This window comes from Armigeres subalbatus, chromosome 3, assembly GCF_024139115.2.
Source record: "Armigeres subalbatus isolate Guangzhou_Male chromosome 3, GZ_Asu_2, whole genome shotgun sequence".
Taxonomy (NCBI): domain Eukaryota; kingdom Metazoa; phylum Arthropoda; class Insecta; order Diptera; family Culicidae; genus Armigeres; species Armigeres subalbatus.
Window position 1 is genome coordinate 337,385,169 of NC_085141.1, and position 72,089 is coordinate 337,457,257.

The following is a 72,089-nucleotide window of genomic DNA, read 5'->3' on the forward strand; positions in this document are numbered from 1 at the left end:
GCAGAAGACCATATGAGCATTATAATCGCAAGCAAGTCTTCCCGTTACTTGATTATCTAGTCACATAAACCTGACGTGCGACTTACGATTAACGAACAAATGATTTATGTATTTCAAAACCACGTAAAATCACCTTTGTGTTGAGCGGAAATAGCTCATGAATATATTTATCGGTAATAAACTACTGGAGTGCAATGCATGCGAAATATTTCTTTGCAAAAATTTTATCTTCTGTAGATGGGAAACAGAGGGTTCTAAAGCCACAGAAAAATCCATTTCGTATCTAGTGTATATCACTAAGATTGGGTCATCAAATAGTTTTCAAAACGAAAAAAATGGTAGCGTTATGGAATTCATACGTGACGTAATTTTAAGCCACAAGGCAAGGCCATGCTGATGGTGGCTGGATTTGACTTCCGGTCCGTTCCCAGAAAACGTTCGTGTTAGAAATTATTTCGATTCAAGAATTATTTATTTAAGAAATTTTTTATTTTTTAACCAAAAAAGATGTTAAGAAAATTATTTTGAGCTTTTTAGTGGAATGTCTTCACTTGTCATAAGACGAGTTTGTACAATCCCATTGAATTTCACCACTTAATTGTATTTTGACAGACACGCATTTCGACCTCAACAGTAAGGCCGTCTTCAGTGTCTCGTACTTGACAAGTCGAGTCAAGTACGAGACACTGAAGACGGCCTTACTGTTGAGGTCGAAATACGTATCTGTCAAGATACAACTAAGTGGTGAAATTCAATGGGATTGTACAAACTCGTCTTATGACAAGCAAAAAAGATGGTTAGCAAAATCAAGGACTTCATTAATGTTAAGTATTTAGCTGGCTATGAAAACGTAAAAATAAATATTAATTGTCAATCATCCAAACGGACTAGTAGCTAATATTACTCGTTCCATCTATGTCTATCAGGATGCCTAAAGTCTATTATGCCTAACGTACTTATGCCTAACAGGGTATGCCCGTCCGTGAATACCTAAATCGTTTTTGTATGTTTTCCCGTCATTGTTCGAAATCGAATATGTCGATGGAAAAATTGGGTGTAGTACCCCGATTAAACGTATGCAACTACACTAGCAGGTAATTCAAGGTTTAATTATTGTTGGTTCGAGAAAAACTCTGGTAGTTTGTAACTGACACTTTCCCAGCAAAAGATCAGGGGAATGCAATAGCAGTAGCGGTGTGAAGAAAGGTGATCAGAAAGCCAGAGTTACAATTGGCACTCTGGTCTACGAAAGCCAGCGGAAACTAATTCAGGACACAGTCACTTCAAAGGAAGCATGGGCACGGTGTGCCTGCGACCGTGACCGCCTTTCGAAAGATATAATAAACCATCTGCTCTGAAAATTTCAAAATATTTCATCTAGGGAATCAAAAGTTTTGCCAATTTCAAAATTTGTAGTTCCGGGAACTGGTATTGAAATAGAAAAAAACTCGAGAACTTATCAAAGAATAAATCAATTTTAGGCGAAACGAAGTTCGTCGGGTCTGCTAGTTTGAAATAAAAATAAGAATGAATGGCACTAACCAACAATTGTGCGTTTTATTGTTTAAATATGTACTTGTAGTTGAACTAATTCTAAATTATATTTATTATTATCGGCTATTCTATTATTCCGTACAAAAACAGCAATCTCCAAAACAAAAATTGAAAGCCTCTAAACCAAAGGTCCACTATTGTAATCTACAACTACAACAAAGGTTGGGATTCAATCTCAAAACTACAAAGCGCTTTCAGGGGCACATAACTCCAAAAGCAAATAAATAATTATATTTGCCAATTATCTAATACTTGCATTCATCATTAGACTAGGTGTTCCGTGTTTTCTTAACACTATCATACTTTGCTATGATACATTTTTGATTATTATTAATACATTTCAATTGCCTCTGGGTTAGGATTTTTCTCTGATCGAATTGAACCATGTAGAAATTACAATGTTTTAAACTTAACCTAATTTATACTAAGGGTACAAGGAGCTAATGGTTGCAATAGAAGATTGCAACGATTTTTTATCTAAAATTGGAAATTATTTTATTGGTCAAATTTTATTTTGAATCCTCTGAAATGCCTTCTTTCTGGTATTGCAGCAACTAGTCAACTATATTGGCACAACATACAACATGGCTGGTCTCAAAGTTTGTTTGTAAATCAAAAATTTGTTCTTAAGACAAAGTTCAGATTTTCTGTTTATAAGTGGATATATCATTATTTTATGTATTCAGACTAAGCCTGAAGTGGGATGTGTGGTATATAAGAATCTTCTCCATTCGGCTCGGTCCATGGATAGGGGAAACTGGACACACGTGATCCCCGGGGACACATGATCCCCCCTGTTTTCTCGAAATCTAATAAAATTTTTATACCACTGATTTGTGTAAAAAGATCCGTTAGACAAATAATTGAATCTGAGTTACATTTGATGTTAGTTCCTTTATGTATATGGGTTTTAGAAAGGTTTTAATATTTTAGCGTTCCCAATTCTTTTTTTCTGCAAAGGTAGAAAGTTTAATAACTTTGAATATAACCAACCAAAACGTGTCAAATTTTTACTGGACGTAGTTTTATTATTGCAGAATTTAATAAGCTCATTAAATTGATTATTGCTCATTTCAAATTGAGTGGATAAATAAACCAAGATAAATACTCAACATGGACACACTTGATCCCCCACAGTTTGGACACACTTGATCCCGATATTGCATACATTAAGGCGTTTGTTGTATTCCATTGCATTTGCATATTATTGTATTACATGCAACTTATTGATCTGTTATGATTCGTTTCCGTTATTAAAAGTTAATATAGATTTATTTACTTCCTACAATTTTATTATTCAAGCACACGCGTATTTTGAATTTGCCAATAGCCTTATCTCATTACCTAGAACAAAGTTTAGTTAAACATGCTTAACTTTGATTAGTTTTTTTTTACCTAATTTTACCAATTTTACCTAATTGAATTAGGGTGCACCTCAAAAAAACAGTATTTTTTATCTAATTTTTTTGTTTCAGATTTCTCGAAAAAGTAGTCTTTAGGTAACTTTTAGAGCTAAAAAAAAGCAACTTTTGATGGGTAAATATGCTCAATATCTTATTCCGATCAAAAGTTATAATCGTTTTTCTGTCAAAATTACATTTTTTTTCATAAGTTGATATCTCCGGTTCGGGCAGACCAAAAAAATATATTCACACGGCATTTGGAAGAAACATTAATATTCTTTATTATATCAAAAAATTGGAGATATGTTATTTTTTTATCTCAAATTTTATCAATTTTACTAAAATCATGTTTTTTTCAAATAAATTGATATAACTCGACAACGGAAGAAGATACAGACGATATTCTTATAGCAAAACACGCGTTTTGAAAAGCCCCAAAAGTCTTCAGAAGGTGACATCCGTGAAAAATGAAAAATGAAATGAGCAGATCATAAATATTGTTTTTTGAGGGACACCCTAATCTTGGTAAGTAAAATTACTATAAACAAGTGAGCTTAAGAGCTACATAAAAAGTTTATATAGCAAAATTGATTGGAAAAAGCTGCGCTACAACTTTGTAAACCTTTTTATGTCAATATTCCGCAAAATAAAAAAAATAAATATTTCACATTTTTATAAAATGGCTCACCCTATTTTTAGGTAACTCTATAATGAAGGCCCAAGTATCCAGAACAACTTTGTAGAACGAATTTTGTTTCTTAAAAGTATGCTTCAGACCGAAAATGCATCTTTTCTCGTAAATCTTGCAATACGATGATAATGATAAAACTTATAAAAAGTGTTAAAGCTGTGGATTTTTTATTTTTCATTTCTCACGAATGTCTTCTTCTGGGCTGGGGCTTTTCAAAACGCGTGTTTTGCTATAAGAATATCATCTGTATCTTCTTCCGTTGTCGAGTTATATTAATTTATTTGAAAAAAACATGATTTTACTAAAATTGATAAAACTTGAGATATAAAAAAAACGTATCTCCAATTTTTTGACATAATAAAGAATAAAAATTGCTCTTTCAAATGCCATGTAAACATATTTTTTTGGTCTGCCCTAACCGGAGATATTAACTTATGAAAAAATGTAATTTTGACAGAAAAACGACTATAACTTTTGATCGGAAAAAGATATTGAGCATATTTACCCATCAAAAGTTGCATTTTTTTGAGATCTAAAAGTCACCTGTAGACGACTTTTTCGAGAAATCTGAAACAAAAGAATTAGATAAAAAATACTGTTTTTTTTTGAGGTACACCCTAATCCAATTAGGTAAAATTGCTCTAAATCAGCCAACTTAAGAGCTACAGAAAAAGTTTTTTAAGTTAAATTGATTGGAATAAGCTACGCTACAACTTTGTAGAACATAACATGTCAATATTCCGAGAAATGAAAAAAATATTTTCTAATTTTTTTTATATGATGGGCCACCCTATTTTTTGGTAGAACCATAATGATGGCCTTACTATTTTGAACAATTTTGTAGAACAACAGTTTTTTCTGAAAAATATAGTTTTGGCGTAAAATGCATCTTTCCGCGTAAATCTGTATCCTGGACCATAGTGCACTGGGATATGTTTTTAAGTGCGGGATGGGTTTTTGAGCGCGGCTAATTTTTAAAATGAGAAACAGTAGATTTAACATTAGATTTAAAAACAAAAAAGATATATTTAATATTTATGTATCGATCAACCAGTTTTGGTATCATAACTGTATCAGCCACACAGAGAGATCCTCTTGGAAACATTATTGTTGTCGTAATACGACCCCTGCCTTTCAGTGGCGTGGATTGATTGCATAAATAATCATCAGCATGTCAACTATGTTGGAAATTGTCACTGTTACTCTTTTAAGAGAACCAAAATACTTGCCTTACTTACACCCAACCGGCGATTGTTAGATTTTCCAACAATTCTGTATAAGAATCTACCAAAACCTGTATAAGAACTGGGCATATGCGAAATTGCTAGATTCTTATACAAATATTGTATAAAAATCTAACAATTTTGTAAGCTTTTCTTACATTTTTTGTATAAGAATCTAACAATTTCGCATATGCCCAATTCTTATACAGGTTTTGGTAGATTCTTATACAGAATTGTTGGAAAATCTAGCAATCGCTGGTTGGGTGTAATACCAACAATATTTTTAATTTTTGCGTAGGACTTACGTCTCTCTTCACTATACCGGGTGTCATTCCAAAATATTCAAATCGATTGCGTTACGCTGTGTTGAAAGATTCTGAACGTTAATAGCGTTCGTCTCAATGGACGAATTTCTGCGGTAAACCCCTCAATCGACAGATTTCAAGTATGCCTTTCATGTCCATGCTTGATAAGACCCGAAAAACTTGTTTCAATAGGCATGAAACTGTTTTCAATGAAAAACATTGAGATCAAGGGAACCTATAAATATGGGTACCGCATAATTCTTGCATCATTCCATTACCACGTTCTCATTGGTGCAGACACCAGCGAATGAGCAGCCGCTGGGTCTGCCGAGAAGCCATAAAATAGCGCAACGCGATTTTTTCCTTTCATTCTGACCGGGACAAGCGAAGCAACCGCATCATCGATTGAACAGCACTCACACCTTTTAGCAGGGAATGAAGTCATCGAAGCCACCATCATCAGCCGAAACCTAGCCAGTACAGCAGCAGTCCACCCTACAGACCCGACAAAGCAGCAATGCTGAGCAGATACCGGCAGCAGCAGCAGAGTCGAGCCGAGACCGGCCGGCATCGGTGATGAACCGAGACAGGCTGAAGAAAAGCCACATGATGCAGCATGTATGTCCAAAAAACAAACGGTTCTTCAGAGAGCCAATAATAGAGATCAATATCAAAGCTTTCAATACCCTTCGGGATAGAAATTGTACTTGGATGCCAAATCCAATATTCTAGTGATAACATTTTATGCGTAATTTTCATAAATAGCGTCAAAACTAACAGTGGATATTTTTTTCTGATTTAACCGCGAAGTGGACAAAGGACTTTGCTTGACCATGCCTAAAAAAAAATAAGATGTTCAAATTTCTCACATAATATTTGGATATTTGGATTTATAAAAACACCGATAACAGCTCAAACATTAATAAACTATCAATCGATTTTTCATCAACACGTACTTCTCACCTGAACTGCAATTCTAAGCTCGCTTGCCCGGCTTATTGGCCTGTATCAAGCGAAAAGTCCCGTTAGGAAATAGACGCCAGCAGCGAGCAACAAGCGTAAAAAAGAAGAAGCCCTTCTCGAACGCGTTGATGATGATGACGCTTTTACTGACAAAGAAGCGGGATACAAGACGCTGGCTGATTGGCCCACCAATTGGGAAGCAGAGAAGATTCAAAATAAGGTATAAAAGAAAAGTGCATTCGCTCGCAGAGCATTCAGTCTTTTTTATACCACCACTAGAAATTCGCGGTTATTTGAAAAGATCGTTTTCTTACTTTTTGGACTTAGCCGAAGCAAACAGCCTTTTTCAGGGCTCTAAGAGTTAAAAATAATGTTCTCCTTCAGTCGCTATATCGCAGAGAAGTTTCCCCTACACGTCGCCAACCACGCAGTCGACGGAGGGTCCGCAAGTCATCTTTCACCTGATCGATCCACCTTGCACGCCTCGCCTTCTTGTGCCCGTCGGTTCGTTGTCAAGACCATTTTCACCGGGTTACTGTCCGACATTCTGGCTACGTGCCCAGCCCACCGCAATCGTCCGATTTTCGCGGTGTGAACGATGGATGGTTCTCCCAGCAGCTCCTGCAACTCGTGGTTTATTCGCCTCCTCCACATACCGTCCGCCATCTGCAGCCCACCACAGATTGTACGCAGCACTTTCCTTTCGAAGTGCGCGTTGGTCCTCCACGAACATGGTCCAGGTCTAATGAGCGTTTTGTAGATTGTCAGTTTGGCGTCATTCGGCGTCATACCAGTCGTTTCTCTGATCCGTGCCAAGTGCAGCGGTTGCGGTGCTACCAATTGCGGATCGAATATCTCTCCAGCCATCTTCAAGAGACGCTGCGCCTAGCTGCTCTTCCGTTGGGAGTGCCACTTCCAGCTGCTGCGCGTATCCTTGGGCTAGTCTACCGTCTTGTAGCCGCCCAATGTTAAGCCTCGGCGTTCGACTTCGACACCGTCGAGAGTTTTGAGCAAAGGCATACTGCAACGAGGTAGTGGTCGGATTCAATATTCGCACTGCGGTAAGTGCGGACGTTCGTGATGTCGGAGAAGAATTTATCGTCGATTAGAACGATTAGGTCAATTTGGTTTTCCGTTTCTTGGTTAGGTGATCTCCATGTGGCCTTGTGGATATTTTTGCGGGGAAAGAAGGTGCTTCGGACTACCATTCCGTGGGAGACTGCGAAGTTTATGCATCGTTGGCCGTTGTCATTCGATACGGTGTGCAGACTATCCGGTCCGATGACCGGTCTATGCATTTCCTCCCTTCCTACCTGTGCGTTCATGTCGCCGATGACGATTTTGACGTTCCGCAGTGGGCATCCATCGTATGTCTGCTCCAGCTGTGCGTAGAACGTGTCTTTCTCGACGTCGGGTCTCCCTTCGTGTGGGCAGTGCACGTTGATGATGCTATAGTTGAAGAAACGGCCTTTCATCCTCAGTTTGCACATCCTTGCGTTGATTGGCTGCCACCTAATCACACGTTGACGCATCTTACCCAGCACTATGAAGCCGGTTCCCAGCTCGTTGGTGGTGCCACAGCTTTGGTAGAAGGTAGCCGCTCGATGCCCGCTTTTCCACACTTGCTGTCCTGTCCAGCACATCTCCTGCAGCTCCACGACGTCGAAGTTGCGGGGATGTAATTCATCATAGATCATCCTATCGCAACCTGCGAAACCTAGCGACTTGCAGTTCCATGTTCCAAGCTTCCAATCGTGTTCCTTTATTCGTCGCCTAGGTCTTTGCCGATTATATCGAGTCACATTATCTCTTATATTGTTCATAATTATTAGTTTTCCAGGCGGCTTATTGGGCCTGCGCAAACCTCCTGTCTCGTCGGAGGGCCGTCGTGTCAGGGCTGTTTAGCGTCCCACCTAACACCAGGACTTAGGCTTGTGCACTTTGAGCGGCACACGGTCGCTTTGGTGGGGCCTACTTGCGGATACATGCAGCTTTTTATAGGAATTTAACAGGGCCTACTGTCAAACCCCACCACATCCTAGGCAGGCGCCACAACTCGCAGATGGCCTGGGGAGGGATCTTTATGCCCTTGGACATAGTAAACATGGCACTTGTATACAAGTTTGATAAATTTGTTATCATGGTTTGTTATGATACGGAACAGTTTTCATCTCTCTTTTATCGTTGTTCGTTATCTATTGAGAGCCATTTCTGCAAACCCTGCCGCTAACGTAATTTCAACGATTAACGATGTTTACGTTAATTTCATTAAAATGGTAATCAACGGAAACGTTAACGCTTCCCGTTAATTTAACGTTAACGGCTGCGTTATTTTTTACGTTAATGAGTAACTATATGTACTGTCACAACCCAGTTTTCAAACTACCACTTTGGCCAATTTTATTATTTTAGAGTCAATGTCGAATGTTGCATCCCAAGATGCACCTCACTAGGCAATCAGATAGGCAGCAGCAAGACAGACAATACGAGTGTGTTTCATCGTCGTATGTTTCTTCTCACACCATATCTATTGCGCATGTAAATGCTTACCATCGAGATAGGTCAAAGTATAGGTAGCTCTTCAGCAGCTAACTGCCGTCGCGTCGATCGCAGTGGTCGCAGCACTTAATAGAATTTTTAGTTCGCTTTTGGATATCACCTGTGCCGGTCGTAAAAATATACAGTCCACCTAATTATCGAACGTTATGTGTTGTTCTGATTAGAATAAATTGTCCGTCGTGTCGCGGTTAAGTTTAAAACAGTGTTTTAAAGCAAAGTTCCGAAACACGCTATTCCGCGAGTGACCCGTAGTTTGAATCTGGCCAGTGAACAGTTTTATAAATAACAAAGAGTTTTTGTTGATCAATATAAGTGAGATTTAGTCGTGAATTTGATATAAAGGTAATTGTAGAAACAAATGTGAGATGAAACAGCTTTTATTTGATTTAAATAAACGAGGTGCATCACTCATTCCAGTTAAAGCGATTGCATTTCCGGCATACTTTAAACTAGTTCCCGGTCCAAGCAAAATTTCACTCAATCTGTCAGCACGGTGCAACTAGAAGTTCTTAGGTCGAGGTGAATTTTTGTTCGGTTTAAGGATATATTTCTAAATGTATTCTAATATGTTTATATAAGTTCTGGCATTGGCAAAACTACAGGGGGGCTAGGGGGGCCTATAGCCCCACCTAGGATCTGGCTAGTCCCCCCTAGAAAATTTGTTACTTTGTTTAAGTATTACGCATATCTAGTCCACTGATTATATACGGGGGTAAATGCAGAGAAAGGATTGTCTTCACTATCCAATTACTCTCTTCGAAACACTACAGCAATCTATTCGCTCAAGTTTTTGAACTTCGAACAATTGTTATAAGGCTTGCTCGCGACAAAATTTGGACCCCTCAAAACACGTTATAACTTATGAAATACCAAAGGAAATACCTCATCAACAAGTAAATTAAAAAATATATTATTTATTAGTATTACAAGTACTTAATGGATAATAGACAATTCCTTGAGATTTTCAAGTTTTTCAAGGGTTTTGTGAGTAATTGTTATCTAAATCGAGCGTATGATCTTAACCTTCCTAACTAAAACCAATCCTAAAAGCTGCAGCGCATTTTATTTATCACTGTAGGCTTCTTGAGAAAGGTTCGGTAAAACTCTTAGATTTCAAGTAGAGGTAACTAAAGGTTGAATAAGAAAGAACTTTGTATTCTTTCTGATGGATTTTAGAAACTCCGCATAGGGTAAAAGACCCAATAGTGGAGGAACTAAGCACGATCTATCACTATGTGTTCGCCTACACCACGTCTATACTTCACGGACAGAAAATCAATTACATTGAACTAAAAATATTGATTGTTGTTTTTAAATCGTTCAATTTTATAGAACATATGACAACATTTATTATTTCAACAAGATTTGTTAAGATAACATCAATCACAAAATATTTTTGAATCTACAATACTCATTGGGAATGAGCTTTTTGAAAAGCTCAAATGATCTCATCTTATACAGTCGAAAATAACCTAAGTAGATTTTTATTGGTATTTTCATTCATTGAATATTTATTATAGTTCCGTTTCCGTTCCGTCGGGTCCATTGATATTAAATAATACTATAATCGTTTAATAAAAGTAACACAATTGAATGGATTTGACGTCAACCAAAAATCATTCCACGTCTAAAATGCATTACATCCAGTGGCATTCGCAAAGTCAAATGTAAACAATATTTGACTTTGCGAATGCCACTGGATGTAATGCATTTTAGACGTGGAATGATTTTTGGTTGACGTCAAATCCATTCAATTGTACTTGACTTTTTGAGACACTAATATTATTTATCCAACGTCTACTATAATACCATTTTCTAACTTCCTTAAAGGTAGTCTTACACTCACTTAGGAAGTCTTTCCACCGGACTTTAGTCAGAATGTATTTTGTATGGAGTCGTATTTTTTTTTATTTTCGTGTTGAAATTCCATTACTCCTGTGATTTTAAAATCCGTTGACAAGATTCCTGAGGTGTGATGCTAGCTTAACACAACCGCCATGAAGTATTTCCTTTCATTAGCAACGACCAAAATACTCTATTCAAATTTAGGTTTCATATTCGTGCAGGATTTACGGGATCGAAACGAGATTCCGAATCATTCACCTTTAACATGGTCTCGCTTTGTATAGCCTTAATAACCTTTAATACGAATCAGGATTTTTAGGAGCCACTTTTAAATGTTCGGCTTGAGTCTAATGTAAACATTCTTATTCGTTCGACTTTGAAATTCCGTATCACTAGATTTTCCGAATATTTGAAAAGTATACCGGTGATTCTAACAAGATGACAGTTTTTAAAAAGGATCATTAATAAAGGTACATTCAGTATATTTAAAAATATCATTGTTAGAAATGCTGATTGCATCTGTTTTGATTATTTCAGCGACTAGATGGAAATCTCCCGAACACTCTGAGGAGCAGAATTGTATCATTATTTCGGCGGCTTAAAGCAACTCCATGATACTCGGAGAAGCGAGAGAAGCAAGGTTGATACTAGCTACAAGTCATATTCCAAATGTGGTAAGGGAATTATTTTGTATTTATTCGGAATTTTCAATATAAAATGTTTGTTTTAGACCCGCTGTTGTTATTTAACCGGCCACCGTGGAAATCAGACTCAACAAGAAAAAATGAATTATGTGTAATATAAACTTGAAATTCCGTGAAATATAAATATGTTTTTTGTCAGAATTATTAAATCAAACTAAATATTTCAAAAAGAAAGGTCATTTAATTTCAAAATAATGATTATTGAATTCAACATAATTTTTCTTATTGAAACAACAATATTCTTGTTGAAACAACAATATTTTTTCATAAATCAAAGCTTTAAGAAAAGCTTCACAAAGCTCGGGCTTTCCTAGGTCCAATAAAAACAAAAATATTGGATTGTTGAAATAACAATCATTCTTATTACCGCCAAAACAATGCGAAATTCTTTTTGAATTTATGTTAGAAATTATTGTTTTCATAATAGTTTTTTCTGCGTGTTCATTTTGCTTTCTTAGATACGCATTCGAAAGCTCATCCAATATATTTTAAACGAAAAGTGATCTACCTAATTGCTGTAGAACCCATCATTGTTACCTAAAATAATACCTCCAATTATTGGCGCAGTGTTCCAATAGTTGCGGTATTTTTTAAATCTTGTTCCTATAGTTGCGAATCGCATTGTTTTGATATGGGACTCGCAACTATTGGAACACTACCGCAACTATTGGCGCAAAGCCGATAGAAGGATAAGGTAATATAGTGATACTTTATTTTCACTCCTGTTTTCTTTTATTTCACGTAATGACAAGTCAACAAATGTATAGACTTAATGGGTTGCTGCGTTTAATTAGTAAATTTCGTGAAAATAACACTACCGCAACTATAGGAACACCTACGACTATCGGAACTTTTGCCCTACTATTTAATTCTCTAAACTCCTATTGTCGCTGCAGCAATGAAACCAGTGAAAATGTCTCAGTAGGCGTGAAACAGACCTACTGAGAGAAAAGATGTGTTAAATGTTCCTAGGGCAAAAGTTCCGATAGTCGTGGGTGTTCCTATAGTTGCGATAGTGTTATTTTTACGAAATCTACTAATTAAACGCAGCAACTCATTAGATCTATCAATTTGTTGACCTGTTATTACGCGAAATAAAAGAAAACAGGAGAGAAAATACCTCAAAACTGGTAAAGTATCATTATATTACCTTATCCTTTTTCGAGCTTTGCACCAATAGTTGTGGTAGTGTTAATAGTTGCGAGTCCCATATCAAAACAATGGGATTCGCAACTATAGGAACAAGAATTAAAAAATACCGCAACTATTGGAGCACTGCACCAAAAATTGGAAGTATCATTTTAGGTAACAATGATGGGTTCTGCAGCAGTTAGATCACTTTTCGTTTAAAATATATTTGATTAGCTATCGAATGCGTATCTAAGGTAAGCAAAATGAAGTATAGACGTGGTGTAGACGAACAAATAGTGATGGATCGTGCTTAGTTCCTCCACTATTGGGTCTTTTACCCTATGTGTTAACTTGTTAATTTGTTTTTTTTTTAACTAAATTGAAAATTAACGACCAATAAGTTGTATTGGGATGTAAAACTGGGGTGGCATTGTGCACCTCAACTCGAAACGAGCAAACCATGCAAACTGACATACGAAAGACCTGTCGAAAAGAGATGCGCAGTGAGGCCCCTGATTTTTTAAAATCTTCCTAGAAGTTATCCTAACAGAAAAGAAACGTTAGTTTGTTTAAGTCAGATCGCCGTTTGAAAGCTCGTAGGAATTGTCAGGCCACTGAATTGAAAGCTGGCGAAAAGAGTTTAACTAACTAATGTATTCAATATTTAATTTATAATGTATTCCAGGTTCGAAGCAAATCAAAAAATCCTTTAAAAATCAGGATCGTGCTTCACATTCTATTTACGGTGAGCACAACACCTATGGTTTTCTGAACTTATCAACTTATCAATTTTGGGAATCCTACGAGATTTCTAGATTTTTGTGACAGGGCTGAGCGTCAATGAACATCATTTGAAATATTTATGTCGTCCAATACATTGATATCTGGTAGACCAACAATATACATCAGTTGAATCGAGCGAAAATGGTAAACTTTCTGTGTTATGAGTGTTAAAATAGAAAAAAAAGTTAGCCCCCCCCTAGAATTTTTCATTAGTTACGCCAATGAGTTCTGGTAAAAGGAACAAATAGGGAGGATTGAAGTGCGTTAGTCAGTAGTCGTATAAGGATGTAAGATTGAAATTATGTAAATATCCAGATGAAGTGAGAATCATATAGAATACAATATGAAATTGATAAAAATTGTATAAGATACCAAGTTGGGATATTCTACGATTGATGTGTTTTCCGTGAAAAGAAACTATCTTGTAGGTATATGAAAGACTTATGCAAAGCACAATAAAAAGCGCAGAGTTGTTCCACTCTAAATAGCAATAGTACATGCGAGAAGAAAATTTAAAAAAACGAACAGTGGGTAATGTCTGTGACATAACCGCTAAGTGGACGTAGGACTTGACTTGACCATGCCTTTAAGATATATAATATGTCCAAATTTCTCACATCAACTATTTTGGATAAACCATTGCATACCATTCCTTGGCAAAATCTTCTCATCAATCCGACACAGAAATCAAATCTACCTCGAACAAGAATCATCAAAAAAAAGTATCTGTCCGGTCACGAAATATTAGCCTCGACAGTGGCAACCTTCCCACTGAAGGACTGCCTGAAATAAACCACAAGTTGAAGAGCGATAGCGACTGAAGGAGAACATTATTTTTAACTCTTAGAGCCTTAAAAAAGGCTGTTTGCTTCGGCTAAGTGAGTAAGTAAGAAAACTATCTTTTCAAATAACCGCGAAATTCTAGTGATGGTATAAAAAAGACTGAATGCTCTGCGAGCGAATGCACTTTTCTTTTATACCTTATTTTGAATCTTCTCTGCTTACCAATTGGTAGGCCAATCAGCCAGTGTCTTGTATCCCGCTTCTTTGTCAGTAAAAGCGTCATCATCATCAACGCGTTCGAGAAGGGCTTCTTCTTTTTTACGCTTGTTGCTCGCTGCTGGCGTCTATTTCCTAACGGGACTTTTCGCTTGCTACAGGCCAATAAGCCGGGCAAGCGAGCTTAGAATTGCAATTCAGGTGAGAAGTACGTGTTCGTTTCTGAGACAACATTGTTAGTAGTAGATGGAAGGAAACACCAGGACATGGGATTTCGGGTGATAAGATTTAGAATTGGTAACATGGGACGATCATTCAGTATTCAGTCACGTTTGCTTTGTGTGCGGTCAGTATCAAACATTGTTTATCTAGATATTTCTTGATCAATGCCAAAAAATCCAACATCCAACAAAATCGATTGATAGTATATTAATGTTTGAGCTGTTATCGGTGTTTTTTTTTAATCCAAATATCCAAATATTATGTGAGAGATTTGGACATCTTATGTTTTTTTAGGCATGGTCAAGCGAAGTTCTTCGTCCACTTCGCGGTTAAATCAGAAAAATTATCCACTGTTAGTTTTGACGCTATTTATAAAAATCACGTATATAATTTTATCACTAGAATATTGGATTTGGCACCCAAGTTCAATTTCTATCCCGAAAGCTTTGATATTGATCTCTATTATTGGCTCTCTGAAGAACCGTTTGTTTTTTGGACATACATGCTGCATCATGTGGCTTTTCTTCAGCCTGTCTCGGCTCATCACCGATGCCGGCCGGTCTCGGCTCGACTCTGCTGCTGCTGCTGCCGGTATCTGCTCAGCATTGCTGCTTTGTCGGGTCTGTAGGGTGGACTGCTGCTGTACTGGCTAGGTTTCGGCTGATGATGGTGGCTTCGATGACTTCATTCCCTGCTAAAAGGTGTGAGTGCTGTTCAATCGATGATGCGGTTGCTTCGCTTGTCCCGGTCAGAATGAAAGGAAAAAATCGCGTTGCGCTATTTTATGGCTTCTCGGCAGACCCAGCGGCTGCTCATTCGCTGGTGTCTGCACCAATGAGAACGTGGTAATGGAATGATGCAAGAATTATGCGGTACCCATATTTATAAGTTCCCTTGATCTCAATGTTTTTCATTGAAAACAGTTTCATGCCTATTGAAAAAAGTTTTTCGGGTCTTATCAAGCATGGACATGAAAGGCATACTAGAAATCTGTCGATTGAGGGGCTTACCGCAGAAATTCGTCCATTGAGACGAACGCTATTAACGTTAAAAATCTTTCAACACAACGTAACGCGGTCGATTTAAATATTTTGGAATGACACCCGGTATAGTAAAGAGAGACGTAAGTCCTACGTCAATACTTATATATCCGAATCAAATTGCATAAAGGTTAAAATGAATCATATGTGAAGCAGTAAAAAAACATTATAAATGAAGTCATATGAAATCAGATTAACCTTCCTAATGCATTAGAAATAAGTTACACATTGTGCATTGAAGTCCATTTGGACCAAAGATTTCATCAAGATCATAAAAAAACTCAAATTTTAACCGATTTTCGATCTTTAGGCACCAAACGACATAAAATTGCTTGCAAATATGTGCTCTGATGATCCCAACTGTATCTTGTATATGCCATTTCTGGGCAAATTTATCCCTCTAGCGGTCATCGGAGAGCCCTCTGGAAGATCCGGAACATCCGTAAAAGTGGCCAATTATTGTAATTAGGAGTGAAATAAATGGTTGAAAAATATTGAATATTGCAATTAATTGCATATTATTCGGCAACTCCGCCGTACGAAAACCATTTTTTTGTTAAATATCTTGGCTGTGCATATGCACAGCATATGTTTCGAAATGGACAAATTGATAGAAAATATGCAAAAAAGAATCCACGTGTCTTGGAGGGACCCTGAACCTCCTACTCTCTAGATAAGCGTCCTCCAAGACACGTGGATTCTTTTTCGCAAATTTTATATCAATTTGTCCATATGCACAGCATATGTTTCGGCCAAGATATTTAACAAAAAAAAGGTTTTCGTACGGCCGAGTTGCCGAATAATACGCAACTAATTGTAATAAAATGTCGGTCTTTCACCGTCATTAGTCGTCTGAGTACACGCGACCGCTTACGTAAAAGGCAATCAAACTCATCAAATGCTTTAGCCAAGCAAGCCTTTGGCACAGCAAAGTGCGATTAAATTCGCATTCTATACCGTCCCGCCCAGACAGTTACTGGGGGGCATGGAGTGCGATCCTCTCGTTTAATAAACAATGTGCACTCGCTTGGCTGTGGATATACAACAGTAAAGCACATGTAGAGATTGGACAAATCAAGCATCCGAAAGATATTCAATTTGCAAAAAAGAGCTAACGGTGGTGGAGGTTGGTACTCGAATTCTGATGGCCTTTCCGCAAACGTGTCCTTTAATTGGTCTTGTTGTGTAGAGGTTATCACGCCTATGGCCTATCTAGAGAGTAGGAGGTTGAGGGTTCGTGTTCCTCCAAGACACGTGGATTCTTTTCGCAAATTTCATATCAATTTATCCTTTCCGAAACATGTGCTGTGCATATGCACAGCCAAGATATTTAACAAAAAAATTGAATATTGTGCGAAATAAATCGGAGACTTTTTTAAAATTATCAATCATAAACCTACGGCTTCCAAACGGTATAAATCCTTAGTTTTCTGTGCAGTGAGCCGGGAATCGCATCCATAGGCCCAAGTAGTGATTTACCCTATGGCACTTTGCCTTGTCGCCACTGATGTGTTTTAGGTTTTCTAGGGTTTTAGAGGTAACGTTTGAAAAGGAAAAAAAAAGTGATGTGTTTAGTTTGAAGTCCGATACGAAACTAAAAACCTTCGCTCGGCTATCTATTTAATAGGGGGACTGCTCCTGGATTTCGTCTCATCGCTTTATCTCATCAAAAACAAAGCAATAAAAAGGAAGCTGATCTGTTTCTTATTTTTGTGATTTTTTCAGCAGTGAGCACGCATGTGTAAAAAAAGAAGCGACGAATTTGGTGCCGTAGGGTAAAAGATGTATTTTGGACCACCCTTACGGAGGATCTTACTTTGGACCACCAAGTGGAATTTGCTCCCAGTGGTCCAAAATATGAGCCGTCGAATTGGTGGTCCAAAATACCTCCCTTACCCTATTTCTTTGTTTCTCGATGAGATGAATATATGTTATGAAGATCGGATCATTTCCCTCTGCATACAAATTTTCACGCCGATCGGTTCAGTAGTTTCGGAGTCTATAAGGTTCAGACAGACAGAAATTCGTTTTTATGTATATAGAAGATATAGAAGATGAAGATAAGAATAAGATAAGATGTTAACAAGAATCTGTAACGGATTAAAGAGTAATATCCGAGTAGCTCCACTTTGGTTCTTTACAACTATTGTGGAGGTCTAATGTTCATCGATTCTTATTGATTTTCAAATTTTCTGCTAGGTAGAACCAGGGGAAAAGATAGGAAACAGAAGAATTGAGAATTACGAAATAAATCGCACATGTCCCTTTTATTACGTGAGAAATAGTGAATGACGGGTTGAATGCTCCACGATAAAAAAACATCGCAAAATAGTAACGGACACGTACATAAAAGCAAGTAGCATAAGCATGGGAGAAAAACATCTTATCAAATTTCTCTCAAAAAAATTCTGTCAGCATCCTCCTCTCAAAGCAACGAAGTCGATAGTACCCGATGAAGCTCAGTCCTACATCAGACTTCAATTAAACTAGAACAGATTCATTAGCTCCGGAAACTGTCATTTTCTTGATACAATCATGTGGCTTTTGGCGTTAGCAATAGTTTCCATTTTAGTTGGATTTGGATCAGCGGAAAGCAAATATAATGTCACTTATGCAGGTATGTTTGAACACGAGTAATTACAATTTGATTAATCGAAAGATCGCTTGGTTTAGATTTGGATAAGTGCAAACAGTACAACGCAGTAAGTGGTTACAACTACCACGCCTATTTCAAATTGGAGGATTTGGATAATCACAATCTGGACAACGAAACCGTCGTTAATTTGCGCTTGTTTGTTGTGGCTGCCAAGGACGCACACGTGCTCCTTTCCGATTCCGATTCCAATGGGCCAGATTCGCAGGTTTACGAGATAGGTTAGCGTGCATTAAGCATCTTGTAATGATCGCATGGAGAATTTCGTTTCTCGTCTCTCCCACGCAGTTATCGGCGCCGGGGCAAACACTTTCAGCGAGATAAGAAAGCAGCGCAAGAAAAACCCACTCAAGACGAAAAGTACGAAGGGAGTACTGTCACCGATCGATCCGCTGCCGCTGCGAATTCGCATCACCAGGCAAGGCCTGATCGAGGTTGGCATTGAAGGGCAGGATCTGCCGCTGATGTCGGCAACCGATAAAAGTATCATCGAGGTCAAATATCTCAGCTTTAGCTCTTGGGGTTCGACCATGGCCAAGTGGTTCTACGATTGCCCCTCGGATGACGAATCAAGTTAGTAACTTTGGTAGAACATGCAATCACACGATTGATTGTAATCTTACTCAGTACTCCAAAATCTTACCTATGGAACATCAAAGTCGTGCTATTTCACTTCATACACACATTTTTTGTTCGGAGACTCGTTAGTTAATAAAATTTGTTGCAAGTTTAGCTATTGAGGTACGAGTTGTACGTAGGGGTGGGTAAAATCAAATTTATCAACAAAAAAATGAGGGTGTTCAACACACATATGTGAACTAACATTAAACTTATCAATTGATAAAAATCGCGAGTTAGAATCGTTTGACAACCGTATCTTGATTTGAAGCATTTATCATTATTTTTAACACTTTTACCTTCCTACTACAAAACCATAATGCCAAATAGAAGAACAGGGACAGGACTGTTGACTTTTAGCTGGTATTACTAAGGTTTGATTTTTAATTTGTATGTTCATTATCGTTTGAGTCCAACATTTGAGAAGTTAACGTCGGTGGCAACTCGCCTACTGCTCTCACCTAAAAAAATCTCATATGTCGTGAAAGATAGGTATTGTGATTTGTATGGAAATAGATAAATTTGAATGATAATGTTGAAAAATGATATTGAAACGGATAGATGCAAATACACTAAAGAATAAGTGGTTTAAATGATTGAGTAATGGAGGAGTAAAAGAGCAAAGGAAAATACTTGTTTAATGATTATACGCAAATAGATGAGTGAATTGTTCTTAAATCCTACAATTCGTATAGATAATTAAATGTTCCTTACATGAATTAGCGACTGAATTGGAGGAAATGAACCCTATAAAGGATTTAACCCCAAGGGAGAAGCTCCTCTACGAGCTACAACTGAACACGAGCTTCACGGCACCCGATTTTTACACGGAGATCTACATCAAGCAGCTAGTTTTCACTCGAGTATCATACGATTCGTGGAAGAACACGCTGGAAGCGAGATTCTTTCTTCGAGCGACTTGGAACGACAATCGAACCATCTGGGTTCCGGAGGATTATGGCAACATTACCAGACTGGTTGGATTTCAGTATCTCACATGGAACCCGAGCATATTTATTCGAGAGTAAGTTCACTTTCTACGATGCGGTTCAATTGCTTCAACATCTTTTTCGATAGTGATGCCGAAGCAAAACTGTTCGAATTATACGGATTGGATCATGTGTCGTTCACCCACGACGGACGATTCGAGTGGTTATCGAAGGAAATCTCCACGGAAACGTACTGCCCGCTTCGAGAGTCGCCGGATTGGCCTTTCGAAACCAACGAATGCGATTTGGCCATGGCTACGGATCACGCAACGGCGCCACTGAAGCTAGCGTCCGACGCAGTGGTAAGCAATCGTTTAAAGTTCATAGTTCTGAGTTAAAGTTTCGATTAAAATTTTTGCAGAGCTTTCATCCAAACATCATCCAGTCGGACTGGAACGTGGATAAGATAACCAAGCACGAATTTGTCAACACGCATGAGTTGTTCTCGCTGAAGGACGGAACCCCTCGAGTGGAATCGGTTCTGAGGTTGCATCTTCGACGGAACAACGAATTCTACGATACCGTGCTCTATGCGCCTTACTTTGGTAAGAATTTAAAATTCAATCGATTACATCGACAGATCATTAATTTATCAAATTTGAACATAACAGTTGCTAGCGTGATGATTCTGGTTGCATTTTGGCTGGATGGGATGCATAGAATTTTGGTTAACACTTTCGGAACTGTGATGCTGATAGCAACGTTTCTTCAGATTTCCGTATTCGTGCCCGCAACGATGAATCCCAAAATTTGTGAGTACAATCATATTTTAACATTTACAGTAAGCCGGGGGAACTGTGATCGCTGGGGTAATATTGATCAGCTTGACCATTTTCAAGGAATGAACAAATTATTATTTTCTGTCAATATAATTACTTAATGTGAGCTAGGTATCTTAATCTAGACTAAATTTTCGGCAAAATTTGCATTCTTTTAACTCAGAGAAGGCTGCGAAAAAAGCACTTGAAACAAATACCCAGTCAAATACAAATACTCCAAAATATTATTCAAACAAATTCAATATTTTAGGCAGGAATCACAAACCAAAACCAAAGAAAGTGGACAAAACCCATAAAATGTAAGATGTTATATTATTGGCGTTGCTTTCAAAATAATGCAATCTATGCCGATATGTATTTAGCATAGATCGACTCTTCTTAAGGTTTTTAACAGTTGATGATAACAAGGCCCTCCTTAGCCGTGTGGTAAGACGCGCGGCTACAAAGCAAGACCATGCTGAGGGTGGCTGGGTTCGATTCCCGGTGCCGGTCTAGGCAATTTTCGGATTTGAAATTGTTTCGACTTCCCTGGGCATAAAAGTATCATCGTGTTAGCCTCATGATATACAAATGCAAAAATGGTAACCTGGCTTAGAAACCTCACAGTTAATAACTGTGGAAGTGCTTAATGAACACTAAGCTGCGAGGCGGCTCTGTCCCAGTGTGGGGATGTAATGCCAATAAGAAGAAAGAAGAAGAAGATAACAAGTGACAGCGGGAGATTTTATCATACAGTTTAATTTCAATGACTTTGGCATTGAAATTTGGTCAATTTCATCAGTAGTAGTAGATTGAACGGAACCGGTAACCGGTATGCAAGTATATCCTGAAAATCAGGTCACGCCTCAACGTCAATAAAATGAAGAACAGCTACACATTCTTATTTTCAGATTACTTGATTTTCGATTTTGTTACTTGCGAATAAAGTAATTCATTTTTTTTTCAAATCTGCTTCACCACATATTTTTCAATCGTTTGATTCTTTTCGAAATATAATCATTCAAAGTCTTTCTGAATATTTCTGAATATTTTGAAATCATCCACTGTAAAAAACAACGATGAAAATAATTTATAAATCAGCAGAACCAAATCGAGTTTAAGGTCAGTTTCAAACCGAGGGAAAATTTTGTCGGATTTCGGTTCTCACGTACTTTAAGACTAGTTTACAGATCAGCAGCAAATTTCGCTTCCATATGTGTGGACGGGATTCCGTTGTAATAAAATAGGTCCATTTTAAAATATATTCATTTTTCATTTATTTAGTTTACATCTAAACAGATAACACTGAATCAACAATTTGACGCCACAATACACGGTTCGAGGCCGCATCTCTCCATCCTCGAATACGCCCCACGCTCACCAAGTCGTTTTGCACCTGGTCTGCCCATCTCGCTCGCTGCGCTCTACGCCATCCCGTACCTGCCGGATTGGAAGCGAACACCATCTTTGCAGGGTTGCTGTCCGACTTTCTTGCAACATGTCCTGCCCATCGTACCCTTCCGGCTTTAGCTACCTCCTGGATACTGGGTTCGCCGTAGAGTTGGGCGAGCTCGTGGTTCATTCTTCGCCACCACACACCGTCTTCTTGGGATAGACGGAGAGATATTGACGGTGGCAAAGTCCCTCGACCCGAGTAAAGCACCTGGTCCGGACGGGATCCCGAATATGGCATTGAAGGCAGCCATAACGACTAACCCGAACATGTTTAGGTTGGCCATGCAGAAGTGTCTGGACGAGAGGACATTCCCGGATATATGGAAGAGACAGCGTTTGGTCCTGTTACCGAAACCTGGCAAGCCACCAGGAAACCCCTCAGCGTACAGACCAATCTGTCTTATAGACACGGTAGGGAAGCTACTGGAGAAGTTGATCCTGAACAGACTGTCGCCGTACGTCGAGGAGGTAGGAGGATTATCGAGCGAGCAATTCGGCTTTCGGAGAGGAAGGTCTACTCTGGGTGCCATTAAATCGGTGGTTGACACTGCAAAGGTCGCCATCGAATGCAAGCGGCGCGGTATACGTTACTGCGCAGTAATAACACTCGACGTGCGGAATGCATTCAACAGTGCATGCTGGATGGAGATCGCGAACTCGTTGCTTCGGCTGGGAGTACCGGTAGGGCTGTATAAGATTCTGGGAAGCTACTTTCAGAATCGATTATTGATCTACGAGACAGACGAAGGCTTGGCTACCGCCCCCATCACGGCAGGTGTCCCACAGGGATCAATTTTGGGTCCATTGCTGTGGAACGTGATGTACGATGGCGTGCTGCGGTTGAAGCTCCCGCCAGGAGTCAAGTTAGTGGGATTCGCCAATGACGTAACCATGACCGTGTACGGAGAATCCGTCGAAGAGGTCGAATTGACTGCAGCCTATTCGATCAGCCTAGTGGAGGAATGGTTGCGCAGCAAGAAGCTACAGTTGGCGCATCATAAAACGGAGATGATAGTCGTTAACAATCGGAAATCGGTTCAGGAGGCGACAATTAGAGTCGGCGGCTGTGACATCACCTCCAAGAGATCTCTGAAACAATTGGGGGTGATGCTCGACGATAAGTTGAGCTTTAAAGTCATGTCGACTACGCCTGCCAGCGCGCGTCGACGGCGATAGCGGCACTATCGAGGATGATGGCGAACAACTCTAGGGTGTGCTCCAGCAAGCGCAAGTTGCTGGCAAACGTGGCGGTTTCAATACTACGATACGGAGGACCAGCTTGGGTGTCAGCGTTGAGCGTAAACTGCAACGTGCGAAAGCTGGAGAGTACTCATAGGCTAATGTGCCTGAGAGTTACCAGCGCATATCGCACCGTATCTCGCGAAGCGGCATGTGTACTCGCGAGCATGATGCCTATCAAACTGGTGGTAGAGGAAGACGAGGAGTGCTACGCCCTCAGGGGCACCGATAACGCTCGAAGGAATATAAAGGCAGCAACGGTAGCCAAATGGCAGAGAGAGTGGGACAACTCGCCTAAGGGAAGGTGGACCCATCGCTTAGTCCCAAGTGTGTCGGCATGGATTAGCAGACCTCATGGGGAGCTAAACTTTGGCTTGACCCAGTTCTTAACAGGCCATGGATGCTTCAAGTGGTACCTACACAGGTTTGGTCACGCGGCTTCTCCCACCTGTCCGCAATGCCCAGACGTGACAGAAACGGCTGAACACATCCTGTTCACATGTCCTCGGTTCGAAACGGAGAAGAGTGCGATGTTGGGGGCATGCGGAACGGACACCAACACCGATAACATCGTCATAAAAATGTGCCAGAACCCAGAACAGTGGAGAGCGGTTGCAAGAGCGACGTCCAGGATAGCCGACATCCTGCAACGAAGTTGGCGCATAGAGCAGCAGCAGGCAGCCGTTACGGATAGCGGACCATGAGTCGTGGAAGTCGTGAATATATATGTCGATAATGGATGGGAACGACAGCGTCGCAACTGTATTCAGCTTGCGGCGAGCGCGTAGCCGCAGAACGTGACGAAACGGCCGGGTTCGGAGGAGCTCCCGCTTTCGGGGAACTTCTCGTCGGAGTAGGTTAGATCCGCCGTCGGGGACTATCCGAGTCGTTCGCGATCGCGACCGAGGCGGGAGCTAAATGGCTCAATGAATAAGGTGAGAGCTGAATGGCTCAAGGCAAATGAAACTCGGTTATCGGAGTAGGCTAGGTCCACCGCCGGGGATCAGCTGAGTAGACCGTGGCGTGCGAATGTACCGGCTTCGGGTCGTCGGGGCACCATTGAACTGGAAGTTATCTCCACCGGAATCTTTGGATTGACCTCGGCACTCGCCCGGTCACCCGTTGAGACGGGTCGTCGGTTACGGGGAGCTTCCGACGTCGGGGAACTCCCTGTCGGAGTAGGATTGATCCACCGCCGGGGACTATCCGAGTAGTCCGCGACCAAGGTGAGAGCTGAATGGCTCATCGGTTAAGCAAGAAGCTGAAAGGCGCAGTTCATGGGAAATCGGTTAATCGGAGTAGGCTAGGTCAACCGCCGGGGACCAGTTGAGTAGATCGTGCCGCGTGAATGCACCTGCTTCGGGTCGTCGGGGCACCACTGAACCGGAAGCTATCTCCACCCGGAATCTTTGGCCTGACCTCGGCACTCGTCCGGTCACCCGTTGAAGTGAGAATGTGCGTAGGACTTGAGCGGATCTATGAACATGCATACCAGGTGAATGTGTAGTGTTGGTAATGTAACAGCCATCCACGAATGCGGGTCGTCGGTATCGGGGAGCTTCCGCCGCCGGGGACTCCCCGTCGGAGTAGGGTAGATCCGCCGCCGGGGACTATCTGAGTAGCTTGCGAGCACGTTGAGAGCTAAATGGCTTTAAAAATAAAAAGGAAAGTAGACGCGTTGCTGAATGGCACAAGGGAAAAAAAGTAAAGGGCTTAAGGGCTTTTGCGCTTTTGTGTGCTTGCTGGCACCAATAAGGGAGCCAAAGGGCTCAGACGTATGACAAAACATCGAAGAGAGGCACTGTGAAAGGTGTTGTTTTGGGAGGAGTACTTTTAGTACTGCTTTTCCCCACAGAAGTAATACTGAAAGGTAGTCCCGGGGGGAATTGTGCATTAGAAGAGAGGGTAACTCAAGTAACCTTCTGTGGCTTGGGTGGGTTTAGTGGGTCCGGCGGTCTGGCCTTCTGCCAACTGCGCCAACCCCACTCCCTGAGTGATAATTTCAGGTGTCTGTATGCAGATTTGCCTTCTTCCATCTATAAAAAAAAAAAAAAAACACCGTCTTCTTGCACACCGCCAAAGATGGTCCTAAGCACCCGTCTCTCGAATACTCCGAGTGCTTGCAAGTCCTCCTAGAGCATTGTCCATGTTTCATGTCCGTAGAGGACAACCGGTCTTATTAGCGTCTTGTACATGACACATTTGGTGGGGTGACGAATCTTTTTAGACTGCAGTTTCTTCTGGAGCCCGTAGCCCGTTAGCAAGGATCCGAGGTAGACGAATTCCTCGACCACCTCGAAGGTATCCCCGTCTATCGTAACTCTGCTTCCCAGGCGGGCCCTGTCGCACTCGGTTCCGCCCACAAGCATGTACTTTGTCTTTGATGCATTCACCACCAGTCCAACTTTTGTTGCTTCACGTTTCAGGCGGGTCTACAGTTCTGCCACCTTTGCAAATGTTCGGCCGACAATGTCCATGTCATCCGCCGAAGCAAATAAATTGACTGGATCGGTTGAAAATCGTACCCCGGCTATTACACCCGGCTCTCCGCATGACACCTTCTAGCGCAATGTTGAACAACAGGCACGAAAGTCCATCACCTTGTCTTAGTCCCCGGCGCGATTCGAACGAACTGGAGTGTTCGCCCGAAATCTTTACACAGTTTTGCACACCATCCACCGTTGCTTTGATCAGTCTGGTAAGCTTTCCAGGGAAGCTGTTCTCGTCCATAATTTTCCATAGCTCTACGCGGTCTATACTGTCGTATGCCGCCTTGAAATCAACGAACAGATGGTGCGTTGGGACCTGGTATTCACGGCATTTTTGAAGGATTTGTCGTACAGTAAAGATCTGGTCCGTTGTCGAGCGGCCGTCAACGAAGCCGGCTTGATAACTTCCCACGAACTCGTTCACTAATGGTGACAGACGACGGAAGATGATCTGGGATATCACTTTGTAGGCGGCATTAAGGATGGTGATCGCTCGAAAGTTCTCACACTCCAGTTTGTCGCCTTTCTTGTAGATGGGGCATATAACCCCTTCCTTCCACTCCTCCGGTAGCTGTTCGGTTTCCCAGATTCTGACTATCAGTTTGTGCAGGCAAGTGGCCAGCTTTTCCGGGCCTATCTTGATGAGCTCAGCTCCGATACCATCCTTACCAGCTGCTTTATTGGTCTTTAGCTGTTGAATGGCATTCTTAACTTCCCTCAAGGTGGGGGCTGGTTGGCTTCCATCGTCCGCTGAACTGACGTAGTCATCTCCTCCGCTGCCTTGACTTTCACTGCCTGTACTCTCAGCGCCATTCAGATGTTCCTCGTAGTGCTGCTTCCACCTTTCGATCACCACACATTCGTCCGTCAAGATGCTCCCATCCTTATCCCGGCACATTTCGGCTTGCGGCACGAAGCCTTTGCGGGATGCGTTGAGCTTCTGATAGAACTTGCGTGTATCTTGAGAACGGCACAGCTGTTCCATCTCCTCGCACTCCGCTTCTTCCAGGCGGCGTTTCTTCTCCTGAAAAAGGCGGGTCTGCTGTCTCCGCTTCCGTCTATAACGTTCCACGTTCTGCCGGGTACCTTGCTGCAGCACGACCGCCCGCGCTGCGTCCTTCTCCTCCAGAATCTGTCTGCACTCTTCGTCGAACCAATCGTTCCGTCGACTTCGACCCATATACCCGACGTTGTTCTCCGCTGCGTCGTTAATGGCTGCTTTGACTGTATTCCAGCAGTCCTCAAGAGGGGCCCCATCGAGCTCACCCTCTTCCGGCAACGCTGCCTCGAGATGCTGCGCGTATGCAGTGGCGACATCAGGTTGCTTCAGTCGCTCTAGGTCGTACCGCGGCGGTCGTCGGTACCGAACATTGTTGATGACTTTAACCATCATCAGATAGTGGTCAGAGTCGATGTTAGCGCCACGATATGTCCTGACGTCAATAATGTCGGAGAAGTGCCGTCCATCAATCAGAACGTGGTCGATTTGTGATTCTGTCTGCAGTGGTGATCTCCAGGTGTACCGATACGCACTGGCGGAGACAGAGGTGGGGCACCACACGATGCAATCACACTATTGTTTTCATAGGCTACTGTTCTTGCGCCAAGTGGTGCCCCACCAAATAACAATAGCTGGCTCCGCCAGTGCCGATACGGGAGGCTGTGTTGGAAGTAGGTGCTGCGAATGGCCATATTCTTGGAGGCGGCGAAATCAATTAGTCGTAGGCCGTTTTCGTTCGTCAGCCGGTGAGCGCTGAACTTTCCAATAGTCGGTCTAAACTCCTCCTCTTGGCCAACCTGAGCGTTCAAATCTCCTATGATGATTTTGACGTCGTGGCTTGGGCAGCTGTCGTACTCACGTTCCAGCTGCGCGTAGAATGCGTCCTTATCATCATCAGTGCTTCCGGAGTGTGGGCTATGCACGTTGATTATGCTGAAGTTGAAAAACCGGCCTTTGATCCTCAACCTGCACATTCTTTCATTGATCGGCCACCACCCGATCACGCGCCTTTGCATATCGCCCATCACTATGAAAGCTGTTCCCAGCTCGTGTGTGTTGCCGCAGCTCTGGTAGATGGTATGATTACCTCTAAACGTTCGCACCATTGATCCCTTCCAACAAACCTCCTGCAGCGCTACGATGCCGAATCCACGATCCTTGAGTACATCAGCGAGTATGCGTGTGCTCCCGAAGAAGTTGAGAGATTTGCAGTTCCACGAACCGAGTTTCCAATAGCTAGTCCCTTTTCGTCGCAGTGGTTTTCGCCGATGGTTCCGGTCCGTACTCTCTTGTTGATTGTTCGTTACGTATGTTTTTTAAAGGCTGGCTTGCTGTGCCTGACACCAAACCCCCTAAATTCCCAGTGGACCATGGTGCACAGTTTCACTTAGAGTCCCTCGCTGGCACTCGGACGATGATCAGCCGCCCCTAACACGGAGAACAGACGCTGTTATGAGCCGATCCTGACATGGAGAACAGACCCTCAGTAAGATTTGCACCTCTGGAGAGGAGCAAACCCCCCATTCCCTGTCAGCATACGACCATAGTTCCCACCGGAGTTGGTTTCCTGATCTTCCCTAAGGTTGGGATAGGAGTTGCTGGGTAAGAGGCTAAGGACCGCAAGATGGGGTCTATTTTATTCCAGGTACGCGAAGTACCAATGGTACGCTTTACCCAGCATTTGCCGTGCCGGGCCCTGGAGGCTACACTGCCCAGATTCGCATAAACGTTCCATGTCGATTTTTGTTGGTATTGATTTTTTCTTTCAGAAATTTACATCAAATTGTCTCCTGTTGAAGAAAAATTGACAAAATAGTATGCTTCGTTCTAGAAATTTGAAAATTAAAACCCACTTGTGTTGTCCCATCTTAATATTTATTCGCATAACATTGATACTCTTTTTCACAAAAAGTAGAAGGTTGTGTCCGAGACACGACCGCCAATTGCTCCTGGTTTTGCTCGGGAGCACTGCACATTGGTCCAGGTAGGAGACAAAACGGTAATAAGTTTTTCAAGCCGAAAATAGTAGAGATAGAAAGAAACTTTGTTCTACATAGTTGTTCCTAACGGTAAGGAGCTTATTGTGGTTTTCATATAAATTAAGGGTGGGCCACATTTAAAAAAAATGAAAAACAAAACTTTTTTATTTGCAGAGATACGTGTATACAATGTTCTGCAAAGTTGTAGTTCAGTTAAATTCCAAGAATTTTGCTCAAAAAAAAAATCTTTCTTTAGCTCTTAAATTGACTGATTTACAGCAATTTTTTCAAGTTTACTTAGGGTGACCCTTAAAAATGCAGTTTTTTGCTCTAACTTTTTTGTTTCAAATTTCTCAGCAATGTGATGGTCAGACCACTTTTTGAGCTCCGCAGGGCGCAACTTTTCATGGATTTAGCGTTGCCATATCTCGTGCAGTTCAAAAGTTATTGAAGGTTTTTTTAGAAAAAAAAAACGTTTTTTTTCTAACGGCTGTATCTATGGATGGCGCAAACATATTTTCATTCTGTTTTCTCGACCTTATTTTACTACTTCCAGACTCCATTTCAAGGTGTTTAAATCAAGGGGGTAATTGAAAAAAACCCCACATTAATGCCTTGAAAAATTACAGTTTTTTTTATTTTCAAGCACTAATTTGCTATTTTATGTGTTTTGCTTCCATGGCATACTTTGTGATATGGCAAACGCCACACATTTTGTTATAGTCTTATTATAAGTGAATATATACGAGTTTTGAAGCGATACTAAAACGTGTCCACATTTAATTGCGGACACCCATCTTCCAATGCGATTTTTAAGCTTTTTAGGACTTTTGCGACTGAGATAATCCATTTACATGACAACTAACTCTATTCGCTGAATGTGCTGTTGGAAGAAGGTAGAATGAAGAAATAAGGAAGAAAAAGATGGAGGACGGAAGTAAGAAGGAGGAAGAAAGAAAGAAAAAAATGAGGAAGAAAGAAAAAAGAAGGAAGAAGAAATGAGAAAAGAAGAAAGAAGGAAAAAGGAAGAAGGACGAAGAAAGAAAGAAAAAGAAGAAGAAGAACGAAAGAATAAAGAAAAAAAGAACAAGGAAAAAGTAAGAAGAAAGAAAGAAGAAGGATTAAAGAAGAGGAAAAAAGTAAGAAGAAAGAAAAAAGTAGGAAGCAGGAAGAAGAAAGAAGGATGAAGGGAGAAGTTACCAATTCTCAGTTCACTTCTCACTTCCTACTTCTAATTACTCACTATTCACTGAGGTCATTTTTTTTTTTTTTTTCGGCCAAACGGCATTTGGCCAAACGACATTCGGCTAAATGGCCTGACACTGTTTTCAGCATGTTTTAGGTCTCGTTCAAATTGATGAAATGGTAAGTCAATTGAACATAATCTACTTAAGTGTCAAAAATTAACGTGGACAGGCTTCATTGTAATTCGGTTTTGTTAGTTTTAATGTTTTATCTACACTCTGAGAGACCTTTTTCTGCATTTTCCATTATAGATCATGATCGAAACGAATGATGGTCAAAGTTACCCAAATTTAAAAAATCAAAGAAACTTGGTTTAAAAGATTTTAAAAATAGGTTTAAAATTATCAAATAATCGAGAACAATAGCCTTGTAGGGTAAGGGAGGTATTTTGGACCACTTTAGGAGATGGCCGAACAATTTTTCGAATAAAAGTTAGATTTTGTAATAATACTTGATCAATTCCCTATGCAACTAAAAAGTGGTGAATGCTAGGTAGGATGTGTAGGTAAAAATGTTATAAATCCCACCTAAAGAACCAAACTATCAAAAATTCTGAAGATATGTAAGATTTAATTTTGGACCACCTGTTTTTATTTTGGACCACCACAAATGTGTTCAATAATTTTGGACCACTCGAGTAATTTTGTATTGCTTGCAAAGTTATGTTACTATTGGATTAAATTAGTGATCTCCAGCATTTTCAGCGTTTTCATCCTGAAAATTCTTGTTAAGCAATACATTTTTATAGGCACTCAAAAGCTTAGAACAATATCTACCAGCTAAGGGGTATTGAAACTTATATCAATTTCAGTACAACTCGGTACTGCATCATCAAAGCAAAACAAACGTGCGGCCCATGGCCGTGATGTATGCACCTGGTCACTCCTACCCTGCCGTATTTTTTATGTAGTTTGTCAAATCTGTTCCATTTGCGCCGTTGATAGTAGTGGATTGCCCGGTTCTTCCTTGCTCCTTGCCCATTCTTTTTCAAAACGAGACATAATCGTAGAACGCGAAACTCTGTTGCATTGGCAAGCAGCACGGACGGAGAGCTCTAGCAAAGATTGGTTCTTGTCATGGACCTTTCTTAATTATTCTGCCCACAATCGCATATTTGTCCCATACGGATAGGAATTCCAGCAAAGGTGGGACTGATATGCGCTCATAGGCAGTATTTTCGAATGAAAATAATTAAAACAGTTACATGTTGGGTTAATAGACATTTTTCTACGGCTTACATCAATGAACGGTAATTTATAAATGCGGTATGAACAGTAATTTAATAATAGTTTGATACTAGAGAAACAAATAGCTGGCAAATACAAAATCTAGAGAGATGTAGAACTTAAAAAGAAGATATGTCGAAAATATGTTCGGTTCAATGAAAAATGAACCTATTTTGAACGCCTCAGAATACTGTTTTCAAACTTACAATGTTATACTCGAGATATGAAACTGCTTCCATTAGGTTTTAATAAGTCAACAACATCATTCACAGGTTTTAAATCCATGTACAAATAAACTTACAGTTACTTAACTTACGTCTTAGTTTTGGTCTAATCCAGCCGGAATGAGTAAATGCGTGAGAATATTCTTAATAATTGCAATATTTCATAAGAAACAAATGTAGGAAATACCTTACGGATAGTTTCTTCTTCCAATAAAATTTAAATGTTGCATGTTTTATTTAGTTTTGTGTGATATAAATATAAAAATCAGCTAGGTGGTCCAAAATAAGAGCCCGGTCCAAAATACAGCCGTTACCCTACTTTCTACATGTAGCAGCATCGTTCTAAAGTATGAAAAGTGTCATGGTTTCACTTACGGAAGGAACATTTAAAAAAATGTGATCAATGTTCTCCCGGACTATGGTACCAATATTATTATTATTATAGAGTTTTGGCACTTCCTCAGCAAACGGCTGGGAGATTTCATCTACCCAGGGCAATCTGAATGCCAAAGGGGATTAGGCTCTGTTGGTCTCATTCACCGGTTCACTCAAAATTTTATAATAGCATATGCACCGAATGTATCAGTTGTGGTGGTTCAGGAACCTTCTTACAATGCTGCAAGTTCCAAGAACCATTGTCTTTTGGATGCTATGGACGTTATTAGATAGCTCCAGCTTTTCTAAGGATCGCAGAAGAGATTTCGGGACGATTCCGGTTGCTGAAATGACTACCGGAATTGACCTTTTCTGTCAAAAAAAATTATTCGCACAATCGATTCTTTATTTTATTTAAGGCCAACTTTCCAGAAGAACCCATATTTTTTGTCGCCTCTAAGTATTTTGAAAATTTAAAGCAAAAAATCGAAAAAGTGCTGTTTTTCAATATTGCCCGCTTTTGAACATCGGGTGAATTTTTCAGGCCGGTTCACACGTGCAGCATTTTTCAATTTTTGTTTTCGATTTTTTAAATATTACACATTGCAAGAAAAATTTGGAATCCTGGAAATTTGAAAGCGCCTCTAATGAATATTTTCCTGGCTAGTGATCAAAGGCAGCATATGCCAAATTTGCAACGAGACACAATTTTTGACGGGAAAGGTCAATTATACGCACGTTCTCCAGGTTCCTTATCTGCTTCAACTTCTTCGCCAAGTCCTGTTACTTCGTTATCTTGTCGAAGAAGGTTGTTTGGACACTATGGGCTAGCGGTACAGCAATGTCAATGAGTGTTACCACATCATACTTTTGTCATAGACCGTGGTCAGCTTCACACAGAGTAGCTTCGCTGAAACTGCTTGATCTGGGAAACACTTTGTGCTTGTATATAGGCAGGGTGATTCTCTCAATGGACAATTTTGGAAGGCGCATGCGATGCTTGGTGAACGCCACTCGTACTCCTTGTTCTAACGCCTCCAACAGGTCAGTCTTGGTCTACTTCACCACCCCGAAACTGTATGTCAACAAGGGCACGACAAACGTGTTTATCGCCTTCACCTTGTTGTCGGCCGAAAAGAAGCTCTTCAAAATACCGTTGATACGATGCAAGAACTTTACATGCAACTCTTTCTTGATCATCGTGTGGTGCATTCCGTTCAGTTGTTGGAAACGTAGGAACTTGTACGGCCTACAATCATGTTTCGAATCTCTTTCTGTTCGTTGACGCGGAAACTGTCGGCATCTACCAGGTGATCCCCGACATTTATCGATATATCGGTTTGGTATACCAAACTCCGTCCCGATGTCGTTGCTAAAAACTACATAAATCGGTGCAGCTCCTCCACAGATTCCTTAAACAGCTTCAAATCGTCCATAAAGAAAGTGTGGGTAATGTTTGTACGCCTTTTCCTCTCTTCAAATGATAGCCATAGTTGTGTTGGTTGAATGCTCTGCTAAGAGGGTTCATGGCAAGGCAAAACCATATATGACTAAAGGTATCGCCTTGGATCCGATCCTTCAGCAGATGATAAGTTACCCCTAGTGATGAATTCCGGAAACTGCACGGGGTTATCAAGAACCGTGTTGAAGCATTCCACCATCCGCTCATGGACCATTGTGAGTTTTTTCGGACCAAATTAAATTTGAAAAATAACTGGATAATAAAGCTAAAGGGCCATGTGGTCAAATACTCACCATGTCGGGGTTTTAGGGATAAGCAAGACTAGAAAATAATCATGAAATTATTAAAATGCAGTATTTAACCTTCTGTCTGTGCTCAAAAAAACTTACGTTGTCTGTGCTCTGGGGTCAAATTGACCCCAAATTGAAATTGCTATAACTTTTTTAATGTTTGGCCAATTTTGGATGTTTTGGGCTGTTTCTGAAGATAAGCTAATCATCTTTCAGGTCGTTACCAAAGATTGACTATAGGTGGGCGGGTACATCGCGGGGAGGGGTTTTAGTAAACAAGGGTACAAAAACAGTGATTTTTCATGATTATTTTACTTATATTCGAAAATCCTACCCATTTTGAACTGCAACTTTTTTTTAATTCTATGCAGGAAGGCATGTGCTTTGGCATGAGGCGTTGATAAATTTAGAACTCAGCCGCCAGGTGGTGGTATATTTGAATTCATTATTTTAGACTACTCAAGATATTCCGATATATAGAATTCTCCTCAGTATAAATATTCTTATCGCACAAATTAAAAAATGAGAAGAAGTGCTCATTATATTGAGCACCGCTTTGTAGTGCTAGACATCCTGAACAATGTTGCCGAATACAACTTTGGTGTAGGTATGAGGGATCTCAAGCTAAAGCAATATTTCATATATGCAAGAATATTGCAAGTACACTAGCGCCGCCTATTTGTAAATTTCCTTATTATTTATTCCGTCAAATGACAGTCTATTGCCACCAGACGAACTTTGTTACAGACGTCATCTTTACAAATTTCAAAATTGTGCGACAAGAATATTTACAATGAGGAAAATTCCATATATCGGAGTTACTTGAGTAGTGTAAAATAATGAATTCAAATATACCGCCACCTAGCGACCAAGCGCTAAACTAATCAATGCCTCATGTCAAAGCAGACGCCTTCCTGCATAACCTTTTGAAAAGGTGCAGTTCAAAATGGGTAGGATTTTCAGATATAATAAAATAAGCATGAAAAATCACTGTTTTTGTACCCTTTTTTACAAAAACCCCTCCCCGCGATGTACCCGCCCACCTATAGTCAATCTTTGGTAGCAACCTGAAAGATGATTAAATTATCTTTCGAAACAGCCCCAAAAATCCAAAATTGGCCAAACATTAAAATAGTTATAGCAATTTCAATTTGGGGTCAATTTGACCCCAGAGCACAGACAACGTAAGTTTTTTGAAAAAAGGACACTGTAGCGTATATTTTCAAGATTTTTCAAGCGAATTTGAACATAGGAGACAGATCTCGGCGGGTTTTACCAAACTACCAAAAATTAGGAGAATCGGTTGAAAACTAAAAAAATGGCAGCCACTCAAAGTGGCCTGGGGTCATATTGACCCCAGAGCACAGACAAAAGGTTAAAAAAAAGAGGACTTTTCAGTGTAACGAAGTATCAATTCTAATCTTAGGGAAGATCCATAAAGTACGTCACGCAAAAATTGACGATTTTCAACCCCCCACCCCCCTTCGTCACACTTTTTGTATTAAAACTCCAAAATTTTTGTATGAGTCGTCACGCTGCTCGGAACCCCCCCTCCCCCCTAGAAGCGTGACGTACTTTGTGGATGGCCCCTTAACTGTGTACTTTTGTGGCATCGGAACCCCCCCTCCCCTCTAGAAGCGTGACGTACTTTGTGGATGGCCCCTTAACTGTGTACTTTTGTGGCATCTTGGGAGTTCTGGTCAATCAATCATTTCTGAATTTAATGTAACAAATTGATTTGAGGATCGCCAGTATTATAATATTTTAATTATGTAGAAATATATTTATCAATCAATATCGATATCTTTTTTCTTCCAATTCTGCTTCCAGTCACCTTCTTTCATTACAGCCTCTACTTTTCATTCATCTGTATCCTTCTGTTCATTCTGGACAAGTGTTTGCAAACTTACGGCGGCAAGGTTGCGCCTGATTCCTGCCTCACACATTTGATCAGTTATCCATATCTGAGAATCGCTTTCAGATTGGATGGTGGATCGGTAAGTATGTTTCTTCTAATTTACGTCACATTTTACTTTCCAACTTTAAATATTTTCAGAACTATGACTCTCTGCATCGAAAAAATATCGAAAAACGTGATTTTGTTACTATTTTGGATAGGGTGGCCTTTTTAGTTCTGGCTGCAATACTTGTAGTATCGATCTTTAAAAAGATTTAAGATGGAGCCAACTACACAATTAATCACGTGTTTTCAAATAGCGTTAGTTTTTCGAAATAAATCCAAAAAAATTATTAAGGAACACATTTAATTTATTCAACAATTTCACAACCGCTGACGATGTACATTCAAAGTACCCTCTTGTTCGCGCCTGCGGAACTCCTCGTATAGCTTCAACACAAATCGATCCAACGCCAATTGCTGCTTGGCTCTCCTTTCCATCATCACGGCCATCTGTTCTTCGATCTCGTCTTCAATGGCTGCTTCGGGTATTTCCAGGACAAAGATATCCTTCCGCACCACGTTGTTGCTCAGGGGCTCTAAAAATAAAGGATATTGCTCGGTTTAACTCGGACATTCTGGTTCTTGCATAATTCACAATCTGATCACCTGATGCATACTCTCGAACACCTCTTCGACCGTAATCTGCATTTTGAGGATACATATGAGCTAACTGCGCAAATGCCAAACAAAACACCAAAGAGAAGAACACGTTTGCCATTTTAACACGCTTTCCAATTAACTGTCTGGCCTTTCGAAATACGACGGAATATACGATGGAAAACGATGCACTTCGATCCACGATCCAACCTGAACTGCGACCCCCCAGTAAACCGGACTGAATCTTTATTTCAGATGGACCACTTTTTCATCGACCAGTTCCCGAGAGGCCGAGGTTTGAATATTTAAAAGGCTACGATGGGCGATCAAAATCAAATAGAGAAAGAGATGATTGGTCAATAGAAGTGGTAGATATAATCATTGAGGATGGTGACAACGCCGCAACTCATAACTCACACGTGCAAACAAGGTGAAGCGTTTGCATCGCACGTGGCGGAGAGGATGCGGGAGGAAATTTCATTCGGTAGGACATGGGTCAATATGATTAGTAGAAAGAAAGGGGTCCCTTTGTAGCTGCAGACGCAAAATAAAAATTTATAAATCCCTGGTGCTGTCTATGATCTCTATTGGAAATTAGTTATTCGGTTGACATTTATTAGCATAATTGATGCAGATGTTGCATCTTACTTTTCGAGCGAATGTGTTGATTCAGAAATGCAAAGACAGCGAACTCGATTCTTGGCCCATTCTAGGATCCTTTTGTTTCCTCTCGATGGTAGTTAAAGTTCTCTGTGGTTAAAGCCATGAAACTTTTACAGTTAATAATTATAAATAAGTAAAAAGCAGGTCACGCTCCTTTAGATGAAAGATTGATGCTTTCATTTTCTCAATTTATCATTATATAAATGTAAATGAACCAGGGATTTCCCCAAAATTTGTGTTTTTCAATAATTATTTTTTTTAGGTGTTGATTTTTTTACCGTGGTCTTAAGGGTCTTAAAGTTTATGTAGTAAAATTTGCTTAAAAACGAAACGCTAAAAATCTAAGTAGGCCTGCGCGGCCGGTTGTGCATTTTTTCTGCTCTCGTATTTTTAAAATTTGACTCGTGATACGCCACCGTCGCATAGATCACTTCCGCAGAGTGCGCGAATGTTTCATCCTGGATCAGAACGCGAGTTAGATTTTCCCTTGAGGGAGCAGGAAAACGTTATGTTTGCGGGCCGTGCCATAATCAAGGGTGTGCCGTCCAAAAGTTGACCTTTTGGCAAATTCAACACAACTCTGATTTTGAATAAGTATCACCGGCGCGTGATTAATTGCAATCTACATGCTGATACATTTACAGTTACATCAAACAACTGAAATCGAAATACGCCGCTCCAAAATTACGAGGTGACAATGCTAGAAAGAGACAAAAGGTAGGAAAAATAACACGGTGTGTAGTGCCTCCCCGAGTCACCTTAACACTATCATCCTTATTTGCTATGCTACATTTTTAGTTATAGTTATTAGTATTAGTATTAGAATTAGTTATAAAATAAGTATTAATGCATTTCAATTGCCTCTGGCAGTAAGGATTTTTCCTTTGGTTGAATTGAACCATGTAGAAATTACAATGTTTTAAACTTAAACTAAACTTGACCTAATTTATACTAAGGGTACAAGGAGCTAATCGTTGCAATAGAGGATTGCATTTATTTTGAATGCTCGGAGGTGCCTTCTTTCTGGTATTGCAGCAACGAGTCTATATTGGCACAGCATACAACATGGCTGGTCTAAAAAATTGTTTGTAAATCAAAAATATGTTCTTGGGACAAAGTTTTGTTTTTCTGTTTATAAGTGGATATAGACACTTAGGGCCGATTTCTTCACCTCCGCTTAGGCCTTAAACCAGGTTTAAACGTATGGGTAAGCACCTAAGGGTCTGTTCACAAATTACGTAACGCTTTTGGGGGAGGGGGGAGGTCCAACTTGCGTTATACTTTGTTACATTAAAAGGTGGGGGAGGGGGTGGGTACTACCAAATGTTACGCATAACGCGAATAAAATCTTGTTTTGTTTTTTTTTTGTTAATCTCTGATATAAGTAATTTCTGGTCTTGATCAAGACGATGAATACGCCTCAACCTATCCTCTTCACTACCATACTTCCCATAATTGTCCCATGTTAGTCTTTGTAATTTTTTACTTTTTATCCCAAAGCAGGCTATTTTGATGTATTTTTTTTTTAGATTTAAAAGACAGCGAGTTGTTCGAAAATTTCTCGCTTAACTTTTCAAAAGGACCTAAGTAACATTTTTTTCATGAATTAATTTGAACACTGCAATCAATAGATTTCATGTTGTTCTGTTGATTGCGCTATTCAAATTAAATCATGAAAAAAATGTTATTTAGGTCCTTTTGAAAAGTTAAGCGAGATTTGTTACTAAATTGATGAATATTCATGATTTATGCAGGTTATATTATTTTATGGAACGGCCTCGAGAACGACGATTTTACTGATATGCGTAAAAACACCAAGCGAATATTGTATTCCTCGATAGAACAGTCAGTCTCGCTAAACGTTATCCTTGATTTTAGATCATGTGCCGTTCCTATTCTAACAGTATTTAAAAAATACCAAAACTCACATGCAGAGGGCAAAAAAACCACATGCTGAAGGAAAACCAAATTCCTTTAAAATTTTCACAGTTACGCGTTATATGGGGGAGGGAGAGGGTACCAAAAATGTTACTTTTTGTTACGAGGGGGAGGGAGGGGGTCAAAAACTCGAATTTTTGCGTTACGTAATTTGTGAACAGTCCCTAAGAGTTAAGCGAAGGTGAAGAAATTTGCCCTTAATGTATTTGTTACATTTGGCTTAAATGCCTCGAATGTGACATTTAAAAGTTAATTTTTGATCTATATTTAGCTTTGCTAGACCAAAAAATTATCCCCATTCATAGTGACAATATGTCTGCTAGAAGGTTTCAAAAAAGAAGCTCTCGGCATATGTGGGAAAATTATAAGCTGAGTTTTGGAAGCATTCAGAAAAATTTTCCATTTTCACAAATAAGTGGAAAAAATATCCAAACTTTTTTGCAACCTACTATAAATGACACGAAGACATCGCCCTTTGGCGGAAAGGCCCGTCATCTGCAAACAAAGATTTTTGACATCCTGGTGGTGAATCAGGTAAGTCAGAAGCAAAACTGTTATACAATATGGGCCCCATTATGCTACCTAGCGAAACACCAGCTCTTACAGGTAATCTACTGCCGTGCCAAGCATAGTTGTCCCATGTCGTTTTTTACGATGCCATTCCTACTGTGCTGGCATTTACTCATATAAGTAATTTGTCTATCAAACATCATGGCTAAGCTTGCCAGCAATCCTTTCTAGTTCCTAAATCCATTGATGGATTATTTTGTTGGCCACCAGGGCAGAAAGAAGGCCATCAACTAAAAACGACATGGGACAACTAAGCTTGGGACGAATTTCGAATTCTGATAGTTTACCTGCAGTGAGCGATCTGATAAATAATTTTGGATCAGTTTAATGTACAGAGGGAAATTTAAATTAATCAATTTTACAATCAAACCTTCATGCTTTTGGCTTTAGAGGCTTTAGATGTTTTTTTTTTAAAGCATTTTCGTTAATTTCCTAAAGGGTTTCGAACTGGGATCCAACTTTGAGACATTATTCTGACAAATGCTGGACAAAGTGTACTTCGCGTACCTAAAGGAATAAAATAGACCCCATGTTGCGGTTCTTAGCCTCTTACCCAGCAACTCCTATCCCTACCTCCTCGTGGCGCTGGCCGGGATACGAGCAACTTTAGGGAAGATCGGGTAACCAACCCCGGTGGGAACTATGGTCGTATGCTGACAGGGAAGGGGGGATTTGCTCCTCTCCGGAGGTGCAAATCTGATCGAGCGTCTGTTCTCCATGTTAGGAGCGGCTCACAACAGCGTCTGTTCCCCATGTTAGGGGCGGCTGATCATCGTCCGAGTGCCAGCGAGGGACTCTAAACTAAACTGTGCACACCATGTTGCATCGTGTCAGCATCGAGAAGGCAGCCCCTTCAACGCGATGTAGGTAGCGCAACCCTGGTAAGGTAGCCTACCGAAAATTCTACAGATACCAAGAAAGGCAAAAGTAGGGCAAACGGATTGATTCACCGGCAACGAATAAAGGACAACGATTGAAAAGTCGGATCTTGGAACGTGAGAACTTTGAATGAACCCGCACGTGATGGGCTCCTGGCTCGTGAGCTGCAGAAGGTCGGTGTGAGTGTGGCAGCAATCCAGCAAATACGGTGGCCCAGAACTGAAGAAGAAGAACGTGAATTCCGGGTGGTGGATCCCATAGCGAACACTTAATTCAAATACCACATCTACTATAGAGGCGGTGACAGAGCAGAAAGAGGAGTTGGCTTGATGGTGATCGGGAAGCAGATGAAGCGTGTTATCCGGTGGAAGCCGATAAGCGGACGCATTTGCATGTTGAGAATGAAGGGCAAATTCTTCAACTATAGCCTGATCAGCATATAAGCCCCAACGAACGATAAGCCTGATGACGTGAAGGATGAGTTCTATAGAGTGCCCAACACACGATGTAAAGATTGTCATCGGGGATGCAAATGCGCAGATCGGATGAAAAAGTTTCTTTCGCCCTGCCAACGATAATGGTCTGCGACGACGACGTACTTCGCACGTAATGCAACGTACACACCAGTCAAGCAGTTCGACGAACATTGACTCCGCCCCCAAGAAAACGCTTCGGTTGCTGCTTTGTTTGAACGTGTGTGAAGTGGTTCGAACAACCATTTGACAGTTGGCGGCTCGGTTGGAAAAAATTAAAACGGTTTGATTTTGGTTTGAGTTGTCGGGGGTGGAGTCAAGGTTCGCCGAACGTGTTTGAGCATTTGTAGTGAAGTTGCTCAAACCCCCATATATTTTTTGATGGTTGGTGCTCAAGTTGGCGCTTCGGTCGTTCGTGTGTGATATTGTTGGACGAATAAATTGATTGTTCGTGCCGCTGTTGGCAAAACTTGATAGATGTTTGAACCAACGAGAGGAGGAGTCAATGTTGGTCAAACTGCTTGACCGTGTGTACGTTCCATAAGAATATCTGCAAACACACCTGGCAACATCGGAGTGGAGACACTTGCTCACAGATAGACAACGTGCTGGTCGACGGACGACATTTCTCGGATGTTATAGATGTGAGGTGCTTCAGAGGTCCGAACATCGACTCGGAACACATCTTGTAGTTGCAAAAAATCCGGGCGCGACTTTCCGGCGTCACGAATTCACGAAACAATAAAACAATGCGTTTCAATATCCAACCCTTTGTCCGTTAAAAGAGTTGCTGAACAGTACCACCAGAAGCTGGACGAACGGATAGGAGATGCACCGGACCTGGCGACGTAAACAGATTGAGGGAAAATATCCACGAAGCTGTGACCAGAGTGGTACAATATCATCAGCGTAGGCTGATTTGTGATATCCTTCAACTATCAAATGTCACTGATTGAAACGAACTATCATCTCTGCACTGATATTGAACTCTGCTCTATCAGTCAGTCGCAGCTACTGACAGTAAACCAGGCGGTACTGATATAGGACTTCTCTTCTAATAATCATGAAACAACGATATCGATGGAGTTCTAACTGGAGAATTCTCGCTTAACTTTTCAAAAGGACCTAAGTAACATTTTTTCATGAATTAATTTGAGTATTGCAATCAAAAGCTTTCATGTTGTTCTGTTGATTGCGCTATTCAAATTAATTCCAGAAAAACCCAGATTAATCCACCTACAGTGAGATTTTGGCCCTTTCTTAGTTAAAAGGAAATAATTCCAGACTATAGTATTTAAAACGAGATAAAATTAATCAGCTTCCCAAGGCGATTGACCGTGTTTAGTGACCAAATAATTGCCTACCAAAAGGCGGATGTCATGGGTTGAGTGACAACAATACGAATGATAACGCACCGTACGTCCTGCTGCCTATCTATAAGGCGCTCGTCGGATTGAATAACTTTTGTGACATGATTAGTAACTATCGTAACGCTGGTTTTATATAGTGTCCTCGTAATTTCCAGAGACCTCGATATTAATTAATCCAGAACTAACTAAATCAGTCATTGATCTGAGCGAAACTCAATAGCGTTCAATAATAACATATATTCCGCCTTATGGATGCCTAATTTGGTAAAACTAAACTTGTTCAATACCTTAAAAATTAGCGAGATTTTGATGGTAGTAAATTGCAGAATTTGCACACATACGCACACATACATGCATACAAGTGATCTATTAGCGTCTCAAAACATGCTCACATTTGCTATCTAGCTTCCACTGAAGAAATTTTTAAAATCCCTTTCAATTTTTACGTTTTTGCTTTTCTGAGAAGATTTTTTTTGCATATGCTTCTATATGTTCCCCAATTAAAATCATTTGTTTCTTTGAAACAAATGAGAAAAATAGACATAATTCCATATCATATCATTTGTTATAATTATATTTTCAATGTCAAAGTGAATTTGTTTCAAATACCTTACATTTTATTTAATAATTCACGAGATTTCTTGATAGATTAATACGTAACACACCTGCGTAACGCATACAAAGTGAAATTATAGACACTTCCGAAGGAAGGGTCAAAAAATGTGACTTAGGTCCTTTTGAAAAGTTAAGCGAGAATTAGTTGTTGGAAGTCTTCCGGAAGATGATTATTAGTTTGCAAGCAGTTCGAACCTCTACAAACAGTCTCAAAAACAACTTATTATATATAATTGAAATTTACAAATTTATTGGAAAATCCTCAAATTTGATATTTTCATATCTGCTGCACAAATGTTGTTCCATCTTCCCCAGATGGTAGATATGTTGCACATTATACTAAATATGAATGCAATGGATAAATATTATCAGATCATTTGAGCAAATCAAACGGTGCACGTATTATTCAACCATACGTTAATACAGCAACTAACCATCATGCTTAACCCTCTCCCGCCCATGGTGTCTGTGGAGCACCCTCAAATTTTGCACCTGCTAACCTTCATCAAATTGTTTCAACAACAAAAAGTAATATTTGGCGCATCTTAATGGTTCCAATAGACTACAAATGTTATCAATTTTGAGAACAAATAGTTAAACTATTTAAAACAATCAATTAACTATCGATTTACAATCAAACACTTTTTTTTCTCGTTTTTCACTAATTTTAGCTATGCCAAGAAACTTTTGTTCTAGCATTTTTCTTAAAGATGATTCCTTCCTATTGAAATTTTCAAAAATAGTCGTTAGCGGGAAAGGGTTAATTAAATGCAATATAATTTTAATCTATTGAATGAACCTACATACAGACTACACTTGATAATTTCAATCAAACATAAATATATGTGTTAATTATCTTCTCGTTTAGGTCTAGCTCTGTCCAACAATTGTATTTCCCAAACATGCTGCTAGAAATCATTTCATTTCAATTATTATTAGGTCAAAATTTAAATACATGGGACGTTCACTCAACCGACATCTTGTCCCATCTTATTTAACCACAGTTGTAATAATCAACATGGATCATTTGCCTAAAACATCGCTTCCATAATGTGGGGCTCAGCATACAGCTCTAGGAGGATTTCTTCGTACATGATTCAACTTTCTTACACCATAGCTTTCTCATTATTCGACAATATTTGATGCAAAATCCTTCACTTTGATAGCTGTCAGTGATAGCCTGTTTCTATCATTTAGTGATCTATCAATGTCACCTAATAATTGATAGCGTTTTGAGAGATCATTGACTGCTATGATGAAAAAATGATCTAGCTGCTTACACCGCTATCAATATCCTGCATTTTGCTGTAGTGATGGTGATACGGAGCAGCTCTGGCTGTGACTACAACAGCGCAGGAAGTGTTAGGCACTGCACAGCTACGCCAACGAAATGGTTGGTTTGATGAGAAGTGCCAGCGAGGGACGGACGAGAAAAATGTAGCTAGGAGTCGAATGCTAGTGGCTCGTACCCGATCCAACAGAGAGCGGTAAAGGGCAGAAGAGAAACGAATCCACCACAGAAAAAAGGCAACACGAAGGGAGTGTGATAGCTGAAGAGCAAGAAACCATGGATAGAAACGATATGCGAAGGTTTCACGCCAATGTCAATGGCACTCGGCATAAGACTGCGCCAGTGCCCGCCATGTGCAATGACCGAGAGGGTAATTTGCTGATAGACAAGACTATGGTGGCAGCCAGGTGGAAGGATCACTTCGAAGATTTGTTGAACGGTGAAAATGAAGGTGTATTAAGGAGCAGGATGGACATAGTCGGCGACGGTCAAGCTGTGGAACCACCAACGCTGGACGAGGTTAAGAAGGCTCTAAACGAGCTGAAAAACAGTAAAGCTGCTGGGAAGGACGAGATCCCGGTCGAGCTTCTCAAACACGGAAGTGAGCAACTGCATCACCACCACATTATCCATAAAATATGAGATGGCCTCTTATGCCCAATCTATAAGAAAGGGCACAGACTAGAGTGTGCCAATTACAGAGGGATCACCCTTCTGAACTCGGCGTACAAAATCCTGTCGCGTATCCTGTTTAACAGACTGAGACCACTTGAGGAGTTCTTCGTCGGCGAATACCAGGCAGGTTTTCGTGAGGGCCGATCAACGACGGATCAGATGTTTAGCCTGCGGATGATCCTTGATCAATTCCGGGAGTACAACTTGCAGACTCACCATCTGTACAATGATTTCAAAGCAACGTACGATTCAGTGAAAAGAAATGAGCTGTGGCAGATAATGTCCGATCATGGTTTTCCGGCGAAACTGATTAGACTGATACGAGCAACGCTGGATAGTTCGAAATCAAGTATTCGGATTGCAGACGAAGTGTCAATCTCGTTTGTGACCTTTGACGGATTGAGACAGGGTGATGCAATTTCGAATTTATTGTTCAGCGTTGGAGCTCTACAATACGCCAGGCATAGGTGTATCGACGCTGTAGCCAATCAGGTATCCAGGTAGGTATGCGTTTTATATAAATCCTAGTCAGCTTCATGTTAATTTAAAGTAGAGCTGATTGGATTATAAATGGCTTCTTGTGAAAGTCAAATACTGGGTAAAGCGTACCATTGGTACTTCGCGTACCTGAAGGAATAACATAGACCCCATCTCGCGGTCCATAGCCTCTTACCCAGCTACTCCTATCCCTACCTCCCCGTGTTGCTGGCCGAGATACGATCAACCTTAGGAAATATCGGGTAACCATGGTGGGAACTATGGTCGTATGCTGACAGGGAAGAAGGGGTTTGCTCCTCTCCGGAGGTGCAAATCTCACTGAGCGTCTGTTCTCCATGTTAGGAGCGGCTCACAACAGCGTCTATTCTCCATGTTAGGGGCGGCTGATCATCGTCCGAGTGCCAGCGAGGGACTCTAAGTGAAACCACAGACAAACAGACGTAACAGCTTGAACATTTTTCTGGAAAATCCATCGCTCAACTCATCTACCACCATCTTGCGAGCATGTTACACGAAAAAATGTTTCGTATGACATTGTCACCAGAAGGCGCTGGAGTGAAATGTCAAATTCGAAGGATTACGACGCTAACGCCTCTAGTTGTGAAACGCATAATCGATCAAATTCAAATTGATCGTTAAAAATATGGTCGATGGTAATTTCTCTAGTGTTACGTCTGTTTGTCTGTGGTGAAACTGTGCACCATGGTCCACCGGGAATAAGGAGGAATGGTCCACCGGAAATTTAGGGGGTTTGGTGTCAGGTCCTGCAAGCCAGCCTTTAAAAAAACATACGCAACGAACAATCAACAAGAGAGTACGGAATGGAATCATCGGCGAAGACCACTGCGACGAAAAGGGACTAGCGATTGGAAGGTCGGTTCGTGGAACTGCAAATCTCTCAACTTCATCGGGAGCACACGCATACTCGCCGATGTGCTCAAGCACCGTGGATTCGGTATCGTAGCACTGCAGGAGGTTTGTTGGAAGGGATCAATGGTGCGAACGTTTAGAGGTAATCATACCATCTACCAGAGCTGCGGCAACACACACGAACTGGGAACAGCTTTCATAGTGATGGGCGATATGCAAAGGCGCGTTATAGACGGAAGCGGAGACAGCAGACCCGCCTTATTCAGAAGAAGAGACGCCGCCTGGAAGAAGCGGAGTGCGAGGAGATGGAACAGCTGTGCCGTTTTCAAGAAACACGCAAGTTCTACCAGAAGCTCAACGAATCCCGCAAAGGCTTCGTGCTGCGAGTCTACGTCAGTTCAGCGGACGATGGAAGCCAACCAGCCCCCACCTTGAGAGAAGTTAAGGATGCCATCCAACAGACCAATAAAGCAGCTGGTAAGGATGCTATCGGAGCTGAGCTCATCAAGATGGGCCCAGAAAAGCTAGTCATTTGCCTGCACAAATTGATAGTCAGAATCTGGGAAACCGAACAGCTACCGGAGGAGTGGAAGGAAGGGGTTATATGCCCCATCTACAAGAAAGGCCACAAGCTGGGGTGTGAGAATTTTCGAGCAATCATCATCCTTAATGCCGCCTACAAAGTGATATCTCAGGTCATCTTCCATCGTCTGTCACCATTAGTGAATCAGTTCGTGGGATGTTATCAAGCCGGCTTCAATCAGAACCAAACTGACAATCTACAAAACGCTAATTAGACCGGTAGTCCTCTACGGACACGAGACCTGGACGATGCTCGTGGAGGACCAACGCGCACTTGGAGTTTCCGAAAGGAAAGGGATGCGTACCATCTATGGTGGGGTGCAGATGGCGGACGGTACGTGGAGGAGGCGAATGAACCACGAACTGCATCAGCTGTTGGGAGAACCATCCATCGTTCACACCGCGAAAATCGGACGACTGCGATGGGCCGGGCACGTAGCCAGAATGTCGGACAGTAATCCGGTGAAAATGGTTCTCGACAACGATCCGACGGGCACAAGAAGGCGAGGTGCGCAGCGGGCAAGGTGGATCGATCAGGTGGAAGATGACTTGCGGACCCTTCGTAGACTGCGTGGTTGGCGACGTGTAGCCATGGACCGAGCCGAATGGAGAAGACTCTTATATACCGCACAGGCCACTCCGGCCTTAGTCTGAATAAATAATAATAATAATTCAATCAGAACGGCCGCTCGACAACGGACCAGTTCTTTACTGTGCGGCAAATCCTTCAAAAATGCCGTGAATACCAGGTCCCAACGCACCACTTGTTCGTTGATTTTAAGGCGGCATACGACAGTATAGACCGCGTAGAGCTATTGAAAATTATGGACGAGAACACCCAAGTAACAATGTCCATGCTTCTTGGATTTATTTGATTCTTAAGTGGATTTATAATAGCAATCGCCATAGTTAGTTGCATAGTTTTATTGTTGATCTTACTGCTATCAATATACTTCTCATATATATGCTGAAAAAGCTTCAAATGTCAAACGCTTATTGACCTTTTGAGTAGCTCTACGGTCGTGATGAAGAGCGTGATGAATCCTATTTTCAAAGCTCGATAAAGCTACAATTTTTGGTCGTAATGTGCTCAAATGAATTACCTCAATAAGAATATTTGCATTGCAAAGAGCTTATTACGGTGTTAAATGAGAGCAACATTTTTCTGATCGAAATTTGTGAAGGCCATATTGAAAATGGAGAACCATTTTAAGACAGTGGAATTATTTACTGAAATTCTTGAATTGACGATAGTTTCACCGCGTAAAGCACTTTTTTGGTAGTTGATGTGCATTACAAATATTTTGGGTTGAAGTATCAATCGAATCAGTGGAAATTTGCGATATTGCTGTTATGATTATTTCAACTCAAAAGCCTACATTATTTTGAGAGCGCGTGGTATTCAATCTTATTTTTACACTAGCTTTCGCCGTGGAATTGAACGCGCACGTCATTTGGATAGAAGTAAATTGAAAAACAAAACCTGAAAAAAATATTATTTTATAGTCATTCTCATCACGATTGTCATCATCAATATATTTTGTTACTATTTTTCAGCAAAGTTTTGTTTCTCTTTTTTTTAATGCAACATTTTTGACAGCTGCCACAGCCAAATTTCCTTTTTCCGGGTGGTTTAAAAAGGATTCTAAATAACTCTTATAATAGGTTTATAGTGGTTATCTAGAGAGGGCCAGTTGGTCATATCTTACTATTATAGTGGTCATCAGAAGGTTGATATGTAGGCATGAGTTTAATTGTCAAATCTTAAAATTTTATCTTGAAAACCATTCCTAGAGCGAAATAAATCTTAAAATGTTACTTGGGCAGCTTCCCTGGGAAGCTTACCAGACTGATCAAATCAATACGGTGGATGATGTGCAAAACTGTGTGAAGATTTCGGGCGAACACTCCAGTTCGTTCGAATCGCGCCGGGGACCAAGACAAGGTGATGGACTTTCGTGCCTGTTGTTCAACATTACGCTAGAAGGTGTCATGCGAAGAGCCGGGGTACGATTTTCAACAGATCCAGTCAATTTATTTGTTTCGCGGATGACATGGACATTGTCGGCCGAACATTTGCAAAGGTGGCAGAACTGTACACCTGCCTGAAACGTGAAGCAACAAAAGTTGGACTGGTGGTGAATGCGTCAAAGACAAAGTACATGCTTGTGGGCGGAACCGAGCGCAACAGGGCCCGCGGTGTTACGATAGACGGGGATACCTTCGAGGTGGCCGAGGAATTCATCTACCTCGGATCCTTGATAACGATGTTAGCCGTTAAATACGAAGGCACATCATCTGTGGAAGCCGGGCCTACTACGGGCTCCAGAAGAAACTGCGGTCAAAAAATATTCGCCACCGCAGCAAATGTGTCATGTACAAGACGCTAATAAGACCGGTAGTCCTCTACGGACAAGAAACATGGATAATGCTGGAGGAAGACTTGCAAGCACTCGGGATATTCGAGAGGCGCGTGTTTACGGCCATGTTTGGCGGTGTGCAAGAAGACGGTGTGTGGCGGCGAAGAATGAACCACGTGCTCGCCCAGCTCTACGGCGAACCCAGTATCCACAAGGTAGCTAAAGCCGGAAGGGTACGATGGGCAGGACATGTTGCAAGAAAGTCGGACAGCAACCCTGCAAAGATGGTGTTCGCTTCGGATCCGGCAGGTACGAAATAGCGTGGAGCGCAGCGAGCGAGATGGGCAGACCAGGTGCAAAACGACTTGGCGAGCGTGGGGCGTATTCGAGGATGGAGAGATGCGGCCTCGAACCGTGCATTGTGGCGTCAAATTGTTGATTCAGTGTTAACTGTTTAGATGTAGACTAAATAAACGAATTGTGAAAGTCACAGAAAGGTGATCAGAGTAAAGTCAGCATGAGTTACCTATAGGCCACACAGCTGACTTGAATCCGTTAAAACTAAACCAGTTGACGAAGGATTTAGACTGGAGGAAAAACAAATTGGCCCATTGGGATATTGAATAGCATAATATCCCGCATAACAATCTTCAAATAAAATTTTACCCTTGGAATTACTTTGCGCAATATTCCATGAACGGTGTTTGGCATTGAAGTCACAGATTATGAAAAATATGGATTTGTAGCGAATTAGAATTTGAAGATCTTGAAAGCTGATCTTCAAATTCTAATTCGTTTGCTGTCCGTTGCACTGGAAAGGCAAGTATGCAGCAATAAAAGATAATTGTCCAAAATTCGTTCCAACAGAAACTCACAAGGTTTCGGTTTCAAATGAAGAATATAATTTATGTTTGATACGTCTATTAATGAAAATGGCGACCCCACCAAAGGCACTGTCAAGACGATCATTTCTGATGATAAAAAAATTTGGATCTCTTTTGTGAAGATTCCAGGCTTTAAATACGTTTCAGCAAATAAGGTAGTTTGGCAAATAAATAAGTTTCGGCAAATGATTGCGGATTCTGAGCGTTTGTAATATTTTTACCATAGTGATGAACTTTGTACTTTACTTAAAAATCACTCAAATAAAGAAAAAAAAATATTTTTACCCGGCGAATATGGGATCATATTATAATTCCCCGCCATCAACTTTGCACGGAAATTCAAAACTTTTATGCGTGATTCGTGGCATTCGCAGAAATTGTATTTGTGATTGCCCCCCGTAGCTGTTGTTGTGTTGTGCTGAAGTGTTGTTTGTTTGGAACTCAAATGTTATGTTGATTCAAGCAAAATTAAGGTTAAATCAACCTTTTATTTTGTTTGGTGATACATAAAGCAACCAAAAATCTATTTTGATGCAAACCAATATAATAGTTTGCGACGCTTGCACTTTGCTGCGCTTCGCTTCAGCTGCTGCTGATACAAACGTCATCAGACATTCGGGCAGGAAAATTTGCATTCGGGTACAAAAATCAAAAAGTAACAAAACGGTTGGAGGTAGATTTCCAATGTGCTGCATTCAACAAACATGTCTAGAATCTAGGTTGACATCATCAGTGGAGAAGAAGGAAAGAAACATTATTGTATAGCTGTAATGGTGAGCATAATCTACCTGATCCTAACTTGTTTGCTTTTCTTTGCTTTGACAACGCAACGTTCAGAAAACTAGTTTGTTAGCTGTTTAAATTTCCGTGTGGATACGTGTTAAAAAATAAATATTAAGTAATAAGTGTTTCGCGTGTACCTCGTGGGCTGTCAGAAAGATCAGAAAAAAGTATAATCAGTGTAGTCGGTTGAGAAGTTTATTGGTAAACAAATAACTTACCGGAAATCGAATGAAATAAGCTTTATTTTAAAACTAAATCACTAGAAAATGGATTCAAATATATTAGAAAACAAAGCAGCTTCGGATGGAACAGATCAACCCATGTGCCGCTTGTGCTTGAGTGAAGATTCACTAGATGACATTTTCGAACAGGACAGTCTTAATATATGGATTTCTAAATTCCTTTCGGTTGTGGTAAGAACACATTCGCTGACGGCTTTCGTCTGATTTAACAACACCGTATTTTAGATTTCTCAGAGTGACGGAATTGGTCACTTGATATGCGTAGGCTGCCGCCAACGAATACATGATTTCCGAGAGTACCAACTAAGCTGTCTCAAAGTTCAGAGTGCGCTGGAGAAGAAGTCAGCTGACGATGGAAATAAAGGAACACAAAGCATTGCAAAGAGATTTGTAACGATCAAGGGAGAATCGAATGAAAATTCAGAAGACATGGAAAACTCCCTCTTTAAATGTTGTAAGTGTGAGAAAACTTTTAAAACGAAACGTGGATTTACCATGCACAATGACACTTATCATACTTCTATGGTGTTCAAATGCGAGATTTGTGATGAACTTTACCCGGCAATGTAAGGCTCTTTAAAAATTGTTTCTTTTTAATAAATTCTTAACACTTTTTTCAATTCAGACATCTTCTAAGAACGCACCTTCAAACGCACGGTAAGCGAGAAAGAAAACATGCATGTACGATCTGCGGGTACGCTTTTTATCGAAAACCTCATTTGAAAAACCATATGGCAGTGCACAAGAAGAAGCAAATGAAAATTGAGGTTTTAATCAGCCAAAGACAGCATGGACAACAAAATGATGTACCAGCAAATAATTATGAAGGAGCCAATAGTTGTGGGGATCGAACTGAGTACAATTTCAATGAACCAGAAACCAGTAACAGTGTTCCAGGAGCCAACGATATATTCGAGGTGGAAGATGTAAAAATTGAACCCAATGATTCGTTCGAAGAGCAAGAAGCGAATTTTGAAATGGACAGTGCGAATCATCGAGCGGCGAAACCAAAAAATCAACCAAGTTCAGCTGGGATTGAATGCGACATTTGCCACAAGACCTATAAATCTAAGAAAATTTTATCGGCTCATAAGTATACCATTCATTTTCCGAAGTCGATTGAATGTTCCAAGTGCTACCAAACATTTCCTTCGTCGTATGTCTTTGGCACACAAATATGGCGTTGTAAACTAAAGAACACTGATTTATTTTAGGTCCCGTCTTACACATCACAATCACATGGTTCACAAGGCCGAAAGAAAACATGCTTGCGCTGAGTGTGGTGCTGAGTTTGTTACCAGATTTAACTTGACCAGACACATGAAGGTACACGTGAAAGGATACGTTCGGAAACAAGGACGGAAATGGAAGCTGCCGCAAAAGCAAACCGATGGCGATGAACGAAAGCATGATATGGAATCATTGGATGCTGTTCCGGGATCGATTTTCATCAAACAGGAAGTGTAACCTACTAAACAGCAACTAGGTAGTAATGCAAGTTTAACGATATGTAAACTAGATATTGATGAAAAAACAAACTTATTTGATGTAATTTTCAAATATCATGTATGTACAAATTGATACACACACGGAGGATTAGAACTACTCTGAAGTGGGTGTTTTTTCACCCACCTTTAAGATAAGTGGACTAACCCACAAGGTGGGTAGAGCAGCTGTACTCATAAATGGGTAGACGACTTGTACGTCAAAATGGATGTATATTTTTTACCCACCTTCTGAAAACTAAAAATTCAGTAGATGGGTGAAAAGTACCCATATGAAAAGAAAAAACTTCGAAAAAATAAATAATTATAAAATAAAAAGCTGGAAACTAACGACAAAACATAATATGATATTATCTATTTATCCAAACATTTTTTAAATTTTTCCTCAACATTTTATCAATTACAATACAAAATACTTAGAAAAGATTTTGGTTCAAAAGATAAAGTTGTGCCTTGGAGTTCCTTTGATTGCTCTCAGCGGCGGAACACGATAACCTGCACCCATTTGAAAGGAGTCACATTGCCATTCGCAGGACTACAGGACAAGGGCAGAATGCTTAGAAAGAATATGCGCTTCCTTGTTTCCTCCATGACGAATATCCATCCAGAGATCCTTCAAAAAAAGAAAATTCTCATAGAAATAGTACAATATATATTTAGAAAAGGTTTACCCGTAGACTATTTATAGTATTTATCAATAGTACTTATTAGATTTTCGCGAAAGCTTACGAAATTGTAGAAGTTGTAGCAAAAATGCACTTGATATGCTGCGGCAATGTCTTGACTTTGATCAAAATTTCAAATTTTATTTTCAGTCATAATATGGTGAAAAATACCCACATTCGGGACTACATAACGCAAGTCCAAGGTGGGTGCTTTTAACACATTTTCGTAAATTTAAAATCACCCACCTTTTTGACAGCTTCATATAGCTATTCAAGGTGGGTGATTTTGAAACATAAAATGTGTAATCTCAAATCTCCGTGCAGTTAAATTTTAAAATCAAGACATTGTAATTAAGTTTACTTTGTTTTCATGGGATTACAGTAGCCGTTCGATAGCTGCAAAATGTTTACTTTGCAGTTAACGAATGCCGTTCGATAACTGCAACGCATTCTAGACGTCAAACGGTTGTAAATCGACGTCAGATGCAATAAAAGTGCATCTAAATGTGCATCCCAATGCAGCTGTCATTAAGTCTGACATCAGTTTGAAGTTTAGCGGTCCGATAACTGCAAAACTGTTGCAACTATCGAATTGCAATTAAAAAGCATTGCAGTTAAATGACTTGCAGTTATCGAACGTCTACTGTATTTACTTCGAGAGACATACAACAGTAATTCGCACACTTTATTCATTTGGAGAAGTCGGACAGATCGCCGGTCTACTAATAGGACTTATGACTCCGACACTTTCTTAGACATTCATGCTACGTTTAGACAAGGCAAGTGAATTGAGCAAGTTGCTTTAATCGAACGCGAATTGAACGTGTAAACACCTTAATTCAATTCACTTGAACGAAAAGAAAGTTGAACATGTTCAACTTTTGGCAAGTCAATTGAATTCAACTGAGTTGTTCAATTCACTTGCCCTGTCAAAATGTAGCATTACTTTTTTTTATAAAAATACGTAGGCGAATTCGAGTAAAGCTCATCGATCATTTCGACATCTGGTGGTCGGCACAAGAACGTCGAAAAAAGTGTCGTTAGCGAAAAAAGTGCAAGGCCAGCATAGGGAGAGAGTAAGATTTTCGCGTTTTCTGATTAATCAATTCATTTTTCAGAGTAGAAATATTCACGAAATGAAAGAAAATGTTAGTGCTTCCATATGATTTTTCTGGCAAAATTACACATCTCTTGCAGTGCCTCCATCGCACCATCTTGGTTACCGCTACCCTACCCTGTGCTTATTTTTTATATCGTAGATGTACACCCCTATATGTATGTAATGACGATCGAAAATAAAGCTGAAGGGCTTTAGCGATCCGTCGAATATACACGGAGGATTAGAACTACTCTGAAGTGCGTGTTTTTTCCACCCACCTTTAAGATAAGTGGACTAACCCACAAGGTGGGTAGAGCAGCTGTACTCATAAGTGGGTAGACGACTTGTACGTCAAAATGGATGTATATTTTTACCCACCTTCTGAAAACTGAAAATTCAGTAGATGGGTGAAAAGTACCCATATGAAAAGAAAAAAACTTCGAAAAAATAAATAATTATAAAATAAAAGCTGAAACTAACGACAAAACATAATATGATATTATCTATTTATCCAAACATTTTTAAATTTTTCCTCAACATTTTATCAATTACAATACAAAATACTTAGAAAAGATTTTGGTTCAAAAGATAAAGTTGTGCCTTGGAGTTCCTTTGATTGCTCTCAGCGGCGGAACACGATAACCTGTACCCATTTGAAAGGAGTCACATTGCCATTCGCAGGACTACAGGACAAGGGCAGAATGCTTAGAAAGAATATGCGCTTCCTTGTTTCCTCCATGACGAATATCCATCCAGAGATCCTTCAAAAAAAGAAAATTCTCATAGAAATAGTACAATATATATTTAGAAAAGGTTTACCCGTAGACTATTTATAGTATTTATCAATAGTACTTATTAGATTTTCATGAAAGCTTACGAAATTGTAGAAGTTGTAGCAAAATGCACTTGATATGCTGCGGCAATGTCTTGACTTTGATCAAAATTTCAAATTTTATTTTCAGTCATAATATGGTGAAAATACCCACATTCGGGACTACATAACGCAAGTCCAAGGTGGGTGCTTTTAACACATTTCTTGTAATTTAAAATCACCCACCTTTTTGACAGCTTCATATAGCTATTGAAGGTGGGTGATTTTGAAACATAAAATGTGTAATCTCAAATCTCCGTGTACGAGACACTTAGTCTACTTCGATGCCTCGACTTGAACACTACAGTTCCGTACCTCCACATACCTATCACGGTCAACTCAGGACATTTTATAACCTGTTCAGATTATGAGCTCCAAAACATGATGAAGAGTATCTTGATGTCAAAGTATACTAATCTAATTTTCATTTAATAGGGTATCACGTAAAAATGCTATCTTGCATCATCGGATTAATTGTGGGCTTCGTGGCCGTGTGATAGAGGGTCGGTTTGATTCCCGCCCTTACTTACATATGGATCCTGTACACCTCTGGTGGTGCAAAGGGCCGACTTTAAAGATCTCCATCCTGAACGTTGCCCGGCTATCGCTTTAACCTGTTACCAGGATAGATCGGTCGACTTCTTTTATTTCTTTATTGAGGCTTCGCCGCCATGAGCCTCTGGGTCTGCCTCTGCTGCGATGTCCCGCTGGGTTCCAGTCTAATGCTTGTTTACAGATTTCGTTTCCGCCCCTACGTAGAGTGTGGCCGACCCAGCATCACTTCCGATCCCGAATTTCTGTTGCTATCGGCCTCTGGTGACAACGACGATGGAGCTCGTTGTTTGAGATCCAGTTGTGAGGCCACCAGGCCCGAATTATATACCGCAGGCATCTGCAGCCGTTGAGTGTTCTCCACTGATACACACCATGTTTCGCTAGCGTATAACAGCACAGATTTCACGTTAGAGTTGAAAATTCGTATTTTGGTGCGTTCACTTATCTGCCTGTTTTTCCAGATATTTCTTAAACTCGCAAAGGCAGCCCTTGCTTTCTTGATCCGCGCGCCTATGTCGATCTTGGTACCGCCGTCTGACGCCATTTGGCTACCAATATATTGGAAGCTTTCAACATTCTCCACTGGTTGCCCGGCTACTGTGAAACTGGAAGGACTCACAGTGTTTACATCCAACGATTTGGTTTAGTTGACGTTGATGACTAAACCTGCCGAGGAGGAGCGCTCGGCAAGGTCGTTGAGCTTTCTCTGCATATAAGAGCGCCGTTGCGCGAGGAGTGCAACGTCATCAGCCAATTCGAAGTCGTTTAGGTGCTCCATGGTTATAGGCTGCCATAACAGCCCGCGGTTTGGCTCACGGTCAATCGCATCTACCAGAATCTCATCGATTACGATGAGGAACAGTAACGGTGATAGAATCCTTGCCTCACACCAGCTACGACCCGGATAGGGTCGGACAGCACCCCATTGTACAGCACTCTACACGAAAAGGCCTCGTACTGTGCTTCGATGAGGCCGATAATTTTCTCAGGAACCCCCTTGCGTCTCAGGGCGCCCCACATATTCTCGTTATTGAGACGGTCGAAAGCTTTTTCGTTTTCGTAGTCAATGAATACCAATTAAAGGGACTCTTGGAATTCGTTGACCTGCTCAAGAATGATGCGGAGCGTGACAATTTGGTCCACACAGGATCTTCCGGCACGGAATCTGGCTTGCTGCCGCCGGAGAGTCGCATCGATCTTCTCCTGAATCCGGGCTAGGATAATTTTGCACAGAACTTTGAGAACGGTACACAGCAACATAATGCCTCGCCAGTTATCGCATACAGTCAGGTCACCTTTTTTGGGCACCTTCACTAAGATAACTTGCATCCAGTCGACCGGGAAAGTTGCGGTGTCCCAGATATTACGAAATAAACGATGCAGTAGTTGAGCGGATGTCATGGGGTCAGCTTTGAGCATCTCGGCTGATATGCGGTCGACCCCTGGGGCTTTATTCGATTTCATGCTTTGGATGGCTGTTTGAATATCTAGCAGTGATGGAGCTTCGGTATTGACGCGTGTTATACGTCGGATTCTAGGCAGATCATGCCGAGGTGGTGATAGCCTGGCTGGCACTTGAAAAAGTTGTTCGAAGTGCTCGAAACTGTAACCTCTCATTTCGGTTTCATTTGTCCTCTTTATGATTTTTGTACATAATTAATTATTTAACTCTATGATGGTAAATTAACTTAAAAGAAATTAAAATTAGAACTAAGCATAAATTGAACTGAACCTAAAATAATAATTGAACTTGAAATAAAACATATATAAATATCGATACCCTTATCCACCTGAACACCCCAATTCCCCGATCAACACTGCACCCGTCATTATCAAGCCACAGTAAATCCTAACTGCCGTGCACGCTCCCACACTGAGAGCGCACCCATAAAACCGGTTGTCATCGCTGGAACCAAGATCAGAAGGTAAACGACAGTGCGACAATTACAAGTTTTAAATTTGATAAGTGGTGTTTCTCCTCCTCCATTAGGGAACAAATTTGACCCGTGCCAGGACAACTGAGTGGAAAAGTGCGCCTTTCATTAAGGGCCAGAAAATCGCTGTTCGCGGGTGAGCATATCACCAAGAGTGCCCCATCCGTTGTGCCCTGAAGAAGAAACCGCCGGGGAGAGTGAAGAAACGCTAGAAGAAGCCGCCGGTTGTGATTAAGCTCGGCAGATCAGTGATAGTGACCAAGGAACCGTTTTTGATTCGTCCGGTTGCTTCACCGCCCCCTCGCAAGAACAGAGCCGACTAGGGTGCCACGTTTTCGGCGGAACCGTGTGTGCTGCGCTTCGTCCGGTTAGTTGCCCTCCGCCAAATAAAAGCCAGCTGGTGTATTACGTTTTCGACAAGCGGCTTTTGTGGGTAAAGCAAAAGAACAAAGACGAGCCTCCCAGCTATGACAGCGGACACTAGGTTCATGTGTTCAGGACACCGCCATCGCTTAACTCGGAAGTCATCGTGCCAAGGACCGCCTAAAGGTTCCATTCATCTTCAGATGGACTGGTAATATGTAATACCCTCCCATTTATCCCTTTCCGCATCCATTCCTAAGAATGTACCAAAAGTATGATAATTAAGAATATAATTAAATAATGTTAAGTTAAATTATCTGATTTGTTTAAAATTTATTCAACGCATTCCTTTTTCTCTCTACTCTTTCGAACTGTTCACCTTGGTTTTTTAAAGGGAAGCTTATCCGACCAATTTCCCAAAGGAGCCATAGCAGACGACCCTGACAAAGTAAGTAAGCCACGGCCTATCTAAAGAAATATATTACAAATGGCGCTCAACGCAAAACTAAAGAAAAGGCTTCCATTTTGACTCAAAAGTGGAATCCTTTTCAATTGTGCTCCGGGAGGAATTGGTATCCTTTCTCCCAATTGTTCTTTTCAATCGTGAATGGGTTGTGATCAGAATAGTATTGGCATCAGTGAAAGTGAATACTCTTGGAATTGTTCGGATGATGATAAATGCTAAATTCAATTGATTTTTCTTTCTAATTATCGTCAGAAATTTAACCTTTTGTTCTTGATAATGCTTTTATATAATTAGTTTAATTAGTAGAGATTAATGAACATTTAGTAATAAACTTTCATTTGAAATTTACACTGTGGTTCAAAAGTCAATTTTTTTCATAAATTATTTCTTTTTTTAGTTTTAAAACATTGAATTTTGATAGATTATAATATTTTTCGCATTTTCCTGTTAATTATGTTTCTTTTTTTTCTCGATATGTACCGTTATCATTATTTAGATTAGTTCGGATTTAATTGGCGCTCAAGCGTGCAGTCTTCCCAGAATTATGCACACGTGGATGGATACTTAATAGCCACTTTTGCTGTATATTTTTCTTAAGCTTCGGCGTTTTTGTATATTTTATTTCTATGGAATTGTAAAAAGTTGTTCGTTAATTTGATTTAAGTTTAAATTTACTTTCATTTGGTATTTTTTTTTTACATTTTCTTGTTTTTTCCATAAATTTGGACACCCACAGAAGAGAAATGGCGGAAGCACTTGGAGAATACACACAAGCATCCGAAAAGATTCTTGAAGGGTACCACAGCTTGAGGGTAGATCATTTAGCTTCCGATGAATTGGAATTTGAATTAGACATTCGCTCGATAGTAATTCGAGATGACCCCACATACTCGAGGAGGCGAAGATGCCTTCGGGATCTTTTGAAGAGTGAACGGGACCACAATAAGTTAGTAGAAGCGCAGCTTGAGGTAAATTGGGAAGAAACCATTCAGTCATGCCGACGATATTACGACGAGATTTCTGCGGGTCTCCAGCAAAATGATAAGAATTTGAAAGTAAGAGGTCAAACAAAACTTTTGCATTTTGGGCATCGAATTATCCTTTTGGTAAATAATGTTGGGAATTCAGGAAGCAGAAAGCTTTTGAAAGCGATGCTTATTGACGTTGTTAAGCTGTTAACGAAGTACTACTATGCTGGCCCTGTGGTATCCGAAACGGTTAATCGTAATAATTTGGAAGATCATACTCTGGTAGATCTGTTCCGCTCTGATGGAGATTGCTCAGTCCAACCTTCGCAAAACATAGCGACAGGTACAGGAGTGTCAGAAGTAGAAGCCAGACATCTGGAGAATGTTCCTTCGAGCTCGCAGTTTGAAAGTAGTGATTTCGTGCGTTCTTTACTAGCTCGTGTCAAAGAGCTTGAAGCGGAGCTGGCTAGCAGAGATCAGCCGCGCGAAAAACAGTCGCAACAGAATGAATCTGTGGTTCCGAGTGGAATCCAACAGTCGATGGCTAATGCACGACACGAGTTTCCTGGTTTTTCTAATCAGCTTCCGCACTCAGTTTCTTTAGTACACTCGCAGATCCCAAGCAGTCATAGTTCTTCTATTGGGGCTTTAAGGCCAGCCACTAATGTCACTTTCTCGCTTCCTCAATGTTATCCCACCCCGCAGCCCCAGTGGTCTTCTTCGTGGCAGCATCACCTTCAGAACACTGGAGCCCCGCCTTTGAATACTACAAGTACTGTCAATCCGTGGCAAGGAATCCCAACAATCGGAAGTGTGCCAGTCACAACCCCTTGGCAAAGTGCCTCAGCGTTTAGCAACGCAACGATTTCCAATCCCTGGGTTGCAAATCCTGTAATCAATTATGGACAGTCGTCCAATCCGTGCACAGGAACCTCAGGTCCGAGTTCAAACTCATACGCGAATCCTTCGTTTGCCACTTTTAATCCAATCCTGCCAGGTAATCAGGTGCGCCATAGCCTACCTGTATCCAAGTGGACAATCTCCAAGTACGATGGAGAGGATCAAGGTTTGAAATTAAACCAATTCTTAGGAATGGTTCATGCTATGGCTGTTGCTGAGCACGTTTCGGATGTTGAGCTATTTGAATCGGCTATCCACCTTTTCAAAGGGCCTGCTTTACAATGGTACATGACCATGCGCACTTCAGGTCGTTTGGGGAGTTGGCAGCATTTGGTTCTAGAGCTTAGGAAAACTTTCATGCATCCTGATCTAGACACGCTGATAAAAATGAAAGTATATCAGCGCCGTCAGTCTCGAAACGAAACTTTTCTACAGTATTACCACAGCATGGAGGAGCTCTTCGGAACCATGAGCACTCCGCTGCCAGATTTAGAAAAGTGCAAATTCTGTTGCAGAACATGCGGATAGATTACAAGAAGCAACTGAATTTCCTTCCCATAGCTGATCTTCCGACTTTAGTATCCGCAGGTCAGAAGATAGATGCGGTAAACTTCTCGGTTTACCAAAAGGTTTTGGATCAGAGAAGTCAGTGAACGTTGTTGAGAATTCTGAACCCAACACTAAGCCAAAAAAAGACTTATCTAAGGATAGTCAAAGTCAACCATCTTCGTTGCAACAGCCGTCACCCAGGAACAATGTCAAGCCAAAGCCTGCTCAATCCCAGCTGAATCAAAGAAGTTCCCAGTTCGGAGCTACTCCTTCTCGTGGCTCCGCGCGTACCCTCACCACGTTGGAAGAAATGATCGAGTTTCATCAACCGCTGTCCCGGCGTCATTGTTTCAATTGTGGCAAGTTTGGACATCAGATGGATCGATGCATACTTCCTAAAGGAGTTCTTTGTGAGAATTGTGGTTTCCGGGGTTATCCGTCGAATAATTGCCCATTCTGCATAAAAAACGCCTTAGCAGCGAGCCAAAACCGCCGCTCGCTGAATCCAAACTCTCAGGCGTAAACCTTTCTCCATACTTCGAACCAGCTGCGGAAACTCTTTATCCGAGAGCTCCGGTTTCGTATAGTATTTCATATCCGCTCCCTAATGATAATCGTCCATATACGTCCGTAAAGGTGTATGGAGTAAAGTTCCGTGCCCTCCTTGACAGTGGAAGTAACCTTACACTAATCAATGATTCGATTTACCACGCCCTCAAACCGAAGCGAATATTTCAGCTTCGAAATCCTCTAAACTTGCGCACGGCCAGTGGTGAAACGCTCAGTGTGCGTGGACAAGTTTTCTTGCCGTTTACATGGAACGGCATTACAAAGGTAGTTCCGACTCTGGTCATCCCCAATCTAGCGATCAACTGTATTTGCGGCATGGACTTCTGGAAAACTTTCCACATCCAGCCGACCATTACCGATTGCGCTATAGTTGAGGATGATAGAGAGAACGAAAGTCCTAAGCCATTACCTTCAGCATCTGTGCTGACAGCGTCTGAGCAGCGGACGATAGAAGCGATCAAACAGTTGTTCATACCAGCTTGCCCAGGGAGACTTTCTACCACACCACTGGCGGAGCATAAAATAGAAATTTCCGAAGAATGGCGGAAAAAGCCTCCAGTTAGACAGTTTCCGTACGTAATGTCTCCTAAAACGCAAGGTTTGGTGGCAGAGGAGTTGCAAAGGCTGCTTAACGCAGGCATTATCGAGCCTAGCAACTCTGACTGGTCACTAAACTGCGTACCAGTTGTAAAACCATAAGGTTCGGCTTTGTTTAGATGCGCGCAAAATTAATGAACGAACTGTTCGTGATGCTTACCCCTACCGCACCCGTGTCGAATATTAGGCCAGCTACCAAAGGCGAAGTACCTATCGACAATCGATTTGTCAGAGGCTTTCCTTCAAGTACCATTGGAGAAGTCCTCGCGAAGGTACACTGCCTTTAGCGTGCAAGGTAAGGGGTTGTTCCAATACACCAGAATGCCTTTTGGCCTGGTTAACAGCCCTGCCACCCTGGCTCGACTGATGGACCAGGTTCTTGGCCACGGTGTATTGGAACCGTATGTCTTCGTTTACCTTGACGACATAGTCTTGGTAACGGAGACATTCGAGCATCACGTCCAGTTACTTCGCGAAATTGCGCGCAGACTGAACAAAGCCAACCTCATGATTAACCTCGAAAAGTCTCAGTTTGGGGTACCGGAAATTCCCTTCTTAGGATATCTCCTCAGTTCAGAAGGTCTTCGTGGAAATCCGGACAAAATCCGGCCGATTGTCGAATATGAAAGGCCGAACACGATTACCAAACTAAGGAGATTCCTAGGGATGGTGAATTATTATCGGCGGTTCATCCCAAACTTCAGTGAGACCTGCGGGCCTCTGTCGGATCTCCTGAAAACTAACACCAAGGTCATCGGCTGGAACGAGGCCGCAGAGGGAGCATTCTGTGGCATAAAGGCGAAGCTCATCTCGGCACCGATTCTGGGAAGCCCCGATTTTTCTCGTGAGTTTGTCATTCAGACAGATGCGAGCGATGTAGCTGTGGCTGGGGTACTAACTCAGCAGCAAGAGGATGGTGAACGGGTCATATCTTATTTTTCCCGGAAGCTCACCACCCCACAAAAAAACTACCACGCTGCAGAGAAAGAAGCCCTTGCAGCTCTTCTCTCAATTGAAGCGTTTCGAGGATACATTGAGGGCTATCACTTCACCCTGGTGACAGACTCGTCGGCGCTGACTCACATCCTTAAGACTAAATGGAAAGTTGGTTCCCGTTGTAGCCGGTGGAGCTTGGACTTTCAGCAATTCGACATGACAGTGGTTCATCGAAAGGGCAAAGAAAATGTCGTACCGGATGCACTGTCACGAAGTATTGCTGTAGTCCAAGCTTCGGCAGCCTCAGCGTGGTACACTTCTCTTATGGAAAAGGTCAACAGTCGCCCAGACGATTTTGTCGATTTCAAGGTCGAGAACGGCAGATTGTACAAATTTATAACTGCCAAAAATGTACCGTACGACTCTCGGTTTGAGTGGAAGGAAGTTCTTTCTACCGACGAAGTTCCCGATGCGTTGAAAAAGCTCATGATGACCAGTTTCATCCAGGATTCGATAAAACCCTAGCTCGAATCAACCAGCGCTATTACTGGCCTAAAATGGCAAAGGACATTCGAGCCTACATACAGGCTTGCCGCACCTGCAAGGAGGTCAAGCCCTCATATGTCCAGACTACTCCAGAAATGGGTAAGATGCGATGTGCATCCCGGCCGTGGCAGATCATTTCAATGGATTTTGTGGGTCCTCTGCCACGTAGCCGAATGGGAAACCAACACATTCTAGTCATATGCGACTATTTCTCCAAGTGGGTGATTATTCATCCTGTGAAGAAGCTCGAGAGTTCAGCCATGTGTGTGATTTTAAAGAACCAGTGGTTCTATAAGAATTCTGTCCCTGAAATCATCATCACAGACAATGGCAGCCCATTCGTATCGAAGGAGTTCAAAGGACTTCTAGAGAACTTCAAAATCACACACTGGCTGAACTCCCGATATCATTCCCAATCAAATCCAGTCGAACGTGTTAACAGGACAATAAATGCGGCAATACGCACGTACGTCCAGCAAGACCAACGCGTATGGGATACGAAGATCCCGGAGATAGAGCTGATGTTAAATACCAGTGTCCATTCGACCACTGGATTTACTCCGTACTTTATCACCCACGGACACGAGCTAGCGGAACAGGGGTCTGATCATCGTCTTTCTCGTCACGGCGAAGAGCTATCTGTGGAAGAAAGAGAGGAACGACGTAAGCAATTGTTTTCCAAGATTCATGAAATCGTTCTTAAGAACCTGGAAAAATCTCATGACGTGTCTCGGAATCGCTATAATTTGCGAAACCGCACTTTCGCGAAATCCTTTTCGGTAGGACAACTCGTCTACCGAAAGAATATGAAGCAGTCATCTGCAATCGAAAATTACAACGCCAAACTTGGGCGGCAGTATTTACCCTGTAAAGTGAAGGCAAAATTGGCTCGTCTTCCTATGAATTGGAAGACCTAAGTGGAAAAAATTTAGGAGTATGGCCAGGCGTTCACTTAAAACCCGGGTGACACTAAAACAACGGGATTATAAGATCATCTGTCTTCCACTGAAGCTGCTCCTTACATTTCCCGATCAAATAACCACTGCAAAGACCGTATACTTACCTGTAATTATGCCTTCATTGATGCCTTGTCGGTGCCCTCGTCAGAGCGAATGTTGTTTTTAATTTCTACCGTACACTTACCTGTAAACATGCCGTCATTGATGCATTGCCGGAGTCGTCGTCAGAGCCAAGCTAGTTGGTTGTATTTCTTCCTCCTCATCCTCACGTTCTTCTTTTCTTATTCCCTTTTACCATTTTGAGAGAGATCCCAGGGTCGGACTAAGGGAATGTTTACAAATTTAGTAACGCCTCCCCAGGTGGCGAATTTCTTTCGATAAATTTAAATTCGTGAACGGGAAATCTAATGCGAGATCGCTAACTTCCCCAACATATTTATTATAAGGGTACCCTAGAATCGTTATTTAATAAAAAGGTGTGTAGGTATGAATGAAACAGTTGTTTTGGTGTGCCAGCTTTTTTTGAGCCAAGCAACTATTGAATGAGTTGCGAATGTATGAAAGTATTGGAATGAATGGTGGGGGTATGAATGAGTGAATGAATGAGTAGCTTCTATTCCCGAATTGATTTTCGGCGATAATTAAACGCGAATGATGAGATTACCACATGTTTCTTTCTCTTCTATTAGTAAACTAAGATTTGGAAGTAAGTCATCAAGTTGTTAAAAATGAAGGATAATTATTTCTGAAGGTTGAGAAGTGAAGGGAATTTTCACAACGTATTTATTCTGACGACCACTAAATTACCAAAGGACATCACTTTCTGATTCGCTATTCTGATACAACACAGTATTTTTCACGTTATGTCCACCCATGATATGCAGAAAGTACAATGGTTAGGCTCGCGGTGTTATTTCACGTAATTTGAAGGAAAAGAGCCTCCATTCTTTGCGATCAATCATTGCTCCAAATTATAACTGAAATAGCAGGGGTAGAGAGCCACTGTATGAGAACTAGCATCCACTATTTTGTTACGATTTTAAGAAGCAGAAAACGGGACAATTCCTTGTTCGCAGTTTCACTTCTTCAAATCGATCCAAAATTGTGAAGACTAACCTCTCCCAGTAATTTCTTCGAACTTGGACGGAGAATATAAATCTCGAAAAGAAGAGCTCTCTCCAAGAGAAAAATCACTTTTCCAGATTCGAAACTCTTACAACTAAAAAGAATTACTGCGATTTGTTTATCCTGGGTGGAAATATGATTGTAGGTTCGACAACCAGAACTCCTGACCTGACCTGAGTGGACAGTCTCTATTGTTAAATGTTTAGCAATTTCGCGAAACAGAGCTCCTCTTCATGGAAAAATCGTTTCGCCAAATTGAAGAACGTTCAACAAGAGGAGGGCCACGCTTAAGTCCTATATTGAAATCCTTTTAGTGGACAGTCTCTATTGTTAAATGTTTAGCAATTTTTCGAAACAGAGCTCCTCTTCATGGAAAAATCGTTTCGCAAAATTGAAGAACGTTCAACAAGAGGAGGGCCACGCTTAAGTCCTATATCGACATCCTTTTAGTGGACAGTCTCTATTATTGAATGTTTAACAATTTTGCGGAACAGAGCTCCTCTTCAGGGAAAAATCAATTCGCAAAATTTAATGAACGCTCAACAAGAGGAGGGCCACGTATAAGTCCTCTCTGTGGACAGTCTCTATTATTGAATGTTATGTGATTTTATGGGCAGTGCTTTTCCTCAAGAAAATATCCCAATAAATCAATCAACATTCAACAAGAGGAGGGCCGCAGAGATCCATACAACCTTTCCCATTCTTCCCCCGAAAAAAAAAAAAACCAATGGTTTTTATTATGGAGAGAGGGATGAATGTAACCTCTCATTTCGGTTTCATTTGTCCTCTTTATGATTTTTGTACATAATTAATTATTTAACTCTATGATGGTAAATTAACTTAAAAGAAATTAAAATTAGAACTAAGCATAAATTGAACTGAACCTAAAATAATAATTGAACTTGAAATAAAACATATATAAATATCGATACCCTTATCCACCTGAACACCCCAATTCCCCGATCAACACTGCACCCGTCATTATCAAGCCACAGTAAATCCTAACTGCCGTGCACGCTCCCACACACTGAGAGCGCACCCCATAAAACCGGTTGTCATCGCTGGAACCAAGATCAGAAGGTAAACGACAGTGCGACAATTACAAGTTTTAAATTTGATAAGTGGTGTTTCTCCTCCTCCATTAGGGAACAAATTTGACCCGTGCCAGGACAACTGAGTGGAAAAGTGCGCCTTTCATTAAGGGCCAGAAAATCGCTGTTCGCGGGTGAGCATATCACCAAGAGTGCCCCATCCGTTGTGCCCTGAAGAAGAAACCGCCGGGGAGAGTGAAGAAACGCTAGAAGAAGCCGCCGGTTGTGATTAAGCTCGGCAGATCAGTGATAGTGACCAAGGAACCGTTTTGATTCGTCCGGTTGCTTCACCGCCCCTCGCAAGAACAGAGCCGACTAGGGTGCCACGTTTTCGGCGGAACCGTGTGTGCTGCGCTTCGTCCGGTTAGTTGCCCTCCGCCAAATAAAAGCCAGCTGGTGTATTACGTTTTCGACAAGCGGCTTTTTGTGGGTAAAGCAAAAGAACAAAGACGAGCCTCCCAGCTATGACAGCGGACACTAGGTTCATGTGTTCAGGACACCGCCATCGCTTAACTCGGAAGTCATCGTGCCAAGGACCGCCTAAAGGTTCCATTCATCTTCAGATGGACTGGTAATATGTAATACCCTCCCATTTATCCCTTTCCGCATCCATTCCTAAGAATGTACCAAAAGTATGATAATTAAGAATATAATTAAATAATGTTAAGTTAAATTATCTGATTTGTTTAAAATTTATTCAACGCATTCCTTTTTCTCTCTACTCTTTCGAACTGTTCACCTTGGTTTTTTTTAAGGGAAGCTTATCCGACCAATTTCCCAAAGGAGCCATAGCAGACGACCCTGACAAAGTAAGTAAGCCACGGCCTATCTAAAGAAATATATTACAAAACAGCGTTGCAGCTGGTCAGTTGGGTCGGTCAATAACTGATCTTTCGCGTCTTTCATAGGCATCATTGCATTCATCTTCGCCCCGCTTAAGCGTCGTGAGATATCGTAGAGAAGGCGAATGTCCCCGGTTGCGGCGGCTCTCTCTCCTTCGTCGGCCAGAGAGTCTGCCCACGCTCGCTTGTCCCGTCGACATGAGCGTTTTACTTCCTTTTCAAGAGCCGAGTATCGTTGACGGGCTAAGACTTTGGCTCCTCTGGTATTTGATCGCTCTATCGCGGCTTTGGCTTCTCTTCGCTCCTCTATCTTCCTCCAGGTCTCATCGGTGATCCATTGTTTTCTCTGGGTGCGCAGTTCGCCCAGATTGTTCTCGCTGGAGGCGATGAAGGCATTCTTGATGGCGGTCCATTGGTCTTCCACGCTGCCACCTTCCGGAATATCTGCAGCACGCGTCTCCAGTTCTTCAACGAAAACCCGTTTCACCGTGGCATCTTCCAGTCGGCGTGTGTTGAATCGTCGTCCAACTCTTTCCTCCTGCCGACGAATCCGCGCAATGCGCAGGCATATTTTGCCGTTGAGGAGGTGATGATCAGACGCGATATCGGCACTACGTTTATTCCGTACATCAAGAAGGCTCCGTTTCCATTTTCGGCTGATGTAGATGTGGTCGATTTGATTTTCTGTAAAGCCGTCACGGGAGACCCACGTGACCTTGTGAACCAGTCGATGAGGGGAGAGCGATTCCCCGATCACCATGTCGTTATTACCACAAAATTCTGCGAACAGCTCTCCGTTTTCGCTCATTTCTCCGAGACCGTGGCGTCCCATAATGCGCTCATGGTTCGAGTTGTCGGATCCGATCTTCGCATTGAAGTCGCCCAAACAGATCTTGATATCACCCTTCGGAATTCTATCTACGACGGCATTGAGTTGGCTGTAGAAGTTCTCTTTGTCTTGCAGATCGGCAGCATCGGTTGGCGCATAAAATTGGATTATAGTAAGGATATGGACCCGTGTTCTAAATCTGGCAACGATTATCCTTTCACTTATAGGTTCCCACTTCACTAGCGCAGAGTGTGCCTGAGCGCTTAGAAGGAAGCCAACTCCGCGATGCCGGGGAGCGTGTTCACCTCGTAAACCAGAGTATAGCAGAACTTGTCCCGACGGCGTTCTGTGTTCTCCAAAGTTTGGCCAACGGACTTCACTCAGTCCCAGGATCTCAAGCTTCATGCGGCGTGCCTCATTGGCAAGTTGTGCCAATTTACCCTGCTGGGCTAGGGTTGAAACGTTCCATGTTCCTATTCGTGTCCGTTGTTTCGCGCTAAGAGTCGTCGCCGTAAAATCAGTCCGTATTCTTTCATTATCGGATTCTCGAACAAATTGATGTTTCGGGAACAGTAGGTTGTTGGCCCAAGGTTCCCTATCCACCGGGATGGGGCTGCCATCTTAGGTATAGCTTCCGGGGAATAGCATTTCATACTCAGCCGCTGGATGCCAGAACAGACGCTGTTGGAGCCGCACCTCCTTACGCAACCCTTAGCTGGCGGTCAATTGTCATCGGAAGACCCGTGGGAGCGTGAGTATTGGAACTTGTGAGGACCAGAGCTATATTAGGCGCCCCTTCCCGGATGTCAACTCACCATTTCGCAGCCCGATTCCCGCCCTATAGTTAAGAAAAACCTTTTTGTGAAGTTCTTTTTAAAAACAACCACAACGGTTGAGCATAACGTAAAACCCCTCACACAACATCATTCTGTTTTAAATTCGATTATTCTTGTCTAACGTATTTTCGTACTTGTACGTAAATTATGTATCAAATTAGCATACTTCAATCAAAAGCTATTGACGTAGGACTTACGTCTTCTTTACTATACCGGGTGTCATTTCAAAATATTCAAATCGACCGCTTTACGCTGTGTTGAAAGATTTTAAACGTTAATAGCGTTCGTCTCAGTGGACGAATTTCTGCGGTAAGCCCCTCAATCGACAGATTTCAAGTATGCCTTCCATGTCCATGCTTGTTAAGACCCGAAAAACTTGTTCCAATAGGCATGAAACTGTTTTCAATGAAAAACATTGAGATCAAGGGAACCTATAAATATGGGTACCGCATAATTCTTGCATCATTCCATTACCACGTTCTGATTGGTGCAGACACCAACGAATGAGCAGCCGCTGGGTCTGCCGAGAAGCCATAAAATAGCGCAACGCGATTTTTTCCTTTCATTCTGACCGGGACAAGCGAAGCAACCGCATCATCGATTGAACAGCACTCGCACTCACACCTTTTAGCAGGGAATGAAGTCTGCACCGACCGCTTTTTCGGCTCGACACCATCGAAGCGACCATCATCAGCCGAAACCTAGCCAGTACATCAGCAGTCCACCCTACAGACCCGACAAAGCAGCAAGGCTGAGCAGATACCGGCAGCAGCAGCAGAGTCGAGCCGAGACCGGCCGGCATCGGTGCTGAGCCGAGACAGGCTGAAGAAAAGCCACATGATGCAGCATGTATGTCCAAAAAACAAACGGTTCTTCAGAGAGCCAATAATAGAGTTCAATATCAATGCTTTCAATTCCCTTCGGGATAGAAATTGTACTTGGGTGACAAATCCAATATTCTAGAGATAAAATTTTATGCGTGATTTTCATAAATAGCGTCAAAACTATCAGTGGATAATTTTTATGATTTAACCGCGAAGTGGACGAAGGACTTCGCTTGACCATGCATTTAAAGATTCATAAGATGTCCAAATCTCTCACATAATCTTATTTGGATAAAAAACACCGATAACAGCTCAAGCATTAATAAACTATCAATCGATTTTTCATCAAATGTTGGATTTTTTGGCATTGATAAAAAAATATGTAGAAAAACATTGTTTGATACTGACCGCACACAAAGCGAACGTGACTGAATGATCGTCCCATGGTACCAATTCTAAATCTTATCACCCGAAATCCCATGTCCGGGTGTTTCCTTCCATCTACTACTAACAATCTTGTGTCAGAAAAGAACACGTACTTCCCACCTGAACTGCAATTCTAAGCTCGTTTGCCCGGCTTATTGGCCTGTATCTAGCAAAAGTCCCGTTAGGAAATAGACGCCAGCAGCGAGAAACAAGCGTAAAAAAGAAGAAGCCCTTCACGAAGGCGTTGATGATGATGGCGCTTTGGCTGACAAAGAAGCGGGATACAAGACACTAGCTGATTGGCCCACCAATTGGGAAGCAGAGAAGATTCAAAAAAAGGTATAATAGAAAAGTGCATTCGCTCTCAGAGCATTTAGTCTTTTTCATACCATCACTAGATATTCGCGGTTATTTAAAAAGATCGTTTTCTTACTTTTTGGACTTAGCCGAAGCAAACAGCCTTTTTCAAGGCTCTAAGAGTTAAAAATAATGTTCTCCTTCAGTCGCTATCGCACGGATTAGGAGGCCCTACATCCCCTGCTGGGCCAACTTGTGGCTTATTTCAAGCAGTCCTTCAGTGGGAAGGTTGCCACTGTCGAGGCTAATATTCCGTGACCGGACAGATACTTCCTGAATTGTTTTTGATGATTCTTGTTCGAGGTAGATTTGATTTCTGTGTCGGTTTGATGAGAAGATTTTGCCAAGGAATGGTATGCAACGCCGATTATTTATGCAAAATAGTTGATGTGGGAAATTTGGACATATTATGTATTATAAAGGCATGGTCAAGTCAAGTCCTACGTCCACTTAGCGGTTATGTCACAGACATTACCCACTGTTCGTTTTTTCCTTTCATTCTGACCGGGACAAGCCAAGTAACAGTAATATCGATTCGACAGCATTCACGCCTTTTAGCAAGGAAGCATCTCCATACTATCCACTTTTTCGGCCCGGCAGAGTCGAGGCCAACATCAGCCGAAGCATAGCCATCAGTACAGCAGTAGAAGAAGTTCCAGAAGCAGTCCACCCCACAGACCCGACACCGCAGCAATGCAGAGCAGATACCGGAAACAGCAGCAGAGTCGAGCCGAGGCCGGCCGGCCACAGTATCGATCCGAGACAGGCTGAAGAAAAGCAAGAGAAAGAATTTCGATGCTTTTGAGTGTGTTTTGGTTTCGAACAAGAAACTCTTTCGGTCAACCAGTTGTCCATGAAAAAGTTAATTTCCGGCCCTTATCAGGGCCAAGAAAGATAATGATAATGCTCGCAATTGGTCACCGGTTCATCGGTCGGCAGTTCGTATCCCGCTGGTTCCATCTGGAGAAACAACACACGTCGGCACATACCTACACTGCATGAAGACAGCTTTGGTTTCGCGCTCCACCCGGAGCACCCAACATTAGTTTTACAATCAACTACAACATGACGCAACAGATGGACATAGAAAATGTTTATTTTCAAAGCATACGGTTCTTCTGAGAGCCATTGATACACTTTTTTCTTAAAAATTCTAAAGTTCTTAAAAATTCTAAAATACTCCAGATAAAATGCTATACGCGAATAGCAGATTTTCAAGATTTTTTCATAACCGCATAACAAGAACTGTGACATGTAATGAAATAAATCACAAAAAAATCCATTATTAGATGAAAAATCGATTGAGAGCTTTTCTTTTTGAGATTTTTTTTCCAACATTGCTCATGAAAATTGTTATACACAGGATTTTGTTTTTACACGATTTTTTTTCGCTCGTATTTTTGATCGTGTGACTTCAATTTGCCACCAAACTCTTCTCAACATGTTTCAAAAAATCCAGAATAAATCAAAGAAAAATCACATGATAGTTAATATACGTTTACCATTTAGGATGAGTGGAAAATTGAGAAAATGTAAATCGTGTAAAAACAGAATCCAGTGTAATAATGTTTGGGCTGTTATCGCCGATTTTTTATACAAATT

At 41.3% G+C, this 72,089-nt stretch overlaps 3 protein-coding genes and 2 long non-coding RNA genes across 5 annotated transcripts in view; 4 read left to right on the forward strand and 1 right to left on the reverse strand.

Annotated features, from left to right (window-relative positions):
* The first annotated feature begins 10,883 nt into the window (after positions 1-10,883).
* On the forward strand, positions 10,884-11,317 carry LOC134221356 (uncharacterized). The gene is made up of 3 exons (XR_009982336.1): positions 10,884-11,013; positions 11,081-11,214; positions 11,274-11,317. It is a non-coding gene; the product is annotated as an uncharacterized LOC134221356 (long non-coding RNA).
* Positions 11,318-17,899: 6,582 nt separating this feature from the next.
* LOC134221354 (neuronal acetylcholine receptor subunit alpha-9) lies at positions 17,900-35,674 on the forward strand. The gene is made up of 9 exons (XM_062700551.1): positions 17,900-18,039; positions 18,096-18,296; positions 18,364-18,648; positions 19,417-19,717; positions 19,771-19,984; positions 20,044-20,227; positions 20,294-20,434; positions 35,255-35,421; positions 35,481-35,674. Exons 1-9 carry the CDS (start codon positions 17,958-17,960, stop codon positions 35,598-35,600), a joined length of 1,695 nt encoding a protein of 564 aa, XP_062556535.1. The 5' UTR covers positions 17,900-17,957; the 3' UTR covers positions 35,601-35,674.
* LOC134221355 (uncharacterized) lies at positions 35,672-36,213 on the reverse strand. The gene is made up of 2 exons (XM_062700553.1): positions 35,991-36,213; positions 35,672-35,920 (listed from the first exon to the last, which is right to left on the reverse strand). The coding sequence occupies exons 1-2, from the start codon at positions 36,100-36,102 to the stop codon at positions 35,706-35,708; spliced, it is 327 nt and encodes a 108-aa protein (XP_062556537.1). The 5' UTR covers positions 36,103-36,213; the 3' UTR covers positions 35,672-35,705.
* A 14,163-nt stretch (positions 36,214-50,376) lies between these two features.
* The window catches only part of LOC134222761 (uncharacterized), a 25,256-nt gene continuing 3,543 nt past the window's right edge, over positions 50,377-72,089 (forward strand). Inside the window, exons 1-7 of the mRNA XM_062701920.1 lie at positions 50,377-50,845; positions 50,900-51,240; positions 51,300-51,830; positions 51,889-52,137; positions 58,869-60,166; positions 61,097-61,717; positions 61,904-63,080. Of these exons, the coding sequence (XP_062557904.1) occupies positions 50,699-50,845; positions 50,900-51,240; positions 51,300-51,830; positions 51,889-52,137; positions 58,869-60,166; positions 61,097-61,717; positions 61,904-63,080 (4,364 nt within the window). The 5' untranslated portion in view covers positions 50,377-50,698. The remainder of the gene's footprint in view (positions 50,846-50,899; positions 51,241-51,299; positions 51,831-51,888; positions 52,138-58,868; positions 60,167-61,096; positions 61,718-61,903; positions 63,081-72,089) is intronic.
* LOC134225785 (uncharacterized) lies at positions 57,260-57,982 on the forward strand. Its single transcript, XR_009983323.1, has 2 exons — positions 57,260-57,294; positions 57,360-57,982. It is a non-coding gene; the product is annotated as an uncharacterized LOC134225785 (long non-coding RNA).

What these genes read in the sequence shown, in the direction of transcription:
- LOC134221355 (XM_062700553.1), bottom strand. Translation starts at nt 36,102, where the DNA reads ATGGCAAACGTGTTCTTCTCTTTGGTGTTTTGTTTGGCATTTGCGCAG. An exon ending in TGTTCGAGAGTATGCATCAG is followed by an intron (nt 35,921 to 35,990) that starts GTGATCAGATTG and finishes CTTTATTTTTAG; the next exon opens with AGCCCCTGAGCAACAACGTG.
- LOC134221354 (XM_062700551.1), top strand. Translation starts at nt 17,958, where the DNA reads ATGTGGCTTTTGGCGTTAGCAATAGTTTCCATTTTAGTTGGATTTGGA. An exon ending in CCCCTCGGATGACGAATCAA is followed by an intron (nt 18,649 to 19,416) that starts GTTAGTAACTTT and finishes TACATGAATTAG; the next exon opens with CGACTGAATTGGAGGAAATG. An exon ending in AACGATGAATCCCAAAATTT is followed by an intron (nt 20,435 to 35,254) that starts GTGAGTACAATC and finishes TTCTGCTTCCAG; the next exon opens with TCACCTTCTTTCATTACAGC.